General features: G+C 56.3%; 4 protein-coding genes across 10 annotated transcripts; 1 reads left to right on the top strand and 3 right to left on the bottom strand.

Annotated features, from left to right (window-relative positions):
• The first annotated feature begins 7,386 nt into the window (after window positions 1-7,386).
• Window positions 7,387-14,707, top strand: PLP1 (proteolipid protein 1). 2 transcript variants are annotated; one of them, XM_075435673.1, is made up of 7 exons: window positions 7,387-7,521; window positions 9,867-10,053; window positions 10,530-10,791; window positions 11,591-11,759; window positions 11,977-12,050; window positions 12,162-12,227; window positions 12,698-14,707. In XM_075435673.1, exons 1-7 carry the CDS (start codon window positions 7,518-7,520, stop codon window positions 12,767-12,769), a joined length of 834 nt encoding a protein of 277 aa, XP_075291788.1. In that variant the 5' UTR covers window positions 7,387-7,517; the 3' UTR covers window positions 12,770-14,707. The 2 variants fall into 2 exon arrangements, with proteins under 2 accessions (XP_075291788.1, XP_075291789.1); XM_075435674.1 differs by having other exon boundaries at window positions 10,530-10,686.
• A 5,366-nt stretch (window positions 14,708-20,073) lies between these two features.
• Window positions 20,074-25,800, bottom strand: RAB9B (RAB9B, member RAS oncogene family). 5 transcript variants are annotated; one of them, XM_075435712.1, is made up of 4 exons: window positions 25,686-25,703; window positions 24,138-24,207; window positions 23,835-23,982; window positions 20,074-23,259 (listed from the first exon to the last, which is right to left on the bottom strand). In XM_075435712.1, the coding sequence occupies exon 4, from the start codon at window positions 23,222-23,224 to the stop codon at window positions 22,619-22,621; it is 606 nt and encodes a 201-aa protein (XP_075291827.1). In that variant the 5' UTR covers window positions 23,225-23,259; window positions 23,835-23,982; window positions 24,138-24,207; window positions 25,686-25,703; the 3' UTR covers window positions 20,074-22,618. The 5 variants fall into 5 exon arrangements, with proteins under 5 accessions (XP_075291827.1, XP_075291825.1, XP_075291826.1 ...); XM_075435710.1 differs by lacking the exon at window positions 25,686-25,703 and having other exon boundaries at window positions 24,138-25,434; XM_075435711.1 differs by lacking the exon at window positions 25,686-25,703 and having other exon boundaries at window positions 24,098-25,434.
• Window positions 25,801-35,432: 9,632 nt separating this feature from the next.
• Window positions 35,433-36,958, bottom strand: LOC142363108 (thymosin beta-15A homolog). Its single transcript, XM_075435481.1, has 3 exons — window positions 36,851-36,958; window positions 36,383-36,487; window positions 35,433-35,934 (listed from the first exon to the last, which is right to left on the bottom strand). The coding sequence occupies exons 2-3, from the start codon at window positions 36,480-36,482 to the stop codon at window positions 35,897-35,899; spliced, it is 138 nt and encodes a 45-aa protein (XP_075291596.1). The 5' UTR covers window positions 36,483-36,487; window positions 36,851-36,958; the 3' UTR covers window positions 35,433-35,896.
• A 4,040-nt stretch (window positions 36,959-40,998) lies between these two features.
• Window positions 40,999-54,240, bottom strand: PRPS1 (phosphoribosyl pyrophosphate synthetase 1). Of its 2 annotated transcripts, none has more exons than XM_075435453.1 (8): window positions 54,117-54,240; window positions 53,285-53,497; window positions 50,470-50,719; window positions 50,031-50,129; window positions 48,089-48,213; window positions 46,175-46,348; window positions 45,310-45,469; window positions 40,999-43,055 (listed from the first exon to the last, which is right to left on the bottom strand). In XM_075435453.1, exons 1-8 carry the CDS (start codon window positions 54,122-54,124, stop codon window positions 42,963-42,965), a joined length of 1,122 nt encoding a protein of 373 aa, XP_075291568.1. In that variant the 5' UTR covers window positions 54,125-54,240; the 3' UTR covers window positions 40,999-42,962. The 2 variants fall into 2 exon arrangements, with proteins under 2 accessions (XP_075291568.1, XP_075291569.1); XM_075435454.1 differs by having other exon boundaries at window positions 50,470-50,653; window positions 54,117-54,235.
• Window positions 54,241-57,177: the final 2,937 nt, after the last annotated feature.

Below are 57,177 nucleotides of genomic sequence, written 5' to 3' on the forward strand. Positions count from 1 at the left end.
TATTTCTCATATTTTACGCCAGGTTCTCAAGGAAATATTTTGTGTAGATCCCCCCCATCACAAGTGAGCAGGGGACTCCCACCATGGCCTGAAGATGTGGCCTAGATGGTCCTAACTTGCCTCTTCCCATCTGTGGGCTTCAGACCTTGTGCCTGCTGGCACCGGTGGTGCTCTGCTTTGGGTACACTAAATGGACTCTGTTTGCGGCTAGAGCAAGCGCAGAGGGAATTGCAGGCAGAGGGAAGGCTGGAGCAACGGCACAGCCTGATCCAGTGACCTTGGCAAGCCGGGCACGCACAAGAGGGAGATTTAATTTAGATCAGGGTCAAGCAAGACTCTTGGTGCCAACAGCAAAGGCTGACACAGATGCCAAAACCCTCAGTGGGCACCTCGCTCCCCCAGGGTGATCTGGCCCTTTCGCATCTTTCTGTCCTTTCTTTTTCCCATGGGTCACCCCTTTGATACCTGCCTTGTCCCCAAATCGCTGGTTCCCTCCCGAGACTGGGGGTATGGGAGGGGAATTACGGAAGGAAGCTTGGACTGGAGCAGAGCTCCCTCTTGGCTGAGGATGCTCCCATCTCTGCTCCCAGAAATGGCCCTGCTTGGTGAGGACAGCAGTCGGGTGGGGCTGGGATCTGCTGATGGGCTGCAAGGAGCGGTGCTGGGGGTGACAGCGCTGGCCTGAGCCCTGCTCTGGTTGTCTCCAGCATTTCTAATTACTCTGTGGAAAATCTGCTGGATTTTGACAACTGCAAGAGCCCTCAGCCCCTAACCTCTCCCTCTCCTAGGCTCCCCCCATCCCTCACATCTCTTTGCCCTACCTGAGCCTGGGAAGGGAGGAGCTGCCATGCAAAATCGATGCCTTGGCCAGTGCCGGCCTACGGGATGTCGTACCAGGGAAGGCAGGTGGGGGACATGAGACAGGGTCAGCCTGGCCGCCCAGTCTCCTCCCAGCTTTGGGGTACCCGGCTGTGTGCATCCTTGGCCATGGTTGCCATGGCGATGCGCACCCCTTGCTGCGGCGGGAGCGCTGCGGGGTGTGATGAGCTCTGTTTGCTGTTCTCGTCTCCGCGGCTCTCCTGCCCTCGGCCCCAGCAGTCTCCCAGCACGAAAGTGGAAGATCACCGGGAGCACTAATCATGCGGTAGCGTTGCGTCGGACTAACCGCAGGCCGCCCGCCTCGGCCTAATTGGAAGCGATTTTTTATTTTTCCAGTAGAGATTCCCGGGAGGGACAAGTTTGGAAAACGAAGCGTTACACATCTGTGGCATCAGGCAGCAGGCGGCGGGGGAAGAAGGAACGAGCCAGCCCCGCCCCTGCCCTGTGCCTCCCCTGGCATGGCCACAGCGGTGGAGATGAAGGATTTGTTTAATTAGATGGTAAATCCTCCCGCTGCTGCGCAGATGCCAACAGCAGTGGCTCAGGCAGCGGCTGCTTCCTGGGGCAATTTTGGCTGCGGAAGTCGAGGTGCGGGGCTGCCATGATGGCACCTGCACCCCACGGGGCTAGTGGGTGTCACGGTGCCAGTGAAGCCATCACTGGGGGGGGACAGTGTGCTGGGTGCCACCCCCGGTGGTGCTGGACAGGTGGCTGCAGAGGATGGTGCCGTAAGGAGCACAGCGTGACCCCAGGTTTGCTTCCGCACTCCGTCCTGTGCCTCCCATGCTGTTATGGGCTCTGGGGTGGCTGTCCTGGGGTCCCCGATGCACGTGGCATCCTGGCAAAGGCATCTCATCCGTTCCCATGTCTCATCACCTTGTCATCCGCAGGGAGCGAGGCCGGTTCTCCCTGAGCAGCTGCCGACACGCAGGGGCTGCGCAGCGCTGTCCCCTGAGCAAACATGACAACTGGAGCAGCAAATGAGTCCCCCATCCCCAGAGCCACCCTGGGAGAGGAGCTGGCGTGGTCTTCGTGGGCTGTGTCCCTAGCTGCAGCGGGGACGCAGGAGGGTTGTGTAGCCGCTGCTCTCCAGCCGACTCTCCGAGAGCCGCCTGCCTCTGCGACTCTGGGGAAAGGCAGCGGGTGGCAGGTAGGAAACGTCTGCCTCTCTCACACGCACCTCTGGGTCCCACCATTGGGTTTGCTCCCCAGGAAGCGCTGCAGCGTGCTCTTGGTGGCTCGAGCATGTGGTGCTGTGACAGTAATGCCGTCCCGGGGGCTCCCACTGCTGTCCTTTTGCTGCCCGGCCCAGCCGTCACTTCCCCAGTGCCCACTTGCTTGTCCACCCCGCTGCGGGTGGCACCCACTGGCTGTGGGAAGGGTCCTGCCAGTGTGGGGACAGCGCTCAGAGGGGCTGGGTCGGACCCTGTCCCCTGGTCGCCCAGAGGGGTATTGCCCCTGGCACGCATGGGCGAGCTGGGGCTGGCAGGGGGGCAGGCAGGAGGAGAAGCATCTTCCTGGGTCTCAAGGGAAAATACAGGGGAAAGCTCCCTCTCCGGGTAGAAACCCAAGGGAAAACACTGAGGTCACAACCTCCGCTGCGCAGGGACTGTCCTGGCTAACCCAGGATCTCCCTCAGCATCACCCTCCCTCCTCTGGGCTCGGGGAAAGAGTGGGACAAGTTAACACCTCCTTGGCTGCTTGGAGGCACACGAATTCACCCAAGCCTTTCAAAATGGGTCTCATGGGTGACGAGAAATAAACGGGGGTGCCCAAGCACTGAGCCCGGCCCCAGCGCTGCCTGAACCCACGCTTTACAGAGTCCACCCCAGCTTCGCGGGGGCAAATAGAAACAGAGCGGTCCTGGGCTGTGTTTTCTCTTCTCAGACAACATCACCTCCAAGGAGGCAGAGTGACACTTGTCTTTTCCTTTCACGATTTTCTGAAAGGTAAATGAGAACAGTGCAAGAATATGACCCCACCAACAGCGCAGTGAGAGAGTAATGAACAGCCCAGAGAACATCAGCGAAAGACGTCTGTTTGCCCTCCTTTAGGAAGAAAATCAAGGACAAAAACAGTGGACGCAAAAGGCAAAACTGCTGGAAAATCAGCCAGGGGAAAAAAAAAATCACCTTCTCCGCAAACCTATAATTAACCCGGGGGACTTAGTGCACCGGGAGAGGAGCTTGGTGAGAATTATTAGCGGAAATCAGAAACAAGAAAAAGAAAGCAGTTTGGACCAACGTATTATCCCAAATTTCTGCAGCAAGTAACAGGGCTGTTTGGTGGGTAAAAGAAGCAGTGAGCAGCCAGCAAGCCCTCCGGTGCCTGGGCTGGGCCCCGGGCTGTGCTGCCAGCCGCTGCCTACGTCCCCGGGTCCCCCGGCTGCCGGCAGCTGTGCCCGTGCCCCTGCTGCCCTGGTCTCCGCAGCCTGTGACAGAGGTGGGGACAGCGGGGTGGCAGCGGGCCTCCTGCACGGATCGCCTCCGGGCTGCCAGGCGCCCTGCCCCGAGCGTGGCTGGGGTGCTGCTGGTCCCCCTGCCCCCCAAGCCCCACCGCTCCCCCTGCACCAGCCAGCCCAGGAACGGCGCACTGGCTGCGTGAGAAGACCTTCCAAATCTTAAAACTTGGTATTTTAAAAAAAATCAGATTCCTGCAGGGGAAGACATCAGCCAGACGTGCCGAAAAGGAGGCACGGGCATCTGCTCGTCTTCTCTAAAGGGCAACTGGGCGGGAAGGCGAACTCTGCACGGGCACAGCCTCAGCGCCTGGCACCTCCGCGGCTGCCACCGTGGTCCCGGATAAAGCCTGGTGCCAGGGAGGAGGGCTCTGCCCCCAGGTTATCCGGCAGCGCTTTGTCACACTGCCTGCAGCTCTGCTTGTTGGGGGGGTCCTGAGAGCCTTGGAGCACCCCTGGGCTCAGGGTGCGGGGTCCTGCTGCTGCCGACCCCCACGGCCAAGGCCGGTGCCCATTGCCCAGCCCTCAACTCAGCTCGGGGAGGGTTTTAGCCCGCTCATCTCCCAAACAGCCCCTGCTCTTCCTCTGTCATTCCGCGACACCGGTCTGTCCATCTGTCCTTCAGCGTGCTTCCCCTGTCCTCTGACAGCCTCTCACAGCTTCTTTCTTCTTTTTTTAATTTCATTTTTATTAGCACGTTTTGCAGCCTTGCAGCAGCCCAGGAATACAAATAGGACAGCGAGTGCAGCCAGGCCTGGGCAGCGGTGAGCGGGGCCAGCTCCGGCCGGCTGCCTGGGCACTGTGGGGAGGAGGCAGCTGGGCAGATGCTGCCGGTGCTGCTGCGACCTTCCCACGGTCAACATCTCCTCTCCGCCTGGATGGGGCTGCCAGGGACAGCAGGAGATTTTGCACAAGAAGAAAATCCCCGGGCATCCCTGGCTGCTGGAGGCAGCTGCCTGGCTCACCCTGGCCACAGAGCTGCCCTGGGGCATTCGATAGCAAGACACGTCTTGGGCTCCCCGGCCAGGGGGGTTCTACGCTGCTGACGGGTGAACTGAGGCAGTGAGGCGGGTGAAGAAGGACAGTTAAAATCAGCAACAGATAACATGAAATTCAGCCTGGCCAGGGAAGCAACTGCCTAAAAATAGCAGCACGGTTCTCGGCTGTGACAAGACACACTGGGATTTCTCCCACTGCCCTGTGTATAATGGATAAGGGAGCTGCACGCGCCGTCACTGGCAGCTCTTGGGTGCACTGGGGCTGTGCCTGCGTTTGGGGGTGCGAGGTGGAGGGGCCTTCTGTGTTTTTCAGGGTCAGCACCCACTGAAGGGTGTGATTTTGGCCACTGTGTGTCTTTGAAAACAGAGCAGTGCAGAAAATGAGCCCAGGGGGACATAAGCAAAGAAATCAGTTAGAGGGGAAAAAAATCTTCCCTGAAACTGCGGGGCTGCAGCAGCCGGGAGCGAACAGCAAACCTTCTTCTCCCAGCTGGCCCCCGCTGAACTGGCCTCCCTGCTGCCTCCCGGCTTGCCCTGGGTAGGGCTGCCCGCATGCCCGGTGTGCCTGGTGTGTGCCGGTGGGCCAGGGCAAGCGGGACGCTGTCCGTGCCATCAGCATGACGGGAGCGGGTGTGACAGGCTGTCTGCGGTGATTACGATGAGGCGGCTGCGTACGGGGACAGGGACAGGGAGGATGCTGTGGTGCTCTGCCCCATATGCTCCTTGCTTGCTTTCCCATCTTGCTTCTTTGCCCTGATGTGGTGGAGCAGTGCAGGCCAGCAGTGCCCGGGTGGCTCTCCCTTTGCCATTGCTGTCACCTGCTTGTCCGCCCAGCCCCACACTTGCCTTCCCCATGGCCCAGGGAGACCCTGAGTTTGAGCCACAGCTGTGAAGCACTGCGGACGGAAGAGAAAAACCCACAAACATCCCAGACAGGGCTTACCATGCAGGGGGTGCATTTAGAGATGTACGTGTGTGTTTTCCTCCAAGTACTTCATTTTGGTGCAGCCCGTTGCAGTGTCCTAGTGGAGGCTGAGGATGGCTGGGGATGCAAAGCCTTCTCCGTGTCCAGCCCCCAGCACGCCTGGCAGTCTCGGGCTCTGTTAGCGAGTGCAGTGGCCAAGCCCTTAATTGCCCTGTGGGAGATTGTTTTGGACATAATTGGCCACTGCCCAAGGGTCAGAACAAATTGCAAGGTGATCCAGATTGATTTATAAGCGTATTAATTTTTACCAGCCTGGCATGACCCTCTCCTGGCTGGCAAACAGGGATGCGTCTCCTCTTTTCCGCCTGAGAAATCGCAGCTTTTTCTCTGGCAGGGAAGAGCCGACAAGGAAACTTCTGTGCGGGCTGGCAGGCTCCCTGCAGCCGCACGCTGCCCTCGGGGCCTCATCCAGGCAGGGACTGAGCTGCAGGATGGCTCCAAGCATGCAGAAGCATGCAGTTATGCACTGAGGATTCACAAGAGAGGTTCTCACAGCCTCTCCAGTTGAAATGCAAAGGGAAAGGGATGCAAGAAGGCCTTTTCTTTTCCGCTTGGCCTCATGTGCCCCTGCGGCTCTGCCCCCTCCCAGCGCTGGCAGACGGTGCAGTGTTTGGGGAGCGCTGTTGGCTGCCCACCCAGCTGCTTGGTGCAGGGTACCCACCACACTGGCAGAAGAAAGGCAGCCCAGGTCACTTTCCTGCGTGCTTTCTTCTCCCTCAAGCCTTAGAAATCCAGGGAGGGGATTTCTCCCCTTTCTCTGTCTCCCTGTTTTGCAGCTCTGCTCTGGAGCACCCACAGAGCACTGCCGGGAGATGGGCTGGTCCCCGCTGCCAGCGGGTGATGCTAGAGGCAGCGCCAAGGGGGTTCCTGTAGGGGTCACAGGTTATTTCCAAAGGGACACCGCAAGGCTGTCACCTTCTCATGGCCCTTACAAGGTGACTGTGGCCAGCTGACATTGCTGCCAGGCCACCCGGGTGCCACCTGGAGGGCTAAAGGAGGTGCCCAAGGATGCTGTGGCAGAGAGTTCCTCCGCTCTGTTGTCCCTTCCCAGCCCTTCGCACCCCATGGGGACACCAGGAAGCCGTTACTTTTGCTCTGGGAAACGGAGGCAGGGAGTAGTGCTGGGGGGGGGCCAGAAGCTGGGTCCCACCGATGTGAGGTGCAGCTGGCCATCGTGAAGCCCTGGGAGCATTTGCACAGTTGCTCAAGCGCCATTGCCCCCAGCCCATCTACGGGCAAGCCGAGGGGTGGCTGTCTGGGGAGGCAAGGAAGGGGCAGGGGTCCCCACAAGGTGGCCCAACCTGCTCCTGGCCTGCCGCAGCCCAGGGACCCGCCAGCTCGCCAGTGTCCCCAGCCCCAGGGACAGCCATGCCCTGCCACCTCGCTGCCTGGCACAGAGCGGGGCATTGAGGGACACAGCGGGGCTTTGTCCACCCTGTGCCCGTCGGGAAGGGGCTGGTTGCCCTCTGCAGGCTTCCCCAGCTCTGTGCTGGTTCCGCAGCCGCAGCTGGGGGCACCCATGGGAGCTGTGGACCCATGGGAGCAGGACCACCCAGAGGAGGTCCCATACCCCTGCCTTGGGGACCCCACGGCTTCGCCCACCCGAGCACATTTCCCCTGCAGGGGCCAAGGGGCCAGGGAAAGCGGGTGCAGGATTCCCATCAAAAGGGGGAAAATTCCCAGTTTGGAGCCCCCAAGGCTGAAAGCAGGTCCCTGGGATGGGGGACACCCCATTCCTCGCTGGCGGGTTCTGGGGGGTCAGAGACGGGACAGAGGGGCATCACTGCTGTCCCGTGGGGCCAGTCTCCCCCACTGCGGGGGCAAAGACAGCTCGAGGGGGCCTGGGGGAGTCCCTAGAGCCACCGAGGAGGGGACACCCCATGAACCCCCGCACCCCCCAAACCGCTCTCTTTCTTTCGCGAAAGCCCCGAGCGGGGCCGTGGGGCAGCGCTGCCCACGCAGCCACCGGGCGCCTGGCAGCCAAGGGTGCTGCTGGGGGGGCCGGGAGGGAGGGGCGGGTCCTGTCCCTTTAAGGGGGGTGGCTGTCACTCAGGGAGCCCTTTTCTTTGCCGGAGAGCGGGACAGGCACCCAGAGGGGGAAACACCGGGCGAGGGAGCGCCAGGCAGGCGAGGGCTCCCGCAGACAGCACCAGAGGAGCCGAGCGGGCGGTCGGGGGAGTTGACCAAGTCCAGCGCCATGGGTGAGTATGGGGTGAGGGTGGTGGACACCTGGAGAGCTGTCGCTGGTGGCTCTGGGGACCCTGTCCCAGAGAAGAGCCCCCTGAAACTTTCCTCTTGCACCGGTCAGGTCCTGGTGTGCCCATGCCAGCCATGGGAGCTGCCAGGTGAGGATGCCACGGCACGGCAGGATTGGCGTTTTCTTTCCTGAAGCGATTTTCTGTCCCTGTGTGCTCACGCGCTGTCTGTGGGGACAGATGCCATCCCCGCAGCCAGTCCTACCGGAGCCCTTGCCACACGGGCTAGAGAGATGAGAGCTCCTGCCCGCAGCCGGAGGGAGCTGGGAGGTCTGGTCAGGGGGCTGAGACCTGCCACAGCCTGTGCCACTTGTACGCCGTCAGCCTTGGGAAAACAGAGGCACTTCTCGTGCCTCAGTTTCCCTATTGATACACCAGAGCCAGTATTTACTGGCATATTCCCCGGGCATCAGGGATGCTCTGTTCTTGGGGATGCCATGGGCTGTCAGCACCCTGCCTTCTCCTCCGGTCTGCAGCGTATTGTTTGGCTCCAGCAGCAGCTGAGCCTGGGTACAAGGCCCGGGATTGTGTGGCACAAGGGCTCTTTCTCTCCTCCCTTTCCCTTCCCAGGCTTCCCCAGCGCGGCTTCCCCAAGCCTGAGGGGCCGGAGCTGTGGCAGGGAGCCCGCCAGGCCCTGCCGCATCCTGGGACCTGCAGTCCCCTGGGGATGGGGCCATTCACCATGCCCCAGCCCCGGGCACCTGCCGCGGCACTTCCCAGGTGGCCAGAAATGAGAACCATCGAGGCATGTGTGGTCCTGCACCCCGCTGGCTGCGCAGAGCTGTCCCCGTGTCCCAGCGAGGATCAGGGAGCAGCGCTGGCCAGGAGGAGCAGGACCCCCCCAGTCCTGCCACCTCCAAGGCAAACAAGCGGGAGGGGTCCCAGCGCTCCCCCATAGTGCTGCCTTTGTTCCCTGTTCGCTCGCGGCGCAGGGCACCCGCCGGGCGTCACTGCCAGGACAATCCCCCATTGTTCGCAGTGCCACCGCGCGCCCTTGCTCCCGTAGGGAGGGGAGGGCACTGCTGGCCGGGACCCCACGGCTTTCTTGCCCTTTGAGGTAGGAGATAAGCACTGTGGGATCCGTGGAGGGAGTGTGGGTTTGGGAACGCTTCCCACGGGTGCCTGTTTGGCATTCAAGGCACAAATGCTTTGCCCAGATGAGATGTGCCCAGGCAGCCGCCGTGCCCGGGTCAGTGGGGTGCTGAAGCCCGCGTCCTGGGGAAGGGGAGCTGCTTCTCCGCACAGAGCTGTTGCACAGCTAGGGCTGCAGGTTGTCGCAGCTTAGCCGGAGACAAACTGACGCTCCGGAGCTGGGTGCTGGTGGGTGCAAACTGACTTGGCTGCCCGCTCCCAAACCAGGCAGGAGAGCAGCTGGCTGAGCACCTCCAAACACAGCCCGCTGGGAACCTAAGCTAACGAGCCCGCACCTTAGAGCCCCGACCTGCTGAAGGGGCAGGTGCCCATGGCCCCACTGCTGAAAAAACATCCAGCATTTCGGAGATCCAAGCAGCACGCCAGCACGTGCCCTTCTTTCCCTACCCACACACAGATATGTGTGCCCTCTTGCCAAATAACTGTCCTAGAGGTCTAAATCCACTACACAAGCACTGACATCCAGGGAGCTGACATGGCTCCTGCCCATAAGCACATCTGCCCGTGTAACGGGGCTGCTGCAGCCCGAGTTGCCCCCGGGGTGCCAGGAGAGGGGACGAGTGCACTCCAGCGTGCCGCTCAGAAGCCGGGGGCCCGGGATGCGTGCCTGCTCCTCCCACGCTGCCCCAAGGCCACGCCGCGTTGCTGGGCCTCCACGGGGGTTTGTCTCTGGGATGCTGGGTTCCTCTCTATCTTCCATGGCAAGAGAAAAATGCAGGCAGCTGGCATCGCCATTGCCCACAGCTGGGCTGTGCTGGCAGCGGGGATGCCATTAGCAGCTTGTTTGCTGGGTCCCACTGGCATTACGCTACATCAGCTTGTATCTTCATCTTGTTTCGCGTGGGTCGGCACGAGGGGCTCACCTCAGCTCCCCATCCACCTCACACCTTGTGGCCTGGTACCCCCCACTGCCATCACCCCCTGTCCCTGAGCATGCTTGGGTGTGATCCTGCCTGTCTGCTCAGGGCTCTCGGGGAAGCTGCTGGGCTTGCCTCTCCAGCATCACAGGAAAGCATTTCTGTTTTTCCCTTCAGCCTGCTTCTCTCCTCCCACCGGGCACCCTCCTTCCCCCACAATCGTGTATTCCAAGCGCTCCCCGCCCTGGCAGTCCCGTCCCACCTCACCTCTCTCCTCCCTAGGTTTGCTCGAGTGCTGTGCCAGGTGTGTCATCGGGGCACCCTTTGCTTCGCTGGTTGCCACTGGCTTGTGCTTCTTTGGGGTAGCGCTGTTTTGTGGCTGTGGGCATGAAGCCCTCACAGGCACTGAGCAGCTCATTGAGACCTACTTCTCCAAAAACTACCAGGACTACGAGTATCTCATCGACGTGTAAGTACCCTGCTGCGGTGCACTGCCCTCGCGCTGGAGCCCCTCGCGTCTCTTGCTCTGTGCCGGGAGGAGGTGTCTGGCCAGGCTGGCCGGGGTGATGCTGTCACCCAGGCACCGTGGGGACCCCAGGGTGTATTTGCCATGTGCCGGTGCCGTGGCTGCGTGGTAGGGTCCAGCAGCCACTTGTTTCCGTTTCACAGCTGTTTTTGTCTGACCCTCGCTAGGTGCCCTGGCTAGTGCTGGACCTCTGCACCGGGTAGGTATGGAGGGCGCGGGGGAGCCAGAAGTGGCCCATGGCCTTGCTCGCCACGGCTCTGCCCCAGCTCGCTCCTCTCGCAGCTTCACCCTCAGTGCTGGTCCCCCAGGGTGGCACGGGGAGGGTGAGCCACTGCAGCCAGGGTGCCCAGCACACGAGGCTGAGCTCCCCAGCACCGCCATGGCACCTGAGCATCCCTGCCCACTCCTCTCCCCGGCAGCATCCACGCTTTTCAGTACGTCATCTATGGCACGGCCTCCTTCTTCTTCCTCTACGGAGCCCTGCTGCTGGCTGAAGGCTTCTACACCACCGGTGCTGTCCGGCAAATCTTCGGGGACTACAAGACCACCATCTGCGGCAAGGGCCTCAGCGCAACGGTAACCGGGGGCCCGAAAGGGAGGGGAGCGCGAGGCCCCCAGCGAGCTCACTCATTGCAGCGGGTGTGTCAGTGTTTGGGAAAGTGGCTAGGACATCCTGACAAGGTGATCTTAACCGGGGTTTGGCACCCCTTCGCGCGCCTGCAGCGGGTTCGCCACGCTCAGCGTGGCCGAAGGGCAGGAGACTGCGGAGTCCGGGTTTCGGGGCATCCCAAAGGGAAGCGCAGCCCAGCCGCCCTCCCCCAGGCTGCCGTGGCCCCTGGGGACCAAAGCAGCCCAAATGGCCACATTTCACAAAACCGCTTTGTGTTTAAGCATCGGCGGAGAGAGCCATGAGCATTCCCGCAGCGGCAGCAACCTGGGGCTCTCTGGCACCCGGTGCCCTCCGGGCTGTCCTCTCCACTGTGCTTGGGGCCCGTGACAAAGTGCTGACAAGGGGAGCCCTTGGCCTGGGGGAGCGGAGAGGGACGGCTGCAGTTCCCTCAGGGGCTGGTCGGGGTGGCACCGCAGAGGGAGGGCAGGAGAGGTGCCTTTGCACGCCGAGGCGGGTTTTGCAGGTGCTCTCCCGCAGAGGCCAAACCCTGCTTGGCAGCGGCCGCGGTTATCCCCCCTGCGCGGGACGTGGCAGCCATCCTGCTGCTGCTGCTTGTCACCCCACACGCGTAGCCGGCCGTGAGCCCGGTGCTGTGCTGGCCCCGGGGTGCCCAGCTTGGGCTGCTGCTCCGTGCTGGCTGCTTGGGGATACACCGGGTTTGGTGGGTGGTGCGGAGCCGGACGCAGGCAGCGTCTCAGTCCCCTGCCTGCCCCGCGCCCTCTCCTACTTGGGGACCCTCGCGCTCCCCTGTCTGTGCCCCTGGCCGCTCGGTAACCACGGCTCTGCCTTGGCTTGTCCTGCCCCTTGCAGTTTGTGGGCATTACCTACGTCCTGACCATCATCTGGCTCCTGGTCTTCGCCTGCTCCGCAGTGCCTGTCTACATCTACTTTAACACTTGGACGACCTGCCAGTCCATTGCCAACCCTAGCAAGACCTCAGCCAGCATTGGCACCCTGTGTGCAGATGCCAGGATGTACGGTGAGTGCCAGGTTTGCCACCCAAGGAGCTAGGGCTCAGGGTGGAGAAGAGGGGATGGAGGAGATGGTCCAGGAGGATAAGGCTGGGATAAAGCAGCGGCAAGTGCTGAAGAGCCCTGAAATGCTGGGGTGTGCATGACACACATGGCTGTGGGAGGCTGAGAAGGTGACCAGCTGGTGGCCATGCCCGGCTCAGCTGTCTCTCCACATCTCACCAGGTGTCCTGCCCTGGAATGCTTTCCCCGGCAAAGTGTGTGGTTCCAACCTGCTCTCCATCTGCAAGACCAGCGAGGTGAGTACCTCCTGTCGCCCCACGTGCGCTCCCCTTACTGGGTGGCCTCAGCACTGGCCTCCCTAGCCAGCACACAGGACCCTGGGACCTCATCCCCCTCTTCCCTTGCAGTTCCAGATGACTTTCCACCTTTTCATTGCGGCCTTCGTGGGGGCAGCCGCCACACTGGTCTCACTGGTGAGTCGGTGCTCCCCCTGCCCAGCCATTCTCCTCCGCCCGATGAGGATGTGGGGGCAGAGGACAACAGAGGTGGTGGGCATGGACGTGACAGAGCCCGTGCTCGTGTCATTTTCTGGCACATAAGTGCAGATGGCAAATTCAGGTTGTAAGAAGGTAGAGGTGGCTGCTGGAGGGGACCTGGAGAGGCTTTAGGAAACCACTAGGGAGAGATCGTGCTGCCCATGCACCGAGTCCCCTGTCTTTCCCTGGCTCTCCTCTTGCTTTACACCAGTGATGAGACACTGCGGTGTCCTGCCAGAGCAGTGGGGCCATGGGGCTCTGTGGGGGCAACTGCCCTGTAGGGGTGCTGGGCTCGGGGATGCCACCTCGGGTGTACCCGGGTGAGGACTCCCACCCTACTTGTTTCCTTGCCCGTGGGAGCTTCGGTTCTCCTCCTCCCCCCTTGCTCACTCTCTTCCCACCCACAGCTCACCTTCATGATCGCCGCCACCTACAACTTTGCCGTCCTCAAGCTGATGGGCCGAGGCACCAAGTTCTAGCCTGTGCAGTGGAGTCCATCCAGACCAAACCCCCTTATTTTCTCTAACCCCAAGGCTTTAACACTGCAGCCACCCGACACCAGGTCTCCTGCGTTAACTCTGCCTTTGCCGCTGACTCCCCTCCTCTTCATCCCTCACATCCATCGTGCTGAGCGCGACCAGAAAGGAGAGCTTCCCACCAATGGACACCTCTTCGTGCACTTTTCTCTCTCTGCTCATCCGTAACCGGTTTGCTCTAGGGCCAAGCCCATCAAAACCAGCCAGAGAAGAGGAGGGACTTACTCCAGTGTCCTGATGTTGCCTAGGGATGAGCAAAGGCCTTCATGCTCCTGGGAGGAGGAAGTTGTGTAGGTTGCTCCATTAGTAGCAAGAGGCTACCCAGAGAGAAAAGGAAGTTGGCCCAGTCCTGGTACCATTGCTAGAGACTCTCCTGGAGCTGTCTGCTGTCACCACCCATGGATGGAGAATAAGAGAAGGATTTTTTTTTCCCTTAGCAAAGAAAGATGAATTTACCCCAAACTGCCTGCTGCAGCCAAGGCAAAGGGAGTTTAGGGCAAGGATCTTCCCATTGCGGAGAAGAGAGCGCTGACCCCAATGCTGATAAAGCCCTACCCCAGCCGCCCCTATTAAAGCCTGAAGGAGTTTGGTGTCTCTGTAGACAAGGGGACCCTCGGCTTTACACTCCAGGCAGCAGAGAGGCGGCAGATAGGTTTGGTCGAGAGAGGACATCTCTGTGCCGTGCCGCGGGAGCATAAAGCCAGAGCCATCCCTCCATAGGCAGGGGACGACCCTCTGGACCGCGCGCCTTTGCCCACCCTGCCCTGCAACTGGCGCTCGCTCTCTTCCCTTCACAATGGTGCTCTTCTCTGGGGTGACGTCTGCTTCGTTAACCTCCGCTGCGCCGGAGAGCGTGATTTGTTTCTCACCTGTGTCAAACGTAACTTTCCCTCGTTCTGTCCCCCTCTTCCCCTCACTTGTTTTCCCGTGTTTCCTGCAAGTCAGGACAACTGTCTTGTACCTGCCAGGGCGGGAGGGACTGGCAGCATCTCACTTCCAGCCGCAACCCATGCAGGAGCTGAGGAGGGAAGGAAGGGCGGCAGTTTGGGGGTCACAGGGCAGAAACACAGCCCCTCTCTGCAAACCAGGCCCTTTCTGGTGCCAGTTCAGCCTTATCCCATGGAGGGGGGCAGCGGGGCGAGGGGTTTGGTGGAGGCGACCTCTCCCCGCGCAGCTGGAGGACAGCCCTCTGGCTGAGTAGCATGGGTCCAGCCAGACCCACCAAAATCCCGTTTCCAGTCCTCCCCGCCAGCTGGCATTTTGTTTTGCTCTTTCCTGCCTCTCCTTAATGCTAATCTCTGTTTATTTATTGGAGAAACTACTTTCAGTGGCAGACTGTAGCTCCATCTTGCATGGATTATTTTTTTTGTCTGTATTATTATTACATTTTTTTAAGTGCCGGTTTCACCAGGGGCAAGGATAAAGGAGCAGATCTGCAGAGCAGAGCGTTCGAAGGATCCTTGCTGCCAGGAATGCTGAAATAAGTTGGCCAGGCTACCAACGCACATGGGCTGGGGAGGGGGGAGATGCCAGGAGGGACAGCAGGGTGGGGAGAAACCAGTCAAGATCTGGAAATTCACATTGACGCTATCTCTCTTGGGGGTTTGCTGGGGTTTTTTTGGTACCCATTTAACAAAAAATAACCAGATCCTCCTTCCCACCCTTGCCCCAGACACACACACACACACGCACACATGTGCACACACAAATGCACGCAAAAAGAGAGTTAATCAACTGAAAGTGTTTCCTTCATTTCCGATCTAGAATTTCAACTCGTTAACAAGCAATAAAAAGGAGCAAGTTTTTAGAGACTTATCTTATAAGATGTATTTTATAAAAATTAAAGAAAATAAATGAAAATTAAGAACATTCTGAACAAGATATACATCCATATGTCCATTTGTTGTGGTGGCTTTCCCACTCCCGCCCCAGCCAAAAAAAAGCAGGGAAGGGGGGACTGCAGAGGAGAAGGTCCCAGAGCAGCAGCACTCACCAGCCCCTCGTGTGGGCCAGCAGTCCCCTGCAGGACTCTGCCCACCCCTCCTTCCCACCCCAGCCACAAGGTTCATAACCCTGACTTCAAAATCTTTGTTCCCAGCTGGGGAACCCTTAAAACCTCTGTTTCTCTTCCAGACACATGGAGGAAAGCTGGGGTCTTGTAGGAGCTGCTTGCTCGTGTTTGGTGGTGTGCTGCTGCCCTTCAATACTCAGCCTACACGGTGACAGCCTCTGCCACGTCTCCTCATGTGGCACCTACAGCACGACCACCGCAAAGCTAATTGGCACGGCTTGAGCAAAGCTCGCTGGCTCGCATCAGGCAATGCAGGTGGTGCAAGCACATCCACAGCCATGCAGGATGCGCCGTTCTCTCACTTGCAGAGCGCTCTGTGTGAAATAGGACCACCCTGTGCAGGCATAAGGGCAGACTTGGCTATAGCAGGGCCCTACATGTCCTGTCTGTGCACTCTGCAAGTGGCTGCATGCCGTTCGCTGCAGGCTCGTTAACAGTTTCCACACTGCTGGCACATGGGGACGCTATCGGATGGCATTTTTCTGCTCCTGATCAAATGAACCTTCGATGTGCATTTCCACAGCAGCTACTCAAAAATCACTGACTGAAATGTCGCTTCTTTTGGAAATGTCCCCCAGGAGCTGTGTTCAGGAGCCTCCGGGGAGCGAGACCACAGAGGGATGCTCCCGGCCCCGTGCTCAAATCCTGGCACCGGTCCCGTTCGCAGCAGGTCTGCCCAAGAGGCGGACCTCGGGCACGGCTAGGTGCCCACGAGCGGCAGGGCGGGCTGTGAGCCGGCAGGCTGTTACCTAGCCACGGCCAGGACCCTCGCTGCTCTTCCTAAACAGGACTCTAGCCCAAATTCCACTCTCTCCTCTCTCCCCCAGCTCAGCTCCCTCTGGGCAGGCAGCAGGGCTTCCCATGCAGCCTGGCCAGGCAAGGTTTAGCTCCTGCATTGCTGCTGCCCCAGCTCAATGCACAGCTGTGCCCGCACACTGGCCTTGCCCCAGCTCACAGAAACCCGCAGGGCTGCAGCCAGCATCAACGGGGCCCTTTGTTCCCTGCTTTCCCAGATGCCATCACCCTCCTCTCCCCATGCTGAAAGGGCCCTGTGTGTGCACCATCAGCCGCAGGGCAGGAGCAAGCCAGGGAACAAAACAACCTCTCTTTCCCCTGGCAGAGACTGGTGCCCCCCAGCTGGGGAGAGGGTTGGGGACAGCAGCGCGAGGCAGCGTGTGAAAGCAGCCAGCTTGGCCAGGACACCGGGCAAGTCTCAGGGCCGAAGGACACATGTATCTTCCCCTCGTGTGTGCCCTTGGCTGTGTCCTGCTGCCACCCTACCTGGGGACAGGGGACCTGCCCTCCCAGCTCCTTCCCCGGGCAGCCAGTGCCCTCCAGGACCCAGCTGAGAAAAGACAGGAAATAACCCCTGCCTGGCACCAAAGCGCAGCTCTGTAAAGCGGCCACGGCGCGGGCTCCGAGGGGGGGAAGCCGCTGCAGTCACGCTTCCCCCTGTCTGGTGGCACAAAGGCTGGACCAGAGGAAGCGAGCCTGGAGCAGGTCCCCGGGCTGCCTCGCAGGCACGGTGACTGCCACCCCCTCACCCCCCGCCCTGCCATCCCGGCAGACGGCCCTGTGCCACTGCCAGCCAGGGACACCGGGCAGCACGCCCTTGGGACAGCGGGCACAGAAACCTGCCCTGCGCAGGGAAAGTGGAGGGGAGGCAGCACCCAAGGGTGTTCCTGCAGGGACGGCCCCGCGTCCCCGGCGGGCCCCTCCGGGCTGATGCTCCCCCGGCCGGGCCGGGCCCGCTCCCGCATCCCCGGCGCTCTGTCTCCTCCCGCATCCCCGGTTCTCCTCCTCCTCCCGCATTCCCGGTTCTCCGTCTCCTCCCCGCGGCCGCCGGCCGCAGCAGCGGCTGCCTGGGCTGGCGCCGAGCCCCGGCCATGCCCCCGGGCAGCCCCCCCGGCAAGCACCGGTGTCCTGCCCGGGGAGACGCCAGCCCCGCCCGCCGGCCCCGCAGCCCACCCGGCCCAGCCCCGCAGCCCGGGGTCGGGCCGGCTGCAGGAGCGACAGCCGTGGGTGCAGCCCCGGGGCAGATGTAGATGACGGTTATCACTTCACGTGGTCAGCAGCACTGCGGGGCCAAAGGAAGTCTTGGTTCTTCGTGAAGAACTGGGACGGCTGTAGGACAGGAGACTCCTGAATAATCCCTTCAGGCAGCTGGCCTTGGGCGAGCAGATGCGCAAACTACAGAGACAAGGAGGCTGCAAGACGACCAAAAGACTGGAATGAAGCAACCTTGAAGGACATGGCAGACGTGATCTTAGACCTGAGTTTGCGCAGTAGCAAAGGTCAACCAGCAGACACCGTGATGAAGAGTACAAGCCCTCATCTGCAGGCCCCCGACGACCACCCAGAGGCACCAACAAACACACAAGAAGGACATTAACATATGCAAACGAGTTCTCAGAAAAACCATGAGTATGATAAGCATTTCTCAGAAATATTGCGAATACGTACGTTAACATAGCATCAATACCTAGTAACTGTGTCTTTCGAGCACGCACGTTTGGGCGGAGCCACCCCCGTGCGTCCAGCGCTGCAGCAAAGCAGGCCCGCTTTCTGAAACTCCAAACTGAAGTTCTAGAGAGTGAACTATTTTGCCGCTTTCTGGTAACAGATTTTGGTGATCCAGATGGGACCCTGCTCTCGAACATCGATGGATCCGAGGGATTGCAGGACCTCCGGCTGGCACCGAGGGATTCTGGGGGGGAGCCTCCAATCCCCGGACCAAAGAGTTCTGAGCAAGGACCATCAGTAAGGTGAAGGCGTTCTTCCAGAATTGTGTCCTGTTGCCTGCTTGTCACTTGGAGCGAAAGCTGCGCAGGGTTGGGCTGTACCCCCGGGGAGAAGGGCAAGAACCCTGCCTGGAACAGAACCGAAGGGCCGGTCTGGTAACAGGATGGCTGAGGGGAAGGCAGTGCTAGAGGCAAACCCAGCAGCTGCCCGCTGACCAGGCTCAGCCCTCCATCCCTCCGCCCGCACTCACGCTTGGCAGAGCGCGTGGCAGGGCACGCTCACGCTGCTCCCCATCGGCAGCTCCCCTGGCCCAGCCTCACGAGGGCAGGGGAAGGCCTGCGAGCGGCAAGCGACGCCCTGGCACGGGCCGTAGCTGGTGAGCAGCCCTGCCTGCCGGGGCTGCGGCACGGCTCTGCCGCCCGTCTGCCCTAGAGGAAGGTCTCACCTTCTGCCTCTCCAGCACCCAGCTGGCTTCTCTGTGTTTCTGCGCACGCTTTGGCTCTGCCAGGGAGATGCCTGGGGACAAACAGGGAATAGCAAGTGGGAAGTCTTCATGAAAAGGACCAAGGCTGACAACAGCATAGGCAGATGCTGTACTTGGCTGCTCCTGAAGACAGGAGTCCTGCATCTGCACATGGCCACATGCACCAGCCCCTAAAGGACCCCTTGAAGCTACCAGGAAAGAGCTGCTCCACCAGCCATGCAAGCACTGGGGTCAAGGGCTCTCTGTCCATCCCCGATTGCTTTTGTCTGAGAGACCGTCTTGGCAGGTAACCCACCATTTCACCGACTTCATGGACTGTCCCAGTCGTGGGACTGCGACTCACCTGAGATCTTTGGGCAACTGCTGTTGAAGCTGCCATCACCTCCCGCCGCACTGCTCCTCAGCAGAGCAGGGAGTGCTCCTTACTCCAGAGCAGAGCACGTCAGTGCCCCCGGCACCAGCACCGCAGCAAACCCCCTGTTAAGAACTGGAGCCTGGAGGGGCGTTCAGAGGCTCCTGAAAGGGCATATTTGGACTCTATCATATTTTGCTCATCCTCAAACACATGCAAGAACATGCAGTCCCCAGAGACTGTGTTCTCATAAACCTCCTTGCAGCTGTACCGCTGTGAGGGGCCAGCCTCCGGAGCTAGGGAAGGAGCTGCCCTTGGGAAACGTGGTGCGTGAGCAGCCTCCACCACCCAGAGAGCAACTCCAAGGCATCTGCAGCCACGTGGGGCTCCTCAGCTAGTGGTTCTAGAGAAGATTTCTGTTTCCTCAGCCCACCAAGCAGCTGCACAGCCTTACAGCTGCACCACCCGGCCCAGAGCAGCAAAATCCTCAAGAAGGCTGTGGAATCTCTTCCACATGGGATGGATGGGACCAGGAGACACACAACCCCCCCCAACACCCCTCCTTTATGAGCTCGAAAGATAACAGGGATATGCTACAGCATCTGTTCCACGCAGCACAGCTCACTGCTTTCCTTCGGAGGCACTCCTGTACCCTCCAGGCATCCATCCTCTCCCCAACCCACGACGAAACCCGATGAGCCCTCTGCTACCGCTTCCCGGGGCAAGGTGAGGAATGAGGGAACACCTCACTATCGCTCCTGACTCCGACCCATGTTTTCTTACAAACCTCTCACATCAGGGGAGTCGGTGGTTCTGATGGTTTTAGACAGAACCTTGCTGACTCGAGACAGCCTCACCCAACCCCCGCAGCTCCTGCAAGGCTGGCACCATCTCCCACCAGGCCACGCTGGCTGGCTGTTTTCAGCTCCGTTTTGAATGGAGGAAGGAAGATGCTGGAGGCCCCCAGATACTCCAGTCCACACTTAAAACGCAGGATTTCCTAGGACTTGAAAGCCTGTGCTGGTTCTGGAAGCACAGATAGGCAAGCAGACATGAGAGAAAAGTCAGCTAAAAGGTTCTGCCAACAGAAACAGCGGGCGCAGACTGCAAACACAGAGAAAGCCTCCCAAAATAAGCAACTATCCTGGCAGGACAGCGGAAGAGAACAGACCCCATATGATGATTGCTGTCTCAGCATCCTACGGAAATCATGCCTGGTTGCAACCCCCTGGAGCCCGAGGGACCGGTTCCAAGACTGCAGGAAGAAATTAAAGGAAAGTACCCAGCTTGCTGCTCAGAGCCCAGGTGCAAAATTGAAATGTAGTGACAGAGGGAAGCAACATGGAATAATTCTCTTATGAAAAGTGTTTTCTGATACACTCTGGAAAACAAAAAAACTTTTCACTGGATTCAGCTGGTAAATACGTTATATTCCTTCAACTACTGGTCTAGCTAGGTACACTCAGGGATAACCAACCCCTTTGATCCCTCAGTGACTTCTCTCTGCCAGATGCTGCAACCAACCTAGTTCCACATCCCTCAGGAGAATAGGAGCCCACTCAAACTTTGATAAACCAAAAAGGCAGCCACTTCCTGAATTCACTTGAATACATCCATGTTTTATTTGCTTTAATCAAGGTAGAATCTCGGTTTTACAATTCCAGTTCTGTAGCAATAGCAACAACTGCAGCAGCATGAGTGCACACAGGGAGGGGATGGCTGTTGGCACTGAACTTTGCAACAAAGCATTCAAATTCCCAGCTCCTTTGGAAATTGTGGGTATCATCTAAAATAAATTAAGCAATTTAAATATGTTATACTATACTTCTTTAAAATGGATCTTCAAAACACATAACCCTAATAAAATACGTTGTTTGTTTTTTTAAAAAAAAAAAAGTCAATAATCCAACATCTGTTAGGAACAAAAGATGCTGTCTAACACCGCCGGCAGTCCATACTGTCTACACAGCCTGAGGCTCTCGAGCTCCAGCTGTCAGCACCAACAGGCACCCAGGGTGCTGCAAACACCTGTGCCTCCCACACCGCAGCTTGGTCAGGCTCTGCCGCAGGAGAGTGCCAGTCCTCACACAGATCCCATCAGATCTGCGCTGGGGAAGCGGCAGGTTCACCCTCAGGGAGCTCCCTCAGCAGCCCCTCCGGCAGGGCCACGCAGCACACAAGGGCCTGAGCCTGCTCCGCCCCCAGCCCCGGCACAAACCAGCTGCGGGGAACACATCTGTTCAGAGATGCAAATCAGAACCGCAGGTCAGAGTCTGGGATCTCGAAGGAAATATCAAATAGCGCTAAACTGAAGAAAAATCTAGAGGCCTAGGGAGGCCAGAGATTGGTAAATAAACAGTAACAATAACTCCAACTTCCTGTAAAAATCTGTTGCACCTACGGAGGCAGAGCCTTCTCTTACACCTCAAGGGACCTGTTTCCCAGAGGCTGGAAGCACTCCCTATCTATTCCCACGAATGCGAGTGTTCAGCCCCGTTTAGAAATCCGACCCCTCTAAAGCACTTCGCATTAAAGCTTCAGTCCCTTCCACAGGCGGCCGCACCGCAGGGAAGGGCAGGATCACCCTGAGTTGCCCCAGAGGCTCCCGGCAGGCTCAGAGACTGCTGGCGACAGGGCAGCGCAGGGGCAGAGAGGGCCCTGCTCTCGGGCACAGCGCGCGTGCGGCTGCTCGATTTCAGCTACACAGTTCACCACCTGGCAGCTCATCCCAGTGGGAGCCACATTCACAGCCGGTGGGTACATACTCGGGGAAGCTCTCCCCCTGGCAGGCTCCCACGTGCTGACGGGAGAAGTCATAGTTTTGGACAAATGCTTGCATGGGAAGTTGCAGGACATGAGGTTATAACGGTAAAGACAGCAGTCGGCAAGCGCTCAGCTCTTTGCTACACAGACAGCTTGGGACTAATACCTAGCAGGGGGCAGGAGCTGCGATCAGCAATGCCTGGCATCCTTTTCTAGAAGGTTCCCTGCCCCCCACACCATTTTTCAGCCACTGTGAACAGAGGTGGAACAAGTGCAGCTCTCTCACCAATGGACTGAACACAGCAGCCACAAACAAAGGCCAACTGGCTAAGTGGACATCCTCTATCAGTGAAGTCTGTCACACAAATTACAGATAAAGGAAGCACCAGGACAACGGCATGAGCTAACTGTGCTCAGCAGCACTGCACCCAGCACCACAGGTGATGAAGTCAATGGTTCTATGCTGCAGCATCCGGATGAGGACACCTGTGCTAAAGCAACTGAAGACGGTGACACACTGGCTAACGGAGCACAGTGGTCACCAGCCACGCACAGCGAGTGAGTGGATTTAACAGCTGACCACACATGACTCCCCCAGCCAGCTGCACACCTAGGAGACATCCCACCCACCTACCATGGGTCTGCTAGAGCATACCATCCAGACACTGCGATCACTTGTGACAGAAACCAGCTGAATTTTCACACCACAGATCTCCCGAACTCCTGAGTAACTCTAAACCCTTTGACATGACCTGGTGAGTGTCCACATAGGTGTTTTTCATCCAGGGCTTCAAGGTATGAGAAGCAAGATCTATTGTTGAGCCTCCAGAAGAGACAAGGAAACATATATTAAAACAAGAAGTAGACAGTCTCTCCATAAAATAACACTCACACAAGACAAAGTTAGAGACGAGGAAAACCAGACCAGGTTTCATTCAGTATGCTGAGCAGAGTTTCCTTTGGCAGTAAGGTCATGAGTTTAGCGGGTCTAGTATTTTTTCTGAGTTCAGGACTAAAGTACTTCAAAGAGTGTCTAGAGCGCTCTCAGCTTTGTTCCGCAGGCAGTTTTTGGTACAGATCAGATCACTACTGTCTTTAGTGAATTTAAAGGACTTTAACCCGGTCCTTTAAAGCTGCTAAAACAGGCAGAGATGGAAGCAGGATTACGCCCACGTGCTTTTTTAACAGCTCCCTCCTGCAGATACGTGCTCTGTGCCCAAAAACTCCAGCCAGAATTCAGATGGTGAGGCTGCAACTCCCCAGTGAGCAAAACACCTATTGTCCTTCTGGCCACCCTCCTCAGAGTGCCCCAGAGCTGCCCGCGCCTACATTCCGATCCAGCTGCTGGCTCGAGTGACGCTCCCAAAGCAGCAGGCACTCTTAACAGCAGGAAGACCCTGATTTGGAGCTGGAGTGCAGGTCAATGGTGTGGCCCAGCATGCAGTGCTCTAGCTGCTCCTCCACCGCCAGCACCTGTCGCACAGCCTCCTCAAAGGCCACTGCCACGTTGGTGTCATCCTTGGCACTAGTCTCCAGGTATGGATAGTTACCGTTTTCCATGCACCATGCCTGGGCCTCCTCTGTGCTCACTTGTCTCTCGAGTTTGTCTATCTTGTTGCCCAGGACTACAAATGGGAAGTGTTCAGGGTTCTTCACGTCAGCATAATAGACAAACTCCTTCTGCCAGTTACTGAGGTTCTCAAAGCTCTGTCGGTCATCCACACTGAAGGTCAGCAGGCAGCAGTCTGCTCCCCTGTAAAAGGGGGTTCGCAGGCTCTTGAATCTCTCCTGTCCCGCAGTGTCCCAAATCTGGAGGGTCACAAAACGTCCATCCACCTCCAGGTCCCGGTTTAAGAACTCCACGCCAATCGTATGGAAAGCCTGCGAGTCAAACTTGTTGGTAACGTAGCGGTTCATGAGGGAACTTTTCCCAACTCCACCATCCCCAAGGAGAATGACCTTTAAGAGCAAGGACTTCCCACTCATTGCAGCAGGACGGAGGGGCGCAGTACCAAGGCAATCTGCAGGGTTCAGAAATAGTACAAAATAGGTATTTGACTTGTGGATTCTGCAGAAAGTCACACATGGAAGAACAGAACATAGTATCGCCATCCCCATTTCTGAACAAGTTCTGTATATAGGAGGTAATCTCTCCTATTAGAGAGATTAGAACTAGGAACTGGACAAGCTTTCAGGCACACAAGTTCTCCATCAGGTCCAAAATGCAAGCAGTGGGTCACCACTGTAAGTACAAGGTGAGAACAACCGTTGAGAGTTTAGTATCAATTATACCACTTATGGTGAAAACTCTGTATCTGAAAGCTTGTCTAGTTTTTCCAAACATACCATCACTAGTTACAGATCTCTTCCAGCCCATGTCGTCAGGCTAACAGCATGTCTGGCCCATGTCGTCAGAAACAGCAAAATCACCAGGGATCACCGTCACTAGGCCTTCCTTTCCACCATACAATCACCGGCTAACTAATTTCTCCTATCTGACTCGCTCTACTGGAAGATGTAAAAGATGCACAGGCCTAACATCAATACCAGTCATCTGGAAAACCAGTTCTTAACCACCCCAAGAACGATGACTCACCTTACAAATGGAGCTGCACTTGTTTTCTGTGTGTGATCTCTACAGCTCAGAAGGGGCTTCCCAGACACAGAGACCTATATTCTCTGCTGCTCTTTTCTGGCAATGCTTTTTGCCGGCCAGTTTTCTAGGCCACAGGTGCAAATTCACACTGCAACAACCCCAAAACCACAGGTTCCTTAGTCAGCAGTCACAAGAGAAAGGCCAAGCACCAACCAAGCCTCCCCCTCCCAGGGATACTCTGCATGCGAAGGTAAAGGACTGACAAGGAATAAGAGCTTTTTTCGGCTGCTGTCTGTACTGTACCAGCTCTAGAAACACAGCGCTTCTGTCTCCAGGACTGTCCAGGGAACACGTTCCTCCAGCATAACAGTCACTACAAAACAAACATCAGTCAGCAAGGTTGCCAGAACGGCGCTCGGTGCACTGCCCTTCAATTTGTAATGTCGACCCAGGTGGGAAGAACAACAGCAGAGCTCTAGAAAGCTGGAAGTACGGTACTGATGGCTGGACTAAAACAGGCGAGAACAAGGCACTGAAGACAGAGTTTCCCTTGCTCTAAGTAAAACAGAACACAGCTCATTTCTCACCAGGACAGAGACAGTGCATTATGGATGCTGAACCTAAAATAAGAAAAGAATAAATTGAAGGAGCTCTGGTGTGAGTGCACAGGCTGCGTAGCCTGTGCCTCCCCTCAATTCCGGGGAGATCAATAGTTTTGATCTGCTTGTCCTACCTACCCAGGCACTCTGGAATCTGATCTAAGGATTGAACATGTACCTGAATCTCCTAACTAGAAGAGTGAGCCAGCTGGCAAGCGCCTGCTATAAAGAGAGACAAGACCTGGCTTGCTTACACCTGCTACCAGCATTCCTGGGAAGGGCGTGGACACGTCGTGCTGCTTAGTGACACCACCACCAGACCAACCTGCAACCAACCCGAACAGGAACACTGCTCAGATCAGCACCCCTATTCCTTCCAGGACAAAAAAGCACCTTCTGCATTAATCACAGGGGGCCATACTCAGCTTTGTTTCTGCTCTTTCAACCAGTGCTTACCACAAAGCCCAAACCAGACACTTCTGCTTCAAGCTCGTTTCTGTGGGAAGCGCAGGAACTAACTGAAGGCTCGCCAATCCCACTTCCCCTGCAGAGACACCCCGAACGGAGCACAGCCGAGCCCACCCGGCGGGCCCCTGGACACTCGCAACGCACCTCTGCGGCCCCGGGGCTCTAACGCACCACACGCAACGCAAACCTCACCAGCGGCACAGCTCCCTGGGGCTGAGGGCTTTGGGAAACCCCCCCGAGCAGCGAGCTGCGCAGAACCCGTGCTCCCCCTCGCCCCAGCCCTGGCTGAGGGGGGCTGAGGGCTGCGCCTGACCCCGGGCCCTTCCCGGCACACGCCGTCCGTCCCGAGGAGATGCCGCCTGGAAATGGCTGGTTCGTAAGCGCCCAGCAGACGTTTTCAAAATGACTGATGGGTGACGCGAGGCCGCCCCAAAGCCCGGCAGGTCAGCAGGCTGCCGACAGTCGCGACATAGCTGCGACGCCAACGACAGCGGCGCTCTCCGCGACTGGCGCGCACCGCCCAGCCCTCTGCCAGCCGGGTCAGGCCAGGACGGAGCCCTCCCGCCTGCGGCTGCCGCGCGGTTCCCGCAGGCGGGGCCCGGCTGCCCAGGCCCCGGCTCCCAGCTCGGCGGGGGGCAGACCCTCCGGCGGGCCCTGGCCCGGCCCGCAGCCGGACCCCCCGGCGCAGGGAGAGGGGACGCGGCCGGGGAGCTGCCCGGGGATAGGGGAGCGCGGGGCGCCTCGGCAGGGCCCGGGAGATGGCGCCCGGCCCGCCCGCCCTTACCTCCCTCCGCGCCGCCGCCCACCCGCCCGCCGGGCGCAGGTGCCGCTCACCCCGCGCCTGCGCAGCCCACGCGCCCTGCCGGAGGCGCCCGCACCAGGCGGGGGGCGGGGCCACGCCTCGCCACGCCCCCGCCACGCCCCCCTGCGGGCTGCCGGGCGGGGCCGCGGCCGTCCCTCGTGTGCGCTGCCCGCCCCCTGCTGGCGCCCGCCAGTCACCGCGCTGGGCCCCGCCCGGCCCCCCGCTGCCCGCCACCGCCCCCCGCTGCCCGCCACCGCCCCCTCCCGCCCCCTCGCACCCCCCGTGTCCGGCACCGAGGGAGAGGACCCTCCGGCGGCTGCCCGAAGGAGCGCGATCCCCCCCCCCCCCCTCGCCACCGGCCGTGCGACCGGGAGGAGAATGCCTGAAAGAAAGCGGCTTCTGGGGAAGAGCAGCAACTGCAAACACTGCAGACGGTTGAAAGGAAAAGTCGTCGCCGGGTGACCCCAGCCTGGGGCAGACAGCGAGGGGAGAGGGAGAGGGAGGGGGACGCCAGACCCCCGGGTGGCTGCAGGGGGGTTTTGGGGAGCAAGAGCCACCTGACCCCCCCACCCCGGGCATTGTCAGCTTCTCTTCCCACCAGCGCCTGGTGCCCACCCAGAGACAGCTCCGAAACCTGGGGACACTTCTCGCTGAGGGCTGCAAGATGCCCCAGGCACCTTCCCAGGGGAGGGTGGGACCAGAGCAGGACCCCTCACATGGACGCCCAGGGCCTTTTGGCCATCCGAACCCAGCACCAGCCCCAGGCTGAGCAGGTGCCACGGAAGTGCATCAGTTCCCTCCTCCTCCCCACAAAAACATGAGCTGGGAGGAGGATTTAAATTAAGCCAGGGATTATAGTAATACCAGCCTCGGTAATCTGTCGGGGGAGAAAGGGAATGAGAGGAGCGTTGGAGGGTGAGGAGGGGGCGGCAGGACGAAGGCCCGAGGGTACAGGGTGTTGGCAGTCTGGGACCAGCGGAGCCCGTAGTACGGGGATGCTCCTTGCGCATGTAATCGGGGCACCGAGGGACGCGCCAGGGCCAGATGCGCAGGGTGCTGCTGGTACAGGCAGCAGACTCAGTCCGCACCACTGGCTGGGGCTCCCTCCGAACCCACCCGTGTCCCCACGCTGGCCCTGCCAGGGCCACGTGCCGCTGGGGCAAGCCTCCAAGCACGGCACACCTCCCCCTGCCAGCTCCCTTTGCCTGGCAGCCGTTTAATCCCATTATTCATCATTACTTATTTATTAGAGATCTAATTTAGCGTGTAAGAATACCAAGGCCAGGAGGGACACGACACCTCCTGAGGGAGACAGAGCTGCCAGGACAGATCCTGCTAAGGCAACAGAGGCCCGGGGTTCTGCAGCAGCACTGCACCGTGCCCTGACGCCCCGGACCACCCCGGGCAGCTCTAGCAAACACCAAAGTCTCAGGGGATGCTTCTTGCAGGGCTTAGTGAGGGCAGCATGTCCCTGCAGTGCTGCCAAGGACACCACAGGGCCAGTGGCCCCAGCTGACCGTGCTGGTGCTCAAGGGGCTCTCACGTTCCCCCAGGCTGAGCCGCGGGCACCGGGAGCCATTGGAGAGTCACCGGCCCATCTGAGCAGGGAGGTGCCTGGGCAGGGCTGGCTCCCGGCGGCTGTGCAGCTTGGCTGCCTCAGTGAGCTGGGTGAGAGCCGGTTTGGCATCTGTAATGGACTGACCTCGGCTGGCTGCTGGTGCCCACCAAGCCGCTCTGTCGCTTCCCCTCCTCAGCAGGACAGGGCGGGAGAAAATAAGATGGAAAAGAACTTGAGGGTCAAGCTCAAGGCAAAAGGCCATGTGCAGAAGCAAAGCAAAATGAAAGATTTACTCTTTACTTCCCGTCAGCAGGTGACACCCAGCCACTTCCCAGGAAGCAGGTCTTCAGTGGGTGCAGCAGTTGCTCCAGAGGACAAATGTCATAATAATAAATGCCCCTCATTCCTTCTCATTCCTCTTAGCTTTTATTGCTGAGCAGACATCATATGATACGGAACGTCCCTTTGGTTAGTTTGGGTCAGCTGTCCTGGCTATGTCTCCTCCCAAGACCTTGCCCACCCGAAGCATACTGGCCTTTGAGGGTGAGGAGGGGAATGTTGGAGAGACAGCCTTGATGCTGTTGAGCACTGCTCAGCAGTACCCAGGACACTGGTGTGTTATCAGCACCTTCCTAGCTACCAACACAAAGCGCAGCACTATGGGGGCTGCTCAGGGGAAGATGAATGCCATCTCAGCTAGCCCCAGGACAGTATCTTGGGGAAAAATGTATTTTGTAAGTGAAAGGAGACCTTTGAGGAGACTAACCATGGCTTGAAGGGTTGCAAAGTGTCACAGCTACTGCTCCACGGCTCCACCACCCTGGTGCAGTGACACAGCCTGCGGGCACAACCCGGCACGGCTTGCTTGGCCGCATAGTGGGGAGCGGGGTCTGGACCTTCTCCTGGGGAGGTCTGGCAGGGACAAGGGAAGAATTAAGCAGGAGGCAAACTGCAGAAGTGGAGCTCCTGGCTGAGCCCCCAGAAGAGAGGAGCAGGAGGGAGGCAGCGGGGAGCTGCTGGGAGGGCTGGTGCTTCCCACGGTGCCTGGGAACTGGAGCCCTGGGCTCAAGGGCGAAGGAGGAATGGGCTTATCTGGGCATGACCTCGTGCTGGCGGGAAGCCTCCCAAGAGCTGGCATGGCCCCAGCACTGCATGCAGGACAGGACCTTGCCTGTGGGCCCTGGGCACTGCCGCTGCTTGCTGCAGGGGGATTGGGATGCTGCCCAGGAGCCATGAGCTGGGCGTGGAGTTCCAGGGCAGTGGGGGCAGCGCCAGGGCAGCAGGGCAGGGACTCTGCAGGGCATCGGGCTCCAGGAGCACGGGAGGTTTTACCCCTGGGCTCGGCTGCATCACCACCCCGAGAGGCTGCAGCACACGTGCCCGCTGCCGGGCTCTCACTCCCGGCTCTGGGTGTTACAGCAAACACGGGGAAGCCGGCGCCAAGGTGAGGAGCGCTGGTACAGCCTCATCCCCGCTGCCAGCCTGTGGCCACGCAAAGCGCTGCCAGCTCGTGCCCCGATGAGCCCAGCACACGTCCCGCACTGCAGCTGGAGCCTGGGCCTCTTCCTTTGTTTCAGTCTTGGTGCCCAGCTCAGCAGCTGCTTCTGCAAAGCCTGTACCCAGCGGCAGCTCCAGCCCACAGCATCTGCTCTGAAACACCCCCCAGCACGTGTTCCCCCCAACAGCCCTGCCACCCCTAGCCTTGACCAGCCCCAGCCTTGGCCACCCCCATTTCCTACGAGGAGAGGCTGAGGGAGCTGGGGCTGTTCAGCCTGAAGAAGAGAAGGCTGCAAGGGGACCTAATATATACTTACAAATATCTGAAGGGTGGGTGTCAGGAGGATGGGGCCAAGCTCTTTTCAGTGATGCCCAGTGACAGGATAAGGGCAACGGGCACAAACTGAAGCAGAGGAAGTTCCGTCTGAACATGAGGAGGAACTTCTTCCCTCTGAGGGTGACGGAGCACTGGAACAGGCTGCCCAGGGAGGTTGTGGAGTCTCCTTCTCTGGAGATATTCAAGACCCGCCTGGACAAGGTCCTGTGCAGCCTGCTGTAGGTGACCCTGCTTTGGCAGGGGGGTTGGACTTGGTGACCCACAGAGGTCCCTTCCAACCCCCACCATTCTGTAATTCTGTGATTTCCCTCAAGCCCACGGCTCCAACCAGTGGCTGCCAGGCATCCTGGCAAACATTTCCCGCTGAGGACCAACACAGCTGGAGCAAAGCTAGGGAAGGTCCACCCATGCATCCCCCTCTACCCCACACAGCTCAAGCTGCCCTGAGGAAGTGCCCTGTGCAGTTTTTGTGAGCTTGGGCTGAGGCCTGGCAAGCTGAACACTTGCCAGCCACCACACGGGCACCAATAGCTCAGGGGTGTAGCAGAGTCCCCGAACAGCGTCATCCACGACAGCAAGACCACATCGCTGGTGACCGGCTGGAGACGGAGCAGCTGCCAGCACCGCAGGGGAATCGGGATCGTGGCATCAGGGATGGGAGCTGCCTCCTCATCGCCTCCTCCCTGCCCCGGGATGGCAGAGGTGCTGTTGGAGCCTTCCCTGCGGAAGCTGCAGCCCTGTCAGCTGGGAGTGGTGTGGGAGAGGCAGCGGGGAGAGGAACATGCCTAGGCTGCTGAGCCACCTCTCGAGACACAACACTGCAAGCGGGGGCTAGTCCCAGCCCCACCGCAGCCCCGGGGCTGGCAGCGGCCGAGCTGCGTGCCACCGCCGCAGCCTTTGCCCTCCCCTCCTCGCCCATCCCAGCTCATCCCTGAAGCCCCTTGGCCGGTTATCACGGACGTGCTGGGTGACAGCGTGGTGGAGCAGATGGCACCACAGGAGGAAGCACCAGCCATAATTTTACCTTGATGCAGGAGAACAGGCAGGTTGGGGCTTCGGGAGACAGCACGAGGCATCTGTTGCAACATGCTTATCTGCTGTCCATCGCTCCTGCGCTGGTTCCTGGAAAGCCACGGAGGCAGCTGGCAGGCGCCGGCTCTGGCCTCGCAAAGGGCCGTATTCCCGTGCTGAGCCCTGGGTCGCATCCTGCACTGCACCCTCCGTGCTCAGCTCGTGCCCTGCACCACTCTCGCGGTTCCCTGCGGGCAGCGGGACGTTCTCCTACAGGCTGACCCAGGCAGGTTCGGAGCTGTGACACCACATGGTGCCTCCAGTGCTGGCAGAGGGGCACCCGGGCTTGGGGACAGCAGTGTCCCTGGGGAGAGAGCACCGGCCTCTGCCTTGCCCGGACAAAGCGACATCGCCTCGCGGGTGACACCCGCCACGGAAAGGCTCTTTTGGTTTTCTACCCCTCAAGGTTTCCTCACATCATGCAGACACTTGCACAGTCGATAGCTGTCTCGGGCACCCCTGGCAAAGCCTGGCTGGCCGTGTCCTGGCGTGGGGCTGGATGCATTCCTGCCGCCATCACTGCCATGGGTTTGAGCCCCCGCCTTGTCCCTTCTCAGCTCCCCGGGGTGCCATACCCCAGCTGCTGCCTGTGGAGAGGAATAAATCACAGAGTGGGGCTATGCGTTGGGAGCAGGGGAACAGAATGGCTTTTCATGCCATAATCCTTTGTAATAAAGCACCAGGGGAAAGAAAGGCGATAAACAATGTCTCCTGTGTGACCCAGCTGCTTCCTAAAATAAAGCACTCCTCTCCGCCACCAGCTGCCCCAGCTCGGGCACAAGTGCAGGCACTGCTGCACGACACCGGAGCTGCGTCCCCCGCGGGAGCGTGTGCTGCTGCAGCTCCCGGCACGGCCCCACAGGCCTGCGGAATCTGCAGAATGCAGCTGGGGGGGCCAGAAATGAGCTATTAATTCTGGCCGCTCTCGGGAGTGGGCTGCGAGCCGCCGAGGGACTCGGCACCCCCCGGCACCAGCAGCACGCGTGCCGCTCGGTGAAGGCATGCGACAGAGCCGCTTCCGCCTGCGCCCCGCGCCGGCAGCAACCCGAGCAGATGTGGGCTGCAGGGTGGCTCAGTGCCCAGCTCCCCAGCTTCATTCAGACGTGGGCGCTGGCAGGAGCTCGGTGCTTGCCGGGGCGCTGGAGGAGAGGGCAGGAAGCTCCAAGTGCTCCTGGTTCATCATCACTTGGGCTGAGCCCTCGCTGGCAGGGGATGAGTAAGATCCTGCTGGTAAACCTGACCTCCTGGGCATCGTTTTGAGAGCAGTAATAACTTCCCTGCTGCTGGGGAAGGTGTTGGGGTGTGCCAAGCGTGGCAGCCCGGCTCTGCTGGCCACTGTGCAGCCCACAGGCAAGTTACCCGGTGCGGGTGTCCAGAGGGCCTGGATCGCTGTGCCGGTGCCTTCGCACCCACTGGTCGGGGACAGGGGCTTCTTGCCCCATGGCTCCAGGGGCTCTCCAGCACGGCGTGGCTCCCTGCGCGGGGTGGGGACAGTTGTCCATGAATCCTCCCCTGTGGGGATGGTCTGACCTGCAGTGCCACATCGCACACGCTGTCCCGCCCCGCGCTGGCCTCCCATCAGCTCCTTTCCCAAGGGACCGTGGTCGCCAGCTCGCACAACACTTTCATTTCCCTGTTACTGCTCAGTCTCTTCTGCTTTCCCTTTTTACAGCTGCCCATGTAACTGCTCGCTCTGGTGATAAACACACACCTTCCAAGGGGGTGTTTACTTGGACGGACCGTGGTGTGGGCTGGGGCTGGCGATTTCCTGCCGTCCAAAGCCCGGAGCTGCCCCAGGCCCTGGTCACCACCACCTTGCTCTCACCACTTTCTGCCGCAGCTCCAAGGGCTGCGGGATGGAGATCGGCCAAGAGAAAATTCCGTCTGCTGGCATGCAAAATCCTCCCTTGCACTGTGGTCAGGCATTGGAATAGGCTGTCCAGGGTGATGGTGGAGACCCCGTCCCTGGAGGTGTTCAAAAAACATGTAGATGTGGCAGCTCGGGATATGGTTTAGCAGGCATGGTGGCGTTGGGTGGATGGTTGGACTTGGTGATCTTAGAGGTCTTTTCCAGCCTATGATTCTATGATTCTATTATGCACTCTGCAAACCAGCATGGTGCTGCATGCCGCAGCCTGGCAGGGTGGGCGCATGGCCAGGAGCAGGGGGACATCGGGGTGCCTAGAGTGGGGCTGTGCATGGGCTGACTCGGGCACCTCCTGCAAGAGATGGGGTTATGATCCCCCCACAAGCGTGTATGGGGCCAAATCCTCTCCCGGCTGAGTCAGAGGGGATGGAGCAGCCAAGGGAGCAGGTGCCCATCCCAGCCGCGAGCCCTGATGGGAATTCACCCTGTGCTGCTGATCACCAGGTATTTGCCCAAATTCCTCTCCCGGGTGACTCAGCCTTCTCCTCCCTCCTCTGCAGTGCCGGCCACAGCTCACCACCCGACGGAGCGATGGGAGGACCCCGCCCCGGGAGCTGCAGGATGGGCCCCGGCAGGGGAGAGGCAGGGGTGTTGTCAGAAGAGCTGACACACACAACTTCTCCGGTGCCCGGCAAGGGAAGGCGGCGTTGAGCCCTGCAAGAGAGGTCCAGCTCCCGGGGTGGCATCCTCCGTGCATGGGTGGCTGCCCCATTCTGCCAGCGCTGCAGTGTTTCTAGGGGACATCAGCCTGGCAGGCGTCCTGGCCTCCCACACCGCTGGCAGCCGTGAGCCCGTGCTGTGGTGAAAAAGGGAATGTCCGGGGCAGGGAGGGAGGGAAACTGTTGGTGTAAAGGACTTTTCTGTGATGCTTCTGCCCTTACTGGCTAATCCTCTGCTAGCAACAGGGACATTTTGGGCACTGGGTTGCAAAATGGCTTTCTCTTTATCCTCATACCTGAGGATACAGGGTTTGGGCAATGCATCCAGTACTTCCCTGTGCACCTTTCTAGCAGGGGTGTGGGTGGCAGAAGTGCCCAGGTTGCCCTAGTTTTGGTTAGATGCAGCCGCATCAGCCATACGACCCACTGAGATGCATTTGCTGGGGCTGGGGAGCTGCCCCCAGCTCCCACCAATGTCCCTGAGGCCAGGCTGGGGCTGCCACAACCCCTGGAGAGGCTTCCTCGGGGCACAGACCTGGCCATGCCAGCACTTAACCCGATATCTAAACCTGCATCGCTGCATCCCCAAGGTGGCCACAGTGAAAAAGCAACCCAAACCCAGGTAACTCGGCACCTCTGTCCTCACCCCGCAGCTCCCTGGGATGCAGCAGGGTGGTCCCATGGGCCGGTTCCACAGGCTCGGGGCGAACGCTGGAGCATTGCTGGCTCTTGGCACCAGCAGCTCTGTCGTTCGGGGCAACTGCTGGGGAGCCGCAGCCCTCGCCCCGGCTGGCGAAGCAGTCGGCCCCATGGGAAGGGGGTGCGTGGTCAGCAGGCACCTGGGGTGCCTGACAGCCCTGGGCAAAATCTCTGCTGCCCGCGAGTGCAACAGGGTGAGGGGGAAGGTTTTGTGAGCATGGTGGTGCCAGGACCCTCCTGCTGTGACCTTGCAGAGGTCTGAGTAACCTGGGGAGAGAGAAGTTGACCGGTGGTTTTCCATGCTGGCAGAGTGGCCTGTTGCAGCATGACTAAGAGCATGCGGGAGGGAGAGGCACTGGAGCAGCATCAGGAGCAGCCTCCGAGACCTCCCTATCCCCAAAAGATGTCCTCCTCCCACTGAGCAGGGGGAATCGGCTCCGCCACTTTGCATTTCCATCCCAAAAGCTTCACTTGGTTCAGCTCACGCTCTGGCTTTCAGGGATGGGGAAAGGGCTCAGGCTGGCTTTTCCTCTGGGTTTGACCCAGCTCTCAGCCTGGGCGCATCAAGTGGCCAAGGGATTGCAAAGCCTCTCGCAGGAGGGGGAAATGCTGAAGCAGCAAGAAGTTGCTTAACCTTTAGTGATCTGTGAGCCCTGCCCGCTGCTGCCGGGCCCAGCTCTTGCTGACATGACCTTTTCTACCTTCTGCTTTCACAGAAGGGTCCGAAGATGCCCCCTGCCCCCTCCCCAGCACAGGGCTGAGCCTGCCTTACCCAGTAAGAGAAACCAGCCCCGAGAAGCAACATGCGCTGCTAGGGCAACGAGTGGCTGCTGCCACCCTGGCACACTGGCAGCCCACCCCCACAGCTGGCACCGGGAGGAGGATTCCCACATCCAGGATAGAATGCTGTCCTGGGGACATCAGGGTGCTGAGGGGGTATAGCTGCCCTGGCATGTGCTGAGCTTCCCGGTGCTCAGCAGCAGCCCCACCCGGGCCTCAGCATCGCTCCCCACCGCCCGCACCCCATGGCAAACCCCGTACAGTGCCCCAGCAGCACGCAAAGACCAACCTCTTACCTTCAGCGCTTTCGACCCTGCCGTTACGGGGTGACGGCCGTTGCAGCCACACAAGCAGTATCATTGCAGCCCTTGGCAGGCAGTGTGGGTGGAGGTACCAGGAGGTGTCCAGACAGGCACAACAGCCCCGTGTTTGTCTCCAGCTGACCCGGCTCACTAGGGCCACCGGCCAAAACTATTAGTTGGAAAGTCTGCCTCCACCTCCTCCACAAGCAACCCTGCAGGGCAGGTGCAGGGAGGAAATCCTGGCGGCACCCAGGAAGCCTCGGCACAGACCTGGAGGCACCGTCAGACACCAGCTCCCTCCTGCCCACACTGCTAGACGCAGGGATCTCCACTCCTGTCAGGCAGGGCTGGGATCAGCCTCGAGGGTACCCAAGGGGTCTGCTGCATGAATCCATCCTGACAAGGCTGCAAAAACCTCCTTCAACCAAGGGCAGGGGTGGAGGCTGGCTCAAGGCGAAGCGAAGGGCTACGCAGGGAGCAAGGGGAGAGCTCTGCCCTGAGAAGTGGGTGGACAAAGCCAGCCTGGCACCAGCAGGACCCAGGCCGGCACCAGCACCTCCAGCAGGGCAGGAAGGCCCAGGTTAGCAGCTACCCAAAGATGCCCCAAGAAGCCGCTGTGGTGGTGGGATTGCTGGTGGAACACAGGAGCCTCAGCCAGCTGAGCCATCGGCCCCTGCACCACCAACACTCCCAGCTCAGACCTCCCCCAGGCCGCCAGGAACTGAGCCCTACACAAACACCATGCTGGACTCGCCCTGCAGGGAACCATCACATACAGCCCTGTGAGCAGCACCAAACCACCAGTGCTGCTGCAGCACCAGGCAGAGACCTTCCCACCCCCCAGGGCAAGCCAGGCTGCAGCCTGAACCTCTGCCAGGGAAGAAGCCACAAGCCATAGGTAGGTCATCACATTTTTTATTTTGTAACAAACTTCTCATTTTTCCCCCAAGGAAGACAAAAAACCGTGAGTGAGGCCACAGAACACCATCAGTGAAGAGTATGTGAGACAGACCCAGGCCATGGGCCAGGCCAGAAAGGATCCCCACTCCCCCAGGCAGAAAGGGCCTGTCCCCAAGAGCCTCCGCAGCCCTTGCTCATCTCCCCACCACATTAGAGCAAGGTCAGCGCTGTCAACAGAGCCGGCTGAGCAGCAGAGATGGGGCCGGGTCAGGCTATTGATGGACTGAGAGGGCCACGCTTGGTTCCCCCCACCTGCCAAAGCTGCCAGCGAGGTGAGACAGTGGGTTAGGTGATGCAGCTGTTTCCTACACATGTAAATGATGTAAATTTTTAAAAAAACACATGATTTAATTCAAAGCAAAAAGTAATCAAGTGGTAGCTCTTCCTGCCAGGCCATCTCACTCTAGGAAGACTTCACACATTCCTTCTCCTGCTCAATAGCTGCAAGAGAAGAGAGGTCCGTTAGTCTCTGGCACTTTTTTTGTGGAAACACCCACTGGAGAAGGCTGCAGAGCCCCGGCACCTCATTTTCTGGTCTGACCCCACGTGAGGCAGACGAACACTCCCGGTCAGAGGGTGATGGGTCAGACACGCACACGGCTGGCAGCAAGCCAGGCACCTGCCTTCGGCTCTCCCGGGGGAGTCGCGCCCCAAGGCAACAGCGGGGAGCCACAGCCCCCCGCACGTCATCTGCCCCCGGGGCTGCGCCCGACCCCTCGCCTCTTGGTCAGCGACGGCCCCCGGGGCAGAGCCCACCCACTCCAAGCCGTCTCTCGGCGGCGAGACCGGCACCCGCAGACACCCAGGCACCGGCCGTGGCCAAGCCGTGCCGCCCACCGGCCGGACCCCGGGGCTGCGGCCAGCCCCCCGCCCCCGCTGCCGCACTCACTCTCCTTGGAGGGCAGCGTGTTCTTCTCCTCCGTGTTGGTTTTCTTCAGCTTCTTCTTGTCGAATTTCTCCACCTCCGAGAGGTCCGGCTTGTCGCACATTTTGCCTGCGAGACCCCCCCCCGAGGTGAGCCGCAGTGCCCGGGGACGGGGCCCGGCAGACAAAGGCGGCCCGGTCCCCCCGCCCGCTTCCCGCCGCGGACAATGGCGCAGGGCGGGGCGCGCCGCCGCCCCGGGCACCGCGCCGCTCCCCGGCTCCGGGCAGCCCCGCACAGCCCGGGCGCTCACCCCAGGGGCCGCACGCTGCCCGCACCCACCGGGGGAGACCCCGCCGGCCGCGCTCCCCGCAGCACGCAGCGCAGCCCGTCCTGCCCGGGACCCCCCGCCCCGGCGCAGCCCCTCCTCGCCCCGGCCCTGCGCGCAGCACCCGTCCCAGCGCAGCCCGAACCGCCGTGCCCACACCGCCGTACCCGCTGCCGTGCCGCCCGCTGCCGTGCCGCGCCCTCCCGCTCCGCCGCGCTGCCAGGTGAGGCTGAACCGCGCGGCGTGGGGCGGTGTCTTATATACCCGGGCCGCCGCCCAGCCCGCGGGCCCATTGGCCGTCCGCTGCTCGCTAAGCCTGCTGGGAAGTGTAGTCCGCCCGCCGGCTGCCGCAGCCCCGCCGCCCGCGGGAGAACTGCCGCTCCCGAGGTGCCCCGCGGCGGGGAGAGGGGCGGGGCCGCGGAGGGGCGCGGGCCGCGCGCGGTACCCGTCACGGGAGCCGCGGCCGCCGCTGCCCCCCCAGCCCCTCCCGGCAGCGGGGGGTGCCGTGCCCGGGCCCCCCCCTCCCCCCTCCCCCGGCTGAAGCAGAACGTGCTGAAGCACGCGCAGCCTCGGGCCAGGAGCAGGCGCCCCGCCCCGCGCGGCATCCCCACCCAGGCCCTTCCGCAGCCCCCGGCCTCGCGGGAGCCCCCTGCAGGGCAGCGGGGGTCGCAGCCCCCCAGCGCCCGGCCTTCTCTCCAGGCTGAGCGGAGGCTTTGCAGAGAGAATCCCCCGCAAGCCCGAGGCAACGCTCGCTTCGTGCTCTCCAGCTGGGGGGGGGCTCGGTGCTCTCCAGCGGCAGCATCTCTGGGCCGGAGGCGGCCCTTCGCAGCGCGCCCTGGGGACACGGGGAGCTCCCTGCCCAGGGCAGCAAGCGGGCTACGAGGCAGAGAAACGCCAAGGGCGTGCGGAAAGAGGAAAGGCCAGGAGCTACGATGTGGCCGCTCTGAGGGAAGCCCGCATGGCGAACATCCATCTGCCGGCCCCTGCGGGGGTGACTGCATGGGAAGCCCCAGGCCCAGCTGCTCCCCGAGCAGCTGACGCGGTGCTGCACCCCCGGCAGGGCCACACAGCCAGGGGCAGCGCGCCCAGGCAGCGCCCTTCGAACCCACCCGGCAGCGCCCATCACAAAGCCCACCCCCAGCCGAGGAAGGGATCATTTTTCCTGCACAGCCGAAAGGAAACAAAAAACCCCACTCAGTTTCAAAACACAAGCAGGAAATCCTTTCTGCCTCTATGCAAACACTCGGACAAGTGTTTTCCCGTGTGCTTACCCTCCAGCTGCGCCCACCTTCCTCCTCTTTCCCTGCCTGCTCTCCCCACGCTTCTCCTTCGCGGATGCTCGCGGTCTGCTGCGGCTTTTGCCGCCGGCAGCCAGCGCGTGCGAAGGGACCTGGTCCCCGTCCTCCCCAGGCACAGCACCCTGGCAGCATCAGCCCCTGGGCCCTGTGCCGCGTCTCCTCCATGCCGCAGCGCTTTGCAGACCCCGGGGTCTTTGTCTGGACACAAAGCCGCTGCGGTGGCCGCACAGGCAGGGGAAGGGGAGCTCCCCTTCCCCAAGCCAGCATGCCACGCTCCTACAAACCACAGCCAGAGCTGTTTTCAAGCCAACCCTCCGCATTTGCAGCCAGCAAGGTGTGGGGCTGCTGCTGGGGAGCTTTAAAAACCCATTTTGCACAAAGAACAAGAAAGGAGTTTACATCCCAGCAAGAGCATTTTCCCCTGACAGATTTGCAAAGCTTCCTGTAACCGCACAATCCACTTCTTTCTCATGCGTTTTGGTATTTCTGCTTTCAATAATTTATAACAAAAGAACCGAGACATCAACAGATGGAGGCAAAGTGAAAACAGCCCTGACCTGAAATAGAGAAGAACAACTGCCAGCCATTTTAGCTGAATTCTAAATCTCCCACAGAACACGGCTGCCAGGGCTCAGATAGAGCCTCGCTAATGGCCATTTCCAGGAGCGCTTTATTCTGTTCGGCAGGAAGGAGGAGGCAGGAGGCTTTCTCTGTCTGAGCACAGAGAGGTTTTTTTCAGCCTCCTGCCTGCAGGGACAGGCTGGGCACCACCGCAGCCAGCCCAACCTGAGCCCCTTCAGCCACCGCTGCCCCGCTGTGACCCCGTCCCCCTACTCCGCAGGGCCACAGTTTGCTTTTTCCAGCTCATTTGTAACCCTGGTGTCCTGCCATGACCCCTTCCTTCCTTCCACCGGGGCGGGGGCAGAGAGCCCCAGGAAGGCAGCCAGCACACTTGGCCTCGTGTCTTACACCAGGGCTCATTCCTCCTGTGGATTTTGCTGCTCCTTGCAGTTTAGAGAAGGGCTTTCTGTTAACCCCTAACTACTTGCTCATCGCCCAACGGCAGCAAGGCAAGCTGCTGCTTTCTCTAGATCACAGCAACACCAACTCTAGGAGATGAGAAATTGTCTGTACGCTAGGCAGGCACAGGGAGCAGCAGCAGGAGGGAGCTGCTGGCGAGAGCAGTTTGAGATGTGTCTCGACTTGCTCCTAACAGTAGGCAAGTTCTGCTGCCTGCAAGGCACAAATGGTAAGCCCAGCTCTCACAGTGGCTTAAGGCATCCCCACCCTGCACGCTAGCTTCAGCTACCCAGGCAGGTGAGCTGGGCTAAGATGCAGGACTTTTGATTGATGTGTTCCCTGCTGCTTGTACAGCAGGCAGAAGACACAAGACAGCCTCTGGCACCTGTATCAGCATCTGCACTCCTGCAGCCACGCTCCAGCGCTGTCCTGCTCTTCCAGCTCTCCAACTACAAATGCACAGCTATTTACTTGCTTCGGATTTTCTCCTGAGGAAGTAATGACTTGCTTTCTATGGGATTTCTTCAGCAGCTGCACAGCAAGCCTGAGAAGACGCCCTGCAATTCCCCTCCAGAGCACCCTGCATGCTCCTTACTCACTCCAGCAGCTCTCTGGCACATGCTGGAGTATCACCTCCGCTATAGATAGCACAAGCACGTCACAGTACAGCTGGAGCTGAACTTCCCTGGGTTAAGGGATGAGCATCCCCGCATCACTCCCAGACTTGGAAGACACCAGATGAACTGGGCTTTCCGCCATTCATACCTCAGGGGCGGGCTTCCTCACAGCCCACGCTACAGTGAAGGGACACCCTTCCCACAGCTGCCTGGTCCATGACTGTCCTGGACAGGAAGAATTCTACATGCATGTGTCAAAGGCAGCCATACTCTAGTAGCACAGCAGTCACTTCTAGTCAGTCAGTCACAACCTGCCTACAAATAGGTTTCAGTAATTAGGAAGGTGGTTTTTTTTTTTTTTTAATTCAGGGAAGGAACTTTGGTAAAGTGCCCAGCTCCTCTGATCTGAAGGAGGTTTACAGAGCAGAAGAGCTTTACCTCCTTGGGACAGTTCTCATACCTTGTGCACCACCTATCCTTTTAAGGGCTACAGTGCTGTCATACAGCATTTTAAACCTCTGCCTTCACCAATTCCAGCCCTCAGGTTTTATTAAAGTAACCAAGAAAACAATATATACACACCAATGGCAGTCACCTTTGTACAAATTTTTGGCTGTAAAGCTCATGTTCCACTTCTCTCAGGAAGGTGAAGTCCGTTACATCACCCTGGCCAGCTCCACATCACCCCCCTTTGACGGAGAAAAGTTTCTCTTATTCATTGACCAGTACTGAAATATGTTTTAACAGACAAAGACAGTAGTGATCCTCAGCAAAACTCCACCTGAGGCCATGGTTGTGTTTCCTGAAGCAATGTTCAATCTAGGCCTGGAAGTCTATTATAAAGCCAAAGATTTTTCTCTATACCTGCCATCTCACCCTTCTGACTTAATTTATACTCTTCCAGTCTACAACACACAATGAGAAAGGATCAGGGTTTAGTTAGAACAAGTGCTTCTCAGGACATAATCCTGTTCCCTCCAATCATTAGCTTTGTGCAAGATACTTAGCAATTCTTCATTCATACTTGCTATTCAGGTTTTCCCCTACCTGAACACTGTGTGAACAGATCTGCTCAGATACATAAGTGAACAGTACAAGAGAAACTGCACTACCACCTCTAACAACTAAGGCTAGGAAACCAGATACAGACAAAAGCCACTACCCACTAAGAGACATAGCTTGGTCCCAAGCTGCTGCTTCCATGTAGCATGAGCACAGCCAAGCTGAACATCAGTCAGCCCTGCTGCAAGAGGGTTAAGCCAGATGACCTTCCAAGGTCCTCTCCAAATAACCTTACTCCATGATCTACCTTGCAAGTGACAACTCAGAAAACGCACAGCACCTTCTCAAGGATTTAGAAGCATTTATAGGCAGAGCCTGTGGTTTTTAAATAAAATTTTAATTCCTTCATCAGGTCTTAAGTTTGAACACAAATGCTGCTGAAAATCCTCACACCGCTGCTCCGATGTCCTGGCTCTTGGCTCTCAGGGCACTGGCAGTGCAGCAGCAGGGGTCCAATACAGGAGGCAGGAATCAGACTCTTGGTAGAGCTCAGTGCAGGATGCAAAGCAAAGAAGCAAGAGACACACACTTTCCAGACAAACACCAATCCTTATACAAAAAGAAAAACCCTACACTGTAATAGAAGAGTTAAAGTTGCCACAGGACAGTTCTAGGAAGGGAGAGAAGTCTTCAGCAAAGGCACAACCAAAGAAGTACTTCCCTAGATCTTAACCAAGTCTTTCAGCTAGTTCCACCTATACCCCAGCCCCTAGACTCTCAAAGCCATGCTAGTTACTCTAGCAAGTAATTTCAAGTTCCTTCTTGTCCCTTTTTCCCTTCCTCCAGCTCAAAAACAAATAAAAGAGGAGTGCTTATAAAAACCAGAGCATAAAACAGCTTGGTCTATAGCATCATAAGCATCCAGGAGAGACTTAACAGTTTACCTTACGATTGTCTGGTACAGTTACGAAGTATTCAAGTTTCAGATGATACTAACTACATCTGGGAGCCTCAGCCAGCTCTACTTTTGGTATTTTTCTTTCAGGCACTTTGCTGCCTGTCAAGTTGATGTTAGATCTACAGTTTTCCCAGTACTATGTATCACCAACCTCTTCAACCCTTTGCCATAGGGACTCATTAGCAGCATCAGACTCACTTCCAAGGGCATCTTCAGGTTTTGTAGACCTGCAACCTCCTATGCTCCTTGGTTTAAGATCTTTTGCCAGGAGCAACACTTTCAAGGCAAGGCAGACAGTGACCAGGACAAGCAACCAGAATGTGTCAGTAACTTAGAGGACAACAGGATTGCAGGCAATGAGAGGCTAAGACAGCTGGACACAAAGCTGTTGCATATCAGGTCATCCCAGCATCTGAGCAGGCACTTGCTAGATGCAACAACCAAGCTACTACAGGATAAAGAGGCTCAGTTTACTACTGTACTGGTAAAAAAAGGATCAAGGATTTGCACAGCAAGTCAAGGTGCAGCTATAGTACATGCCAGCAGTCCCCTAGTCACTAGCAAGGCTAACAGTAAAATGTGAAACTGAGGAACTGATTTTAGTCTACACTAGAAACTAAAGCACACACAATGAGTCCTCTACATCAGAGGGAGAGGAATGCTTGTGCAGGATGCACCTTCACCACTAAGTTAACACAGCAAGGCAGTACTGCACAGACTACGCTCTCACCTTCACTTTGCTGTGTAGCATGCTAAAGGGCATTTAATTTCATCAATAATTATGATGAATTCAAGTTTGCAAGCTACATTGATCTCCTTTCATGGGAGGAAGCTGTAGCAGAACCGCCTCCCAGGTGTCCCCCAGGGCTTCACCTAGGGTCAAGCTTGGCCAAGATACAAGCCTTCCCTATCACTCTCCAAGGGCTTCTGTCAGGTATAGAGTGGTAAGACAGCCAGCAGTCTTTCGGGCTCTTGCTGTAGATCCAGATCAACATGTCCAAGGGAGCTCTACTTCCCAATTTAGGGTGCACATGCCAGATCATCTAATCCTGCCCACAGAAAAACCCTCTCCCTCCCCACCCCCAATAATTGCGGCAATTAGCCATGTGTCAGTCCCAGTCTCCACAGATCTGCAGAACTGAGTCAATACTACTGATGAGTCCCAATGCACAGAGTTGCTGGTGGAGCTGGAGTGTTACAGAGATGAGCTTCCCCCCCCAGCCTCCCAGTGTTGGGATCAGAGCCAGTAAGCCTGACTTAAGCAGGAGGAGCTGTGGAGAACTGCACTGGAACAAGCAGAAGTCTTCTACTGAACTTTACAACAAGCTGAACAACTTTTGGTTTTAAAAAAAGCCATACAAGCAGCAGCTGGCATCTGTTGTTGTTATAACGGGACATGGCTGAATAGGTAGGAGACAGATTCCCCATTATGAGTCCTCCTGATGGCCTCCGCAAGGATCATTGAGATGTCAATCACCTGGAGGGTAAGAAAAGATGCATCAGCATCACTAAGACGACATTGAGCCTGGAAGAATGGCTGGTAAATTAGGAAGAACTTAAAACGAAAACTCATCACCCAAATTTCTAACATGCCAGATGCAGAGAAATGACTTCTACACAGGACTGCAATTTAGTTACATATTATTCTGAAGATACTCTACATAGAGCACCACAAGAATTATTTAATCTTAGTCAGGATGACAGTCTGTGCCACCTTCCTTTGCTGAGACTCCCTAAGCGCAGTCTGTTTACCATAGGACTACCTTATTCACCCTGTGTAGGTTGTAGAGAAGTTTGTGGAGTCTAAAAAAAGGTCACACCCCTTCCCTTGAGTCGTCAGGCTTTCCCATCACTGCCAGCAGCCTAAGGCAGACAGTATCATGCTGCAGCCCAGCTCCAGTCGCTGTGCTGGCTCCACCTGCTGGGTAATCCACTGGGCAGGAGGGAAGGGAAATCTCAGAAACACTCTGAACCCCAGCAGCTAAGGCATTTTGATATATATCAGTCTCAGTAACAACCACTGTGTTCATGGTGCATTAAGGAAAATAAGCAAAATCCATATTTAACATTTCTCTCTTCTGGATAGTTTGAAGGAAAGAAAAAAGAGCTGCAGAGCAGACAGAGCACGAGATTCATAACAAATGCTTTAGTTCCGTATTTCTCAACACTGAACATCAGACATTGGTGTAAACGTGTGAAGTGTTAAGTGAGAGACTGAAAAGTACTCCACTGCAACCTTTGGCTACAGCGATTTACATACTGATTTCCAGTTTAGCATTTCACCTATATTAACTATAGTTGGTAACTTGGAAAGAAGTTGAAGCATCAGACATCTTTTAGATGTGCTCAGTTGCAAGAATACTATCCAGAAGTTAGTCTTGAAAAAATGCAATGCAACAGAAGTTTGCAATCAGCTTATAACTTACTTCCAAAAGCAGCTTAAAACTCACTGCAGCTTCACAGAGTCACAGAATCACAGGGGTTGGAAGGGACCTCTGGAGACAATCTCATCCAACCCCCCTGCTAAAGCAGGTTCACCTACAGCAGGCTGCACAGGACCACGTCCAGGTGGGTTTTGAATATCTCTAGAGAAGGAGATTCCATAGCCTCTCTGGACAGCCTGTTCCAGCGCTCTGTCACCCTCAAAGTAGTCTTCCTCTCCTTCCACCAGCTAAGCTTCCTTACCACCAGAACCCCAGTACTGGGGAACCTCCTACGCTTACGACTATCTGAGTCTTAGCAGTGTCATTCACTTTCCAGAACTTCTCCAAATGGCTGTGTCCTATATATCTGTGCTGTGAAGCTAGTATTTAGGACATTCTTGATTATGTGTATGCTATTGCAGTACCTGAAGCTTCTGATGGACCTATTATGCCTGAATGCTCAGGTAAAACTGCAACTTCCAGCTGTCTATTAACACAGGAAATCCTCAAATTCTGCCTAGCTCAAGTTGTACAGCCAATTTTTTTTTCTTCCAGGAAAAGTCAGTCTCAGCTTGGGAACAAAATGCCATAGTACTTTTCCTAAATGAAAAACCCAAGACACAGAGTGAACACCAAGAGACTAGCTTTTAGCTTTCATACGGACGGCAAAGTGTTTTTGTGTATCTTTGGCAAGTATCTGAACATTGTACTGTGGAGCAGCTGTGTCAACTGCTCTCAGTCAAAGCAGCAAGACATGTCTGTGGGACAAGACTGCGCTCCCTCTCACTGCTCAACTCACCTGCACTGTTGTTGTGACCAGGTATGAAGCATTCACCCTCCCCAGACCAGGCCTACTTTGCTTCAGAAAAGGAAGGGACACTCTGCTTCAAGGGCTGGGCATCAGGTGATAGATACACAACTGAAGCTGGCATTACCAACTTTTGAAGTTCCCACCTACTTCTGCTTCAGTATCACAGGTCATCAGCATATCACTCTTTCAGAGCGTACAGATAAAACTGCTTGCTTACATCATGGCCTCATTAGATCAGTGATCTGATCTAGGTAAAACAAGCCCTGAAAAAAAATGTACTTAAACTGCTTACAATGAGCTGGATCAGAAGCTGCATTTTATCAGTGCAACAGGTCTGTTATCCCACAGCAACAAGAGAACTAGTCAACACTGCCACTGATTCCAGTGTCAATGACACTGCTGTCAGCACAACAGTTTTACACGGTTTTCCCACCAACAGGAGGACAGACAAGCACTTCTGCCCCCCAGGAGTGACAGAAGGGAAAGCAGACACTCACCTGTATTTTAGGGCACTGCTTCATTTTGTCCTCCTGGGGTATTGTGTTTGTGACTACAACTGCCTCAAAACAGGCATTGTTGATCCGAGAAATTGCTGGCCCAGAAAAGATCCCGTGAGTTAAGATGGCATAAACTTTGGTAGCTCCAGCTGACACAAGCCTACAAGGTGGGGGGGGGAAGGAGAAGGATGAGAAATTATTTGCAAGTATTAAACTGACATCAGTGCAGGGCATATGGTAAGCATGAAAGGAGACACTACCATATGCTTAGGGGACAGGCTACCTGTGATTTCCTCCTCCAGCCCACTATTGATTTAGGGGAAGAAAAGAGTTTAACAACTACCACAAAATCCACCACGGGCAAAGTATACACTGAAAAAAAATTGTTCTTAGCCCTGGGACATTTGGGCTAAATCATAAGAATCACCTTCTGTGATTTTTGCCAACACGAGGTAGCAGATGTTTAATACTAAGTGCTGCATATGCTGGCATTTCTAGTGTAGAAGGCATGAAAGATATCAAAGCTTGAAAAGCTTACTCCTAACAGAAATTTAGATGTATGACCTTAAGCTGACGGACCAGACAGCACTTAGTTCTACCTAGTCAGTGATGGTCTAGTGGAAGACATTTTCCATACAAGCATTTTTTCAACTAAAAACACTCTGGTCTTCCAGCTGTTTCCACTGTGAGAACTTTAGCTAGGCTTTTTACTTTTTTACTTTACTTATTTTGTATGACATAAGACAGATAACCAAGAAACTGTATGTTACTTTCTGAAACTTGACAAGCAAATAATTTAACTCATCACATCACATTCATTAACAATAGGTTCTGATGCAGGAAAGAATCAGTCAGCCCTACTCACTTGTCCGCAGCATGACAGATGGTACCGCATGTGTCTGCCATATCATCTACCAGGATGGCCACTCTGTCTTTCACATCACCCACCAGCACCATGCGATCCACTTCATTGGCCTTCTTGCGCTCCTTGTGAATGAGGGCGAAGTCTACATTCAATCGATCTGCAATGGAGGTCACTCTGAAGAGAGAACATTTCAAACAACACTTAACTCCACACAACAGCTTCAATCAAATCTCATAAAACTGTTAAGCATAAAGTGCCACTGCAGTAAGAGAAGCTGTCACCACATGTGTTACTGCTCCCAAGCAATTTAATAGAAGACACTGCCACCTTAGTTTCCCTTCAAGCAGTTAAACTGCAGTCTCTGACCTATCCTCTCCCGATGACAGCAACTAGACTAAGATAAAACAGTCCTTCATCCTGATCACTGTAAATGAAAGTGGATCTAAAGCTCAAAATAAATCTTATCCAGCAAGTTTAGCAAACCTGAAGTGATCAGAATGCTTGGGAAGTTGTCATCTTTATAACACTACGCTGAAAAGGCTTCAGTAGTGCTGTGACAGGGGTCTACTCGCACTCATATAAGCACTCAGTTGACACGCATACAAGTGCTAGCACAAGGACAGTGGCAGGATTACACATTCAAGAAACACAGGTCTACCACCTCACATTTACTTTGGTTGAAGTGACCAAAGAACAACATTCCTCAAGGGACATAAACTTTATATACTGATGCTGACAAACAGTAAAGAGTTTAACAGCATTAAGAGTGAGAAGGAACAGAATACACATGCCCCCAAGAAATTCTACACTTGAGATGAGTAGACTACTAGTCTCAGTAGATCAGACTCATCACCTGGGGAGTCCTACACAAGACTTAAACTAAATTGTTTACTAAGTATTTAGTTCTGCAGCATCTCCATAAAATCCTGCACCAGCTAAGATTGACACCTTTTAGTTTAAGTGGCTTTTGAAGAGTTTTTTTCCATGAGTCAGATTATAGCTGGTTGACTTGGCATTTCATATACTGCATTCTGCAAGAAGCTATAGAAGCAGTTAAATATACAAAAAGTCTTGTCCAACACATGGGCCAAAACAAAGCCACAGGAAGACATACAGCAACCTACAGTGGTAATATCTCTTGGCTGTTCATAACAGATAGTTTAAAACACTCTAAAGTATGTGAATCAGGTCAGCAGACACCAACATTTTGGTGGGCCAGTCCTGTTCACATGTAGCCCTGACACAGAAGCATCAAGAAACAGCCTAGTTTCTCCTAATAAACACCTGAGAACATTCTGAGCTGCCCACAAACTGGCACATTTATCTGCAGAAAGATGGGAGATTGTCAGCCTATCAAAGCAGAAATGTGCTGTAACATATGCTACTGCTTTCTGGAAAGGAACCATCTATCTTCCTTGCTCTCAGGGAAGAGAAAGAGTAGCAGCAGGCTTCAGTCCCAGCTAGATATTCAAACAACAAGCAATAAAGTAAAAAAATGCCTCAATAGACTAAGTTTAACACTGTAATGAAAACAGCCTGGATAAAAATCCATCATTAACCAGCAGCAGTAACCTTGTCTTGGCATAGGGGTATGAGCTACATGATTCCCTCCTTCAATCTGCATAATTATCCTTCCACAAAAAATGGTTTTAGTCCAAGGGATGTAGTAATTGTGCAATTCCTACCTAAGCAGCTGTGATTCTAGAAGCTATCTAATTCTCCATATAGCCCAAGAAACCTTCTAAACATTGCGCAGGAAGAATATCTGACCACTCTCCACTTGCTGCCACAGACTGTCTTACAGAAGGCAGGCTGGCAGAGGGAACATGTGTCTTAAGAATCAGGTCACAAGCACTCTCAGGAATCCAAGTAGATATAGAAGCAGCACCTCAAACTAGCTGTCTGACAGCCTACCTCTTGGCTCCACCAGCATCTGGTGAAACAATGGTGCAGTTCTTCCACTCTGGAATATTCTCTTTGATCCATTTCAGTACAGCAGGCTCAGCATACAAGTTATCAACAGGGATATCAAAAAAACCCTGCAAGGAAGATGACAGGAACAGTTGTAGCTGAAGGTCACATTCCAAAAACAGTTGGAAGAAGCATTCTATATGATGAGGCATGCAGCCACCACCTTTCCACAGCTTTCCTTTCTACTTCCCTTAATGCAAGGGCAGTAGCCTTTGGAATACACAGAACAGTAACGTAAGAAGTCTTCAGAGACAGAAATAACAGCATAAAAAACATTTTACATCTGACACTTTCACAACATGGAATTAGTTCTGTCCTAAGGGGGTGCAGAAAACCAGCATCACACACTCATTTTCAGAGCAGCTAGCTGCCTGTTTACAAAGTCAATCTTTAAAGCTCATTACCTACCCTGTTTGCATGTACAGGAAATCCATGAAAAAACCTTGAGTAACATTTGTTTTTAAACTAATGCAGCTGGTTCCACAACTTTACACTGACCCAGCAGACTCCTCCAGGTAAACCTCAAAGGTCACCAAAAGCCAGAAGTTAATCCTGGACTGAGAGTAATAGAGGCAGGAGAGTGGGGGCAGCTACTCTAGAGGAACGCGTCAAGGTACAGGGGTAACAGATCCTTCCTACCATCATTCCTTCTGTGCTCAGCAACCCAGCAACTACAAGAACCAGGCTGAAACCAGCCAGATGCTGAAAGCTTATATACACAAACCCAGTTATTCAACTGAATCCCACCACTGCTGCTGGTGAAAGGTCAATGCCACAACACATATCACGACTTTAAGCATCTTGGGGAAGAGGCATGCCGCCTTGGGCTTGGTTCTTTTCTTTCATGATCTTTCTGAAAGTCTTCTCAGCTGTGCCCCCATAGATTATTTTTTTTTTTTCCATCAAGACAAAGTATTTCTGGGCAAGTTGTACTGGAAGAAATTATACTTCAGTGTGAATGGCTGCAGACATCAAGGCCACCTACTTCACCAGGCAGTAGATATCTTACCCTTCTGGATTCAAAGCGTTTGCAGCAATACAATAGACATCCTCCCCGCTGCCACACCCCTCTGTTGCACTGAGTTGGTTTCTCCATCTCAGAGCACTTGCTCACAGTAGAAAATGACAAGACTGACAATTTAGCAGCTTGCTGTCTCTCCTCTCCCTGGTATACACTCTTGCCACTTACACAGCTCTGGTCAAGATTTCAGTTGCTCTGTGAGATTGCTCTGTTCACTAAGCCAGCAAAACCCATGAATAAATTTCAATTTATCAGTAGCTTGGGAGAGAACCAAAGCCAGCTTATGCGGAAGAGTGGCACTGAATGGACACAAGTAGGATTGCCCATCTCATCAGCAGCAAGCTATCAGATCACCATCCTGGTCAACCTCACAAGCAGCTGTGCCAGTACCTCTGTGGAGTCAGAGGTAACCGCAGGGCAGCAGCATTACCAGCCACTACATCAAATAGTGCACTGCTCACTTCTCCCTGACAATTCAGTAAATAACAGAAAGCTCTACTCAATATTTAAGAACACTCTTGATAAAGCCATTCTCCATCTCAAACTCCTCAAAAGACCAGTTAAGAATACACAGTGTCACTGAGTGGCAATAAAGTTGCATGGATCATTTACTAGCCCAACATTCATTTACACAGGACTCCTTATGCTTAGTCTGATCAAGAACAGCTATAATTTCATTTACAGATGAACCTGTTACCCATCTCCCCATCCTCTTCTCACTGATTCTACAACTCCATTCCAGGATCAGGTTCCCAATTCCTGATCACTGCTTTGTCTAAAAAAAGCAGATCGCTGGAAAGCCTGCAAGGCAGTAAAGAGGCTCAGACTGGAGCAGGTAAGCGCTTCTCTGATTTTAGCTCCTACCTGAATCTGAGATGCATGTAGGTCCATGGTGATTATATGATCTGCACCTGCCACAGACAGCATGTTTGCAACCAGCTTGGCAGAGATTGGAGCTCGACTCTAGTACAGGAAAAAACAGTATTTAATACAAGTTCAACTCCTTCACCAAGATGTCAGTCTTCTACTTCCAGGCATTGATTCACAAGCAGTTACTAAAAAGAGTACTCATTAACATTGCATCTTTTCATCAGCTTGTGATTACAGCTTGGTGTATTTTCAAGAAAAACTAGGTCTTTATGAAAAGATGAATTTGCAGTCCAATGCCCTAAGGTTTAAAGAAATTAAAATAAGTTTTATCTCCTCCTCTATATATTCAACTTCCTCTAATCCCTATCCAGCAGTCAGGACTTTTGAGATATGCGTTCATCTTCACAGTAGAAACCTTTACCACATCCCTTACCTTGTCCTTTTTGTCCTGCCGAGCATAAGGGAAGCAGGGTATGACAGCTGTGACTCTGCTGGCTGAGGCAATCTTACATGCATTTATCATGATAAGGAGCTCCATCAGGTTGTCATTGATTTCACCACAGCCACTCTGCACAATGTAGACATCCTCCCCGCGTACGCTCTCACCGATTTCCACACTGGGAACAGACGAGGAAAGCAGAGTTGTATCCAAGTACAAATTAAAACCCAGCCATTGCATACGCCTGCAAAGCAACCAACAGATTCCATTCCAGGGGTCTGTGGGTGACAGCATCATATCATCAAGGGCGCTGAGCAGGAACACCCTTGCTTGTTTGCTCAGTAACTATTTTACATTGCTCACTGATCAAATTTAATGGCTCAGTCAGTAAGGCTAAAAGCACTTAGCCTGTACTCTCGATCTCAACACAAGCTGAGCACGTAAACACCCCGGAACAGCAGAGGCCTCGCTCCCCCCGAATCAGAAGGAGGACCACCTCAGCTAAAAGCAGCAGTGTACAAAGGAAACCAGGATGATGGCCAGTTAGCAGAGAAATCCGAGTAAAACTTCTACCAGAAGCTATGCTGCAGCTGATTATTAGATTTAGAGTCATAATAACCATTCACTGGCTTGAACAGAGAAGCCCTCCAGCATTTCACTGTGGAAAGGCTTTTGGGGTTAATTTCCTCCTGGACGTAATGCACACTAATCCCTGCTGATGAAGGGACTGAATACAAGCCAAAGGTCCTGTTTGCCAGCAGCACACTGCCAGCTTCGGCGCGTGTATCAAGACACCTGCACCAGAGGCAGAGTTGGAAAGAAATCAGTAGTCTTAGGTTTGAGGTTTCATACAGGGCAATGCTGTGTAAGGTCTTCCGTAGGAATGGATTAACTACTAAGTACTTCCAACATTTCAGTTTAGAGAAGCCTTCCACAGCTTTGGGGGTAACGAAAAGTCAGGCTACTGAGGAGAAAGCTCTTCCATGATTTCTTTCTTCTTGCGCTGGAGACGCTCAACCACTCTGCAGACTGCTGCCACACCATACTCTAGGAACAAGCAGACAGTCAGTCACCCAACCCACTCCTAATGGCTTCACTTATAAAGCACCTTAGGGTAGATTTCTCACTTTAATATTTAATTCTCTGATCTTCCTCCCCTCTTCAACACGTTTTTGAGGACCGCTGGGTATTTATAGTCTTACCTCTCAATACCCATCAGCAAACTGCTGTCATCTTTGCTGCACACTGCCTTACAGCACACATCAACCTCTCATGAAGAATTTCAGCTAGCGTAAGAACTTTCTGCTAGGTGTCTGAATTAACAGCAGTCAGCATACAAGTGTCACCTACAACTGTACTTGCTAACAGTCTAACATGAAGCTGATTCAACACATTTATCGTACAGAAGTATTGATGAACTGTTAAAACAATCTTACTTTTTCTGGGAAGCACCTGCTATCAGTTTATTAGGGTAAAAAAGATGTCTATGAGGTCTTAAAGTCAATTAGCTGCTCACATAAGAACCTACTGGCTAGCCAACTGGATGGATAAGAGCAGCTATAAAGAGCAATGAGAACAGTGTAATGGCTATAAGTCAGACAGACTCTTTTCAAAATTCTCCTCTACACCATTTTATACTACCTCTCAAGTTTTCGGTTACAATCAATACCCATGCAACAGAACATAACATTCTACACTGTGTGCACATCCCGGATTCTCTCCAGAAGACAGAAGCAGGTTGGAACATCCATTCAAGGTTCTTCATGTTATGCTGTGTGGTGTATACATGCTTAGCGTACTTTTAAACCAAGCTTTAAGAGCTCTGAAGAATTTTTACCCTCTCCTCTCTTTTAGCTTCTTCGAGTACAACGCCAGCAAGGCTTAGAAAGCACAGAGACTGAAGACAAGGGGAACGGCAGGCTTCAGCCCTTGGGGAGAACACAGGCTGCATGACTGCAGCTGCACCACGGGCTGCAAGGCGCCGTCTCCGAGCTTTCCTCGATGATTCTGTCAATGTCTTCCAGACCCTGACGCCCCTCAGAGCAGCTTCAAGGCACCAGCTACACCCTCAGCACGGAACGGCCAAGCCCCGAGCCACGGCAGCGCAGGCTGGGCGCGGGAGAGGCCGACCAGCGCGACTGGAGCCCAGGGGGGCATTCCCGGCGGCGGGGCAGGGTCCGGCGGGGCCCCCGGCCGCCCCAGCCCCTCACCTCCACCGCGGGAGCGCGGCATCCCCCGGCGCCACGCCACGCCGCCCGCCAGGAGCCCGGCCCGCATGGCCGCCCGCAGCGGAGGCCGCGCCGCCGCCCGGCACATGGCCCGCGGCGCCGGGGGCTCTGCCGGGAGCGCCCCGGGCCGTCCCCGCTGTCACGGGCCGGTTGGTCCCGCTGCCTCTCGCCCAGCACTCGGCACGGTCCCCGCGCCACCCGCAGCAAAGGGCTCCCGGTGGCAGCCGCTCAAGCGGAGCCGGCGACGCTGCACGGCGGCCCCTCGGCTGAAGGGCGCTCACGGGGGACCCAGCCCCGGCCCTGCGCGGGGGCTGCCCGCAGGGGAAGGGGCGGACGCGCTGGAGGTCCCCGGCCCAGCAGGAGCGCTCCGCAGAGGCCTCCGCACGCCGCCGCCGGGCCGCCGCTCGCCCGGCACCGGGCCCGGGGGGCAGGCCCACCCTGCGCAGGCCTCGGTCCCAGCGCCCACCCCGCGCCACGCACTACAAACCCCAGCATGCCCCGCGCGGCGGCTCCGCGGCCCCCAGCGCGGCGGCGCCCCGCGGCCCGCCGGGAGCTGTAGTGCGGCCCCGCCCCCGCCTCACCATGTCTCCTGGTTGCTGAACTTCTTGGTGACCACCTTGCCCAGCTCCAGGCCGAGGCGGTCGGCGATCTTCTGGGACAGGTCCTGGTGCGAGCTCCCGCTGAAGATCTTGATGTTGGGCATGACGGCGGCTGCGGCGGAGGCGCTGTCCCCCTCCTCCTGCCCGCTCCACCTCGCACCGCGACCGGCTGCCGCGCGGGGACCCACCCGCCTCCTGCACGGGGACGCGGCACCGTAAGGGCGAGCCACGCCGACGCACCCTTACTCCGCCATCTTACCGCTTCCCGCCAGCCGCGCCGGCACTTTATAGACTCCTCGCCCCCCCACGGACACGCCTCCTCGCGCTTCCCATTGGCTCCATGGCGGCGAGGGGCGGGGCACTACCTGCCCCGCGATTTTGGGACAGGGTGGTGGGCGCGGCTAGGAGGGCTGCCTCCTGCCCCGCCCACTGCCTCAACAGCGGCCCCTGGTGGCGGGGAGGGAGAGAGGTGTGTGCGGCTGCTAGCTAGCCCCTCCAGGGGGTGGGGCGTATTGCCGGATGACGACTGCGATTGGCCGTCACCTGTCCGCCTGGCCTGCGATTGGTCAGGGCCGGCCGCGGCCGGAGCTGGCCGACGGCCCTGCCCCACGTGGCTCGGGGGGAGCGGGGGAAAGAAACGGGGTTCGTTGGTCGCGTGATTGGCAGTCGACCCCCTCACCCCCCCCCCCCCCGGTCAGCCATGATGGCTCCCCTCCTGCAGGGGAGGCCCCGGGCAGAGGAAATGGCCCCGCTCCCGCCGCCGGCCCCCGACCCCGGAGCGTGCGGAGCCCCGCGGCGGCGGGGCGAGGGTTACCTCAGCATGCCGGTGTGCCTGGACCCGCCGTCTCCTGGCTCCGCTGCCGGGGCCTGCCCTCCGCTCAGCGGGCGCCGCCGCGCCGGGCCGCGGCAGCACGGCACCCCGGGGCCATGCTGTGCGGGCGTCGCCTTGGCGGCCGCCGGGTCACGGTGCAGCGGCGTCACCCCGCCGGCCGCCGTGCCCCGGGACCGGCCGTGCGGGCTGCGCCGGGAGCACCGCCTGAGGGGCTCGGGGGGCCCGCACCGCCCCCGAGCGCAGCCCCGAGGTGCGGGGTGCCGGCCCGCGGAGCCCGGACCGCCGCCCGCCGTGCCACCCGGCCCTGGTTTGCGCAGGCAGCGGAGTCTGGCGGAGCGCGGCGGCGGCCCCGGCAGCGTCAGGAGCCCGGAGCCCAGCTGGGCGGCGGCGCGAGCGCTGCTGCCTGCCCGGCCGAGCCCAGCCGCGGGACCAGGCCGGGCCATGGGGACCGGGCCCGCGGTGTCGCCTGGAGCGAGCTTGCGGTTTTTGAGGGGCAGTGCTTGTCTTGTTCACGTGAAGATAAACCTTCTGCTTCTTGGTCTGGCGGACTTCTAGTCTACACAGGCAACAATTTATTTTATTTTCCCTTTTCTTCGCGTATGCCGTGCGTCGTCTCCTCTCCTGGCGATGAGCGGTGAATTGGGCCCATTTCAGCAGTGAGGTGGTGGCAGCGGGCTTTCCCTGCGAAGAGCCTGACTTCTCGCATGTAGGGCCTGTACCACGGGTCTCACTGCAGACCCTGAGGAACAACACCACGACGGCCGTCATCGACGTTGTCTGCGCTTGTCCTCACAATTTGCAGCAAGACTTTTTGCTGTTCATTTCTCTGTTGGAAATAGCCTTTGGCCACGTTTTGAGAGTAAAAAAATCATAATTGTGGTGGATGCTGTGAATTGCAAATGCAGAGGTGTTTTTTTCTGACTTCTGGATCATTGTTAAAACCCACGTGGGCACTAGTTCAACAGGCCATTGAATTGAATTTCTGAGGGGTTTTTTACACTTATAGTTGGGGTTTTGTACCCAATGCTGTAATTAGTCTCCTGTGAACTTCTAGCCTGTATGTGATTACATTCTGCAGATTAATTTAGCTTTTTCAAAAAACCCCATTGTGTTTAACAGTTTTAAAATATAAAAAATAAGCTACAAAGAGCTTCTTCAAAATTTGCATGCAATCATCTAATCCCTACTCATTTTACTTGACTGTCAGATAGATAACAAACTTCTGCAACTAATTTGGCATTGATCAGTTGTTGCTTTGAGTCCTTGAGAATTCGACCAGAAGAAATAGTCCGCAATTCACCAAGACTGGCCACATTTTATTTATTTTGTCTTGCAACTCTCCTGGCCCAAAATGCTACTGTTGCTATCCCCAAAGGCCAGTAAACTAATGATTACAAAATCATACTTTGAGGAGGTTCTCTGTAACTGTAGGCTGCCATTAAACTTGGAATTCATCTGAATTAAAATAGATATTAATTCCCATACTTACCATTGATGGGAATTGGAATATCAAAATATGGTAATTTTTATTTTTTTGGTGTAACTGGCAGCTTGTGGAATGCTGTGACATACAGCGAATGCAAGGAATGGGAAAGGAAGAATATAGCCCTCTGCTTGTAATTTGTTGCTGAACATTGCTCATCTTAATAACACAGAAGAAAACTTCACTGTCACATGGCTACCTGGTGGTTCAAGTGACGGGATTTGTGGATACCTCCCAAATTTGTAGAAGCCATATTCTTGCAAAAAAACCCCACGTGGCTGTAACCATTCCCTGCTAATGACTCCCATACTTTTGATTGGAGGACATGTTAAAAAAAATGGCAATTTTATTGGCATTCTTATACGGGCCTTTGACAGTTCACAACATTTTTTTCAAATGATAGTTTAGGATAATGGCAAGTTTGCAACAGCTGTTCTGTACATATTTTTCAGTGATAAAACTATGTAGTCTAAAAATAACTTCAAGGCCTCTCCTGCCTGCAAAACTACAGAAGATTTGTTGCTGCTATTGCAATTTGAAGAATTTGGGAGATGGATAACTTCTTTCCGGTCCCCAAAATACTTGTTTCTGAACCATTTACTTCAGTCTTGGTTTAAATTCCGTTTTTTTCCTGCCTGCTCTTGAATGCAGAACGAGTGTCTTCTGTACCCCAACATCCCTGTCCCCTGCCAGTGTCTTTGTGAAGCAGGCACTGGGAACCTGAGGGTGAAGGCAGCAGATGGTATATTACAACATGCAAATTATGCCTCTCATTGATGACCTCCATCTGAGCTTCCCCTGCACAAGACTTTCGCAGTAGCATGTCTACAGGTTTCCTTCTAGGATTATGGAGATGGGATTTGCAGGAGTGAAAAATCTGACAAAAGGTGAAATTAGATTCTTCATCCTGTACACCAGGGACTGGCAACCTTTCATGTGTAAAATCAAAGACTGTTTGTTGCCTTTTGGAGCTAGAGGCCAAGTGGAAGCTGCCCCCCAAGGAGGCGAGACTGCGGAGCTGCTGGTGGATGACACCTTCTTTTCCTCCAAGGCAAACAGAGCCAGAGGCTGGGTGCTGTGGCTGCTCGTAGTCGCCTTGCTGCCTTGCGCTGATAACAGCAGCGTTAAATGGCCACGAGCGCCATCTAGAAAAAGTCCCTGTGTTTCAGCTACCACAGTGTCTTTGTAGGTTTGACAGCACTTTGGTTATGAGGACAACACTTCACCGACCTTAACAATTTATCACTATGGCTAGCCAAGCTCCTAGAACAGGATAATCTCAGAGACTGGATTGAGGAGAAGCTCTTAATGCATCAAAGTCTTAGTTAAACAAAGCCAAAAAACTTGCTCATGAGGTTCCTCAGCCATAGTTTATCTGTTACCAGCTTGCTTTGCCATTAACTGAGGAAGGGACAAGGAGAACCAGCTTTGAAGAGGGAGACGTTTATCTGGTTCTTGGACTCAATGGGATGAAGGGAGAGACTGCGTGGTTGAAAACCATTGGCCTATGAGGTTGTCTGTCATAGGATGCTCAGGAAAATGATCACAGCCTACGTGAAG

Source organism: Opisthocomus hoazin, chromosome 14 (assembly GCF_030867145.1).
Source record: "Opisthocomus hoazin isolate bOpiHoa1 chromosome 14, bOpiHoa1.hap1, whole genome shotgun sequence".
Taxonomy (NCBI): domain Eukaryota; kingdom Metazoa; phylum Chordata; class Aves; order Opisthocomiformes; family Opisthocomidae; genus Opisthocomus; species Opisthocomus hoazin.

Coding starts and splice junctions, on each gene's coding strand:
- PLP1 (XM_075435673.1), top strand. Junction 10,054..10,529: donor TACGAGTATCTCATCGACGT/GTAAGTACCCTG, acceptor TCTCCCCGGCAG/CATCCACGCTTTTCAGTACG. Junction 12,228..12,697: donor CCGCCACACTGGTCTCACTG/GTGAGTCGGTGC, acceptor TCCCACCCACAG/CTCACCTTCATGATCGCCGC.
- RAB9B (XM_075435715.1), bottom strand. CDS start 23,224: ATGAGTGGGAAGTCCTTGCTCTTAAAGGTCATTCTCCTTGGGGATGGT.
- LOC142363108 (XM_075435481.1), bottom strand. CDS start 36,482: ATGTGCGACAAGCCGGACCTCTCGGAGGTGGAGAAATTCGACAAGAAG. Junction 35,935..36,382: donor CACGCTGCCCTCCAAGGAGA/GTGAGTGCGGCA, acceptor CTTCTCTTGCAG/CTATTGAGCAGGAGAAGGAA.
- PRPS1 (XM_075435453.1), bottom strand. Junction 48,214..50,030: donor TACATGCATCTCAGATTCAG/GTAGGAGCTAAA, acceptor TCTTCCTTGCAG/GGTTTTTTTGATATCCCTGT. Junction 43,056..45,309: donor AGCAGTGCCCTAAAATACAG/GTGAGTGTCTGC, acceptor CTTACCCTCCAG/GTGATTGACATCTCAATGAT.